This window comes from Glycine soja, chromosome 6, assembly GCF_004193775.1.
Source record: "Glycine soja cultivar W05 chromosome 6, ASM419377v2, whole genome shotgun sequence".
Lineage (NCBI taxonomy): Eukaryota > Viridiplantae > Streptophyta > Magnoliopsida > Fabales > Fabaceae > Glycine > Glycine soja.
In genome coordinates this window covers 40777217-40849305 of record NC_041007.1, presented here as the reverse complement: position 1 = coordinate 40849305, position 72089 = coordinate 40777217, and the positions used below count along the sequence as shown (strand labels likewise).

The following is a 72089-nucleotide window of genomic DNA, read 5'->3' as shown; positions in this document are numbered from 1 at the left end:
CCATTTAGGGTAAGCTTTTAGTTCAGAGTTGTTTTTGAAGATGGTGAGGAGAAAAACACCTTGTCCAAAGTGGGTCAAGGTCACTTGATGATTTCTAGTGAGCCCATAGAAATCTCTGAATTCTTTCCATCCAACTAGTAGAGCTAGGATCCCCAAATATTGGTTGTATGTAAAAGAGTGCATGTTGCCACTAGAGTGAAGCAGATGTCAAGTTTGCTCTAGTTCATCCTTCTATCTTATGGCAAATGAACTACTGACTTCACCATAATACTACATCTAACAAGCAAAGTAATATAAGTAAATGTGTTATATCATGTCATGTTTATTTGAGAATAGTCTTGAAATTTCTAACCCGATCCATAACATGAAAAATCTAGAACATTTCATCTACTTTTTTGTTAATCCTCATAATTGTGTTAGTCATTTCCTTCCAATTTTGTGGATCTTCATCCAGAATAGGAGGTGCAATGTCGTGAGGAGGAGCAGAATGGGAGGTGTAGTGCCACGATGAGGAATAGAATGGGAGGTGCAGCGTCCCGAGAACGCGGTAGTGGCATGGTGGGCACTTTGCACCGCAAGGAGTTGAGTCATAGTGAGAGAGCGAGAGTGAGAGTTGCGAGGAGGAGAATGGGAGGTGCAGTGCCACGAGGAGGAGGAGGTGCAACATCATGAGAATTGAAATGATACAAAAAAGGTTTGGGCGCCAGAACCCTTATTTAATAAAAAACCGAACAACATCAATTTTTCTAAAAACCGATGTGAAGAGGGGAATATCAACATCGATTTTTTAAAAAATCAATATAGTTTAAGCACACATCACATCAAGTTTTTAAAAATCGATGTTGTCAGTACTTATACAACATTGATTTTTAAAAAACCAATGTTAATTATGACATCTTATTTACAAAAATACCATCGAGTATTTTTTAACATCGATTTTCGTCATAACTGATGTTCATATGACAATGTTAAAAGTAAACTTTCTAGTAGTGTTACTGTTCTGTACTACTTGTGAAACTTGTACGCTTGCCAAGAAAGCAACAACAACCCAGCCTCCCCATATCCTAGTACACATATCATCAAATTAAGACTTGTACTTAAGAATTAAACATTTTAAAACATAAAATAAATACATAAATAAAAATAAGGCTTAAATATGTTTTTGATCCCTGATGTATATATTTGAATTTTATATTCAATCCCTGATAAATTTTTTCTTCGCATCTGCTCCTTGATATTATAAAAGTTTTGTTTTAGATCTCTGTCGTAAGTTAAGCGATAACGTGTCCGTTAAATATTTGATAACACGATTTATGGAGGCTCAAAAACCGCTAATATTTGTTTCAAAATCAAATTATGAAACAATTAAAAAAAACATGATCCCAAATTGACAATTAACTTGTTTTAGGTTGAGAAACGTCACATCTCCCAATGTTATGCAGTTCTTTCATTCAGGTCTCTCTGAGCTTCAACTTACCATCTCCACCTAAGCTACTTTTATCAATTTTCTTGCATCCCCAACAGTCATTGCCTCCTCCACTTCATAGTACATTTGCGACGGCAGTGCCAACCCCTCCAATCGGATCTAGTTCTATACAATACCCATTGTCCTCGACTTGTTGAAGAGGTTTACGAAGATTAATTGTGGCAACGGAAGAGGCATTTTTCTGAGGTTGTCCTCAATGGCACATGGCAAAACATGAACAAAATTGTGACATCAACGAACAATTGACATCAACGAAAAGAGATTTAAAATAAAACTTTTCAAATAATAAGGAAGAGATGCGGAAAAAAAATTAATTAGGGACAAACATAAAATTTGAGTATATATCAAATATGAAAAATATATTTAAGCCTAAAAATAATAAAGTAAAAAGTATAAATTTTTTAATTAACATAAAATATTGTGGTTACATTAGTTTGAAGTTCTGTAATTGTGGTTACAATTGGAACGTTGAGGAAGTTGAAGTTGAGGTTGAGCGTCTGCGAGAGTAAGTTCTGGTGATTATGCAGAGGGTTACCATAATATAGAATGAAAAGGAACTCAATAAACTGCGGAAACCGAGCAAAAGGAAAGATTGGTAAGTCACATGTCATGACAACGCCCATTGTTAATTGTCCGAAGACCAGTAGTCAGTCAATGACCGGAGTCCTTAGGCATAGGGAAAAGCATAATAGAAGTTTCATAGGATTGCCCGTTGAGACCAAAGATATCCTTCCAATACCAATTCCTCAATTACCTACACTCTAATTCAGCTGGACTTGTTAAAGAAGTGTGTATTGAAAATAATTATGTTACTTCTGTTTTTTATTTTTAGCTTCCAAACAAAAATTTAAAATAATAGATTTAAATTTTTGTTGGAAACTAAAAACTAAAAGTTTTAAAATTATAGTTTAGTGACTAAAAATCTTAATGGAAAAATATTGAGGAACCTTGATCAATCAAACAAAAATTTAGATATTAAAAATTGAATTTTAAAAAATTTAGATACTAAAAACTTAATTAATTTTAAATTATTTTTACAATTATATTCAGTTATAGCGAAACATTTTTTTATGGATATTATGGAGTGTGCCTTCTTGTCAGCGTATGTATTCAAATTTATTGTTTTTGGTATGTGGGTGAGTAAAACTAACTGTACGTACATGTCCGACCCACCATATGGACTTTTAGGTACTTGGTGATATCCCAAACTAGTCTTCAAATACAAATATATATTCAATGCTTTTGGACTTTGTACTTGATTAAAAAATATTTCCAATTTTTGTACCGATTTTTCTTTTGGATATTTTCATATCTATGAATAATCTTTATATTGTTGACAATTTCAAATAAATCCACAAGTAACTTTCACAAATTAATAACGCTGAACTGGTCAACAACCGGCATCTACTCAAAAAATTAATGCTTTCTCAGTGGCCTTTCATCAATGCCAGGAGAAAGCTATTAATAATACAATTTATGAATCTCATAAACCTCCAAGTTATCTCAACTCATGTAATCATATTTTTAATGGCTCATTTGGTTCACATCCAAATCTTATATTATTTAATCATGGAATACAATATAAGTGCATGAATATTTATAATTATTTATGTATATCGAGTCTTCTAAAACTCTCCTTTAATTGAGAAAATGTACACCAAACTCACTGCCTCTTAAGTGAGACTGACCACAATTACAACTGACCAAAATATCTTTACAGTAAAATCAACTAAAAAACACATATAGGAGTTTCGTCGTGATATTAAAGGTGTTTTTTACAATATTTTTAAAATATAAAAAATTTACTAATATATTTGCGATATTTTATCAATATAATATAAAATTTATGCTACTAAAGACTTTTAGCAACATTTTAACATAATTGAACCTTAAACTAAATATGTGACCTTTGTATAGGGTATTGTTTGGTGAAGTGAACCCCAACAATTTAATTCATCATTGTTTTACCTATTTTTATCACGGTTGGGAAAACTTCTCTACACACAACAAAATTACCCATACATCCAAGAGATCTTAGATGGAACACATCGTATAATTTTTATTTTTTTGGCTTTATATTTAAATATAGAACTAAATAGCAATACAAAATTTAAATATTAACATATCCTAGTCTTTTAAAAAAAGAAACAAATCCCTAAAATAAATAAAAACAAAAATCTAGATAAAATTTTAAAGATTTAAAACATATCAAATTCCTAAAAAAAAATCTCCTTGAATTTTCACCATCTCAATTATTTTGAAATATGAATTATTCTCCAACAATTTCTCCCTCAATTAAAATTTTTAAATAACTACCTCATTAGGAAATTTTATCTTCTCAAAGCTTGTTCTTCCTGTAACATCTCATTTTCGTAAACTAATTTTAAAAAAATTATTATTTATATATAAATATATTTTTAGAAAAATGATAAGGTTTTTGCAATTAAATGAATAGGGAGAAATAACTATTAAAATAATGGTTTGAGAGAAAATAAAAAGGATATTCATTTGATAGGAAATAAAATAGAGTTTCTTTTTACAAAACAATAAAAATAAATAAATAGAGTAAATGATAGGTTGTGAGAACCCTAACTATACATAGCGTTAAGTCAGTTTTCACACTGACGATGCTTTTTCTTTCTCTCAATTTCGTTTTTTTCTCTTCTTCTCCCAAAATCCTATCTTTTCTCGTATACCACCAAACATATCCCAAATAAATGACAATCTCACACTCATTCGCCATTGGATCATCGTGAAATTTGAGCATCAGGTTTAGAACTTATTTCCAAACATTTTCACCGTTGGGAATTACAAAAACATCTCGGAGCTATGAGACAAACCTTTTTTATCGGAACTTTTTATTTTTCCCGCAGAAACTCAAAACTATCTCAGTAAAACTGTGATCCCAGACTCATTAACCGTGGAATTGTCGGAAAATTTTGATATGTGGTTTGAGATTCATTTTCGCACGTCTTTAACGTTGGGATTTGCAAAATAATGTCTTTGGAGGGAGAAAGATGCATCACACGTAGGACCATAGAATGGAGGCTTCAATCCCTTCTCCTTTTCTCTAACGTTTGGGAACCCTAACAGAGCAACCAGAGGAGAAGCTCTAGAGAGCACCAGAAATGTCCCAATTGATAACGGATAATGCTTGAGTGACTACATCGAGGTAAGGGATGAGTTATTCACAATTGGGGATTAGTGAGAACATGTGTAGAGATCTTTAGAATATCAATTAGAATGAGTTTTGGGGTGTTTCCGCAATTTTTTATTCTATCCTTATAATTATAAGTGTGAATTATATATGTTTGAGGAACCAGTTGATGTCCCAATGAGAAATTACTATGAAATTGATGTATTCTTGTGTTGAGTGTGAATCCTTAAAAAAATTGAGTTCGTTTTTATTAACGTGAATTATACTCTGAATAATATCATTCAATGACTTTTTTTATACAAATTATTATCTTGTTCTAATTTTTACACGATGATGATCAATATGTTATTTGTATATATTTATTGTAATACTAAAATAATAAATTAAAGAAATTTGTAAGGTTAATGCCTAGTCGTAATTTCTTTTGGTGTAATATTAAAATAATTGTTATAAAAACTCTTTTGATTAAAAATAATGTAGCTCAATTTACTATATATATATATATATATATATATGTCTTTTGTCATGCAAATATGATTAATGTGTGATGTGTATATGAGTTATGATGTGTAATAAATTATTATAATGACATTTCATTATAATATTATTATGGAGATTGAGTAGTATAAAGTAGAATGTGTCAAACTTGTGAGATACCTATAAACATGAGATGATTGATGTGATATTATGAGATGTTAAATGGTGGGCATGATATTTGGTTGTAAATAAGTGTGTATGTGTTTGACACTTGATGTGACAATAATTCTATTGTGAACTGTGAATTATACAATAACCCGACCAATATTGATATTGAGAAAATGTTTATGCGCAGTGTTAAAGAGAAAGTGTAGGTTTCCTATTTAGGAACCAATGTTAAATTGTAGCGCAATATGTTGAACGTGTTTAAAACATGAATTTGAGGTCGTGGGTATTGTATAATTCATGAATTGTGTCTATGAATGGAATATGTGATGAATTGTGGAATAACATGTTGCTTTGAGATTATAATATTGTTATTGATATTGAGTATAAGTGCAAAGTTGAACATGTAGATATGTGTAAACATGTGATGATGGATTGTGATATTATGAGATGTGAAATTGTGAATGAGTTTTGGTTGTGAATAAGTGTGTGGTTAACACTTGATGTGACATTACTTGTGTTGTAAGCTGTGAATTGTACAATAACCTGACCAGTGTTCATCTTGAGAAAAGTGTTGATGCGTAGTGTTAAAGAAAAAGTGTAGGTTTTCTATTTAGGAATCAATGTTAAATTGTAGTGCAATGTGTTGTACGTGTTTAAAACACGAGTGTGAGGTTGTGGGTATTGTATAATTCATAAGCAGTGTCTGCATGCAAAAATTATTTTAGGGGTTGGACCTAAATCAGGAGGGAGAGGTCCTGACGGACTCTTTGAAGTGTAGGCCTTGGGGGTAAATACACCCGGTTTGAGTGCTCCTTTAAGCCTGTGTCGATCCCAAATGATTAGAGCATTCTCGCAAAACAGCATGACCCTAACTGGTCTCCTTATGATTTTACTTAGTGAGAGTAACGTGACATACTCATTTTGTGGTGTATCTTGTTATGTACTCCTAAGCGCCTCGGGGTGGTTTTTCACTGACATGGTACCACATTGCATATAGGCTTGAGTCTTAGCATAACTGTTGCATAACGCTTGCTAATTGTTTATTATAGAATTGATGTGTTATTATGTCTTGATTGGATTGTGTGATTCATGTGTAATGTGATCGATGATTGAAAAGTGAATTTTAAATGACAAAGTGGTGGAATTACATGAGTTATGTTTAAGTGAGTCGTATATTATTTATATGATGTGTATATCTAGTTGTCTTGTTTCTTTATTAGTTAGAAATGTGATAACTCACTCTCCGTGTGTTGTTTGTGTTTGGATCCTGTGATGATCTTGAACTTTGTGTTCAGGGGAGCAGATGACTAGGTGAATTGCTTTAAGAAACTTTGTGCTGAAGGACGTCAGGACACAATGCTCTAATAGGATGTGACATTGGGGCATAAGTTTCTATATTAATTGCATGATGCTAGTCTATTTTATTTTACCTCACTGATTTAACAAAACATTTTTTGTAAATTTTGAAGGCCTTGTTTTGAGTCAGATATATTTTTAATAAGTTTTGTTTGGTAATAGTAAAGTGAATGTGAATCTTTTATCCACGTGAATTTATTTACCAATATTTTTATATATTTTATTTAGTTATATATATGTCGGAGTAGAGAGTGTCACATTTCCAAGTAGCAAAGATTTCTTCAATTTTTCTGACCTTGCAACACCAAGTATACTCCCTTGTACACCTTGCATCCCTAATTTAAACAAACATACTTATATCCTTGTGATGTCATCTCTCCTAATAAAATGTCATTAGTAGTCCAGAAGGTACAAATCTCACATTTTGAAAAATTTGGATCACACTGTTGTGGAATTTCATTCTCACATAACGAATTCCTAATCTTTTTTTTTTAAAAAAAAAGAAACAAATCCCTAAAATAAATAAAAACAAAAATCTAGATAAAATCCTAAAGATTTGAAACATAACGAATTCCTAAAAAAATCTCCTTGAATTTTCATCATCTCAATTATTTTGAAATTTGAATTATTCTAAAAAATTTCTCCCTCAATTAAAATTTTTAAATAAGTACCTCATTAGGAAATTTTATCTTCTCAAAGCTTGCCCTTCCAAGTAGCAAAGATTTCTTCAATTTTTTTGTCCTCACAACACCAAGTATATCCCCTTGTACACCTTGCATCCCCAATTTAAACAAACATACTTATATCCTTGTGATGTCATCTCTCCTAATAAAATGACATTAGTAGTCCAGAAGGTACAAATCTCACATTTTGAAAAGTTTGGATCGCACTGTTGTGGAATTTCATTCTCACATAACGAATTCCTAATCTTTTTTTTTTTAAAAAAGAAACAAATCCATAAAATAAATAAAAACAAAAATCTAGATAAAATCCTAAAGATTTGAAACATAACGAATTCCTAAAAAAATCTCCTTGAATTTTCATCATCTCAATTATTTTGAAATTTGAATTATTCTAAAAAATTTCTCCCTCAATTAAAATTTTTAAATAAGTACCTCATTAGGAAATTTTATCTTCTCAAAGCTTGCCCTTCCAAGTAGCAAAGATTTCTTCAATTTTTCTGTCCTCACAACACCAAGTATATCCCCTTGTACACCTTCCATCCCCAATTTAAACAAACATACTTATATCCTTGTGATGTCATCTCTCCCAATAAAATGACATTAGTAGTAACAAAAGGTACAAATCTCACATTTTGAAAAGTTTAGATGACACTGCTGTGGAATTTCATTCTCACAGTTTCAATGTTTTCAACCTTCATTTTCTAATCGTTTCCTACATTGAAATAATGGAACTTCCTATTAGTTTTCAAAGTGTCGAACATCGCTCGATCTCTACAAATGTTCAACAGACGAACATTATTCCTCATGTTTTTCCTTGTTACAATCGGTGCTAACATTCACTGTTGGAGATGCTATTAGGGTTTAAGATTTGGTTGTAACTTATAATAATAATGTTCTTTAAAATATTTTGTATTTTTATTTCCTACTTTTTCTTTTTGAATGATAAAAAATGGGTTGTACGGTCTACTGTGAAAGTTTTCACAATTTGAACTTCAAATTCAAAGTTGCTGAATGGTGTCATGAGGAAAGGGAGTTTAAGTTTTTTATTCTGTACGATCTAAATTGTTTCATGTCAACTACTGGAGAAGCTTTGCAACCACATTCTATTGCAAGTTGCACTTAAAAATTCTTGTCTCTATTCTATAGAACTCTTTGCTTTATGTCATACATTTTTTTACTACCTGAAAAAAGGTAAAGCTTGAGCTCATAATATCACTTTCACTAGTTATGCATGCTCAAATAACTGATATATCTACGTCAGAAGCTTCCATCCATTTCTTATCTTGCATCTAGTATTGTGATGGAAAGTTCATTAACTGAGCACAATATTTGATTTGCCAATGAAGAGTTTGCTTCAGATGTAGTGTTGGACATTTTAGTGTAATTGATCTCTTTATTATGTTAAAATAAGAGTGCACGCTTGTTTTAATGTAATAACGAGATGCTCGGTTTAGGAAAATTTTGGAAGTTACATGGAAGTCAAATTTTGGAAGTTACATGGAAGTTATTTTTCAAGAAACGACAGTTTTTTAAAAAAGATAAACTTCCATCAACCGCCAACCGTTTTTTTTTTAAAAGGATAAAACTTCCATAACTTCCTTCAACCGCCAAAAACCACCTGTTCTTTGATTATAAATAATCATCCTGGTTCAGAAAGCATAACATGTGAAAAACATACAAGACCAAAACAAAACTCTTGAATTATAATCTTCTGATTTTATCCGATTGAACAATTTTGGTTGAACCCCGAAATTTGATTCAATCTGAAAGTGTTTATACACGACTTCAGATTTATCCAGTATTATCTCGATTTTCAAAAATTAACCAACAAAAGATTGAATCAAATCTTTCGAGATGACGAACGATAGTTCGAAGATGACAAGCAAGTTTGCGAAGTTGGACAAGTTTGAAGGGCAGGATTTTAGAAGATGGCAGAAGAAGATGCACTTTCTCTTGACAACATTGAATGTGGTGTATGTGCTGAGTACACCGATGCCGATGTATATGGAAGACGAAACTCTGGATCAAATAAGGAAGCGTTCGAAATGGGAGAACGACGATTACATTTGTCGTGGACACATTCTGAACGGTATGTCTGACTCTCTCTTTGATATTTATCAAAATGTTGAGTCTGCTAAGGAATTATGGGACTCTCTTGAATCCAAGTATATGGCAAAAGATGCCTCAAGTAACAAATTCTTAGTTAGTAATTTCTTTAATTACAAAATGATTGATTCGAGGCCTGTTATGGAGCAATATAATGAACTGCTGCGGATTTTGGGTCAGTTTACTCAACATGATTTGAAAATGGATGAATCCATTGCAATTTCATCTATAATTGATAAACTGCCTTCTTCTTGGAAAGACTTCAAGCATACCTTGAAAAATATGAAGGAAGAGTTGACTCTGGTTCAACTCGGTAGTCATTTCATGATTGAGGAGTCGCTAAGGGCTCAGGAAATTGACAAAGTCAATGATAAAACCGTAGCAGGTTCCTCTTCCGTTAATATGGTAAAGGAAAGTGGAACAGTTAAGCAAAATTACAATGCTAAAGGTAACAAACGAAAATTTCAAGGAAATAAGAACAAAGGTCCAAACAAACAGACAAAATTGTCATGTTGGAAGTGTGGGAAACCTGGTCATTTAAAGAGGGATTACCGGGTGTTCAAAGGAAAGAACAAGGCTGATCCAAGTGGGTCTAATGATCCTGAAAAGCAACAAGGATGATGACGTTGCTTGGTGGTTTGATTCAGGAGCAACAAGCCATGTGTGCAAAGATTTTCGTTGGTTCAAGGAATTTAGACCAATCGATGATGGCTCTATTGTGAAGATGGACAATGTTGCAACTGAACCAATCCTAGGATTAGGTTGTGTGAATTTAGTTTTTACTTCCGGAAAAAGTTTGTATTTGGATAATGTCTTATTTGTACCTGGTATTCGTAAGAACTTATTGTCTGGTATGGTTTTAAATAATTGTGGTTTCAAGCAAGTACTTGAAAGTGACAAGTACATCTTGTCAAGACATGGTTCGTTTGTTGGATTTGGTTATCGTTGTAATGGAATGTTTAAATTAAACATTGATGTTCCTTTTATTCATGAATCTGTTTGTATGGCCTCGTGTAGTTCCTATAACTAATATGACAAAATCATAAATTTGGCATGCTAGATTAGGACATGTTCATTACAAAAGATTAAAAGATATGTCAAAAACAAGTATGATTCCTCCTTTTGATATGAACATTGAAAAATGCAAAACTTGCATGTTGACCAAGACCACTAGGAAACCTTTTAAGGATGTTAAAAGTGAGACTAAAGTCTCAGACCTTATTCATAGTGATTTGTGTGATTTGCATGCTACTCCATCATTAGGTCATAAAAAATATCTTGTTACTTTTATTGATGATGCATCAAGGTATTGTTATGTATATTTATGAAATACAAAAGATGAAGCTCTTGATAAATTTAAAATTTATAAGAAAGAGGTAGAACTTCATCAAAATGGGCTAATCAAAACTCTTCGTACGGATAGGGGAGGTGAGTATTATGATCCGGTTTATTTTCAATCTACTGGAATAATACATCAAACTACAGCTCCCTATACACCACAACAGAATGGTGTAGCCGAAAGGAAGAATAGAACCTTGAAAGAAACGGTGAATTCCATGTTATCCTATTCGGGTTTAAGTGAAGGATTTTGGGGTGAGGCTATGTTGACAGCCTGTTACTTGTTGAACCGAATTCCTAACAAAAGGAATAAGGTTACCCCATATGAACTTTGGCACAAAAAGACACCAAATTTGAGTTATCTCGAAATTTGGGGATGTAGGGCTGTGAGAACTCGGCATTATTTGGCCGATCATTTAACCAAAGGGTTAAGTAGAGATCTCGTGAAAAGGTCGGCTGTGGGATTAGGATTAAAGTCCATCTGAAATCTCTTATGTTAAGATACCCAATTCCCATCTAATATGACATTAGGTGTTGAATTCAATGTGGAAAGCTTAACATGTAGAGATTGGAACACATCATCGAAAGTATCCCAAAAGGTATGTGTTCGGTTCTGCAAGTTAAGGAGGTTGAAGTATAACTTCTCAATGGTTCTTTTGAAAAATTGCATTTGCAGGTGCAAGAAAGAAAAAGGACTACCTATATAAGCATGAAGTTTAGCCGCTTCAAGAAGCTGGGACTTGGCTTTGATATGCTTATGAAGGATAGGGACACAGGCTAGTAAATTAGTGTCGAGCAAGAGTAATGTTATAAACTATTGTGCAAATTATCTTCATGTATTCATTATGAATAGAAATGGTTCAATCCTTAGTGACACCCTAATATTCGAATATTTGAAACGTGTAATTTGCTAAGATGAAATTCAATCGTCACGATATTTCATCTATGCAGTAGTTTGTTGTATGTTATGACTTTGGTGATTTGATCGGTAATTACATTAAAATGGGAGAGGTTTGTTGGACATTTTAGTGTAATTGATCTCTTTATTATGTTAAAATAAGAGTGCACGCTTGTTTTAATGTAATAACGAGATGCTCGGTTTAGAAAAATTTTGGAAGTTACATGGAAGTCAAATTTTGGAAGTTACATGGAAGTTATTTTTCAAGAAAAGACAGTTTTTTAAAAAAGATAAACTTCCATCAACCGCCAACCGTTTTTTTTTTTAAAAGGATAAAACTTCCATAACTTCCTTCAACCGCCAAAAACCACCTGTTCTTTGATTATAAATAATCATCCTGGTTCAAAAAGCATAACATGTGAAAAACATACAAGACCAAAACAAAACTCTTGAATTATAATCTTCTGATTTTATCCGATTGAACAATTTTGGTTGAATCCCGAAATTTGATTCAATCTGAAAGTGTTTATACACGACTTCAGATTTATCCAGTATTATCTCGATTTTCAAAAATTAACCAACATGTAGCATCTGCTTAAGTGTAAAAGCCAGGAACCTTTGGCTTTGGCAACCATTTATCACCATTGAACATTAAAACCACTAATGACATGTCTGACCTGTCTTTTGGTCTTTGTTGCACACATAATAGGCCTACTTGTATGCATTTTATGAATTCAGAGGGTGCACATTGTTCTCCTACCACATCATCCAATAGTTCCACCGCCCTCTCTTCAGTCCATAATCTCCATTCCTTTGATGGTAACATGTAAATTAGTAGGCTGAAATAATTCAATTGATACTAACTATCAATACATTCAGACCTGTTGCCTTACATGTCCAAGAAGATTATTGTAGTTTTCGGGGTCTGCAAATTCTCTGTTTCTCTTATCACTTACAATCTCTAGTACAATTACTCCGTAACTAAAGACATCCGATTTTACTGGGAAATTGCCACGCACAGCATACTCAGGAGGCATGTAACCAATGAAAATAAAATTTTCATATTCAAATAATTAAGAGTTTGTAGAGCACATATAAAAAAACATAATTAGAATGAAATTAACTATGTTCCTGTCACCCTATTTGTGTTTTCCTCAACTTGATCTCCCAAAAATGATCGAGCCAAGCGAAAGTCTGATATTTTTGGATCCAAATTTGCATCCAGCAAAATATTGCTAGTTTTTAGATCCCTGTGAATAATCCTCAGCCTGAAGTCTTGGTGAAGATAAAGAAGTCCCCTCGCAATGCAACTTCCTTTTGGTTTCAGCTAGTCAAATACACACATATTAGGAATAGCAGTTTCTGTCTCCCCAATTTTTTAAAGAAGATTTCAGTTGATGTTTAGAATAAATTGTAAGGGGTCCAACCAAAAACAAAGTAGTTCAAGCTTTGGTTGGGCATGTACTCATAAATCAACATTTTTTCTTCTCCTTCTACGGAGAAACCAAGAAGCTTTACAAGATTACAGTGCTGAAGTTTGGCAATTAGTGCCACTTCATTTTTGAACTCATCTAAACCTTGTCCAGACTTCTTTGAAAGCCTTTTCACAGCTAACGCTTTCCCATCTATAAGTGTGCCCTGAAAGTTATCTTCTGCCATAGTTAGAAAGATTTTAAGGAAAACAGAAGTTTGGGAAGTTTTCTTAGTCACCTTGTATACCGGCCCAAATCCACCTTCTCCGAGCTTATTTTTTGTTGAGAAGTTTTTAGTCACATTAGCTAAGACTGTTGGCAAGTCAATGTCTTCTGTTCGGTGTTTATTTTTGTAACGCTTCTTGTTCAATTTTGTTGCTGTCCCTGATTGGATAGAAATAAAAGTACGTATAAAACCATTGACACATAATAAGGACATCAATTATTTGTGTCTAATTTTCTCTATTAGATGCTAAACTATATTTATATTCTTACCTGGTTTTTTAATCATTATAATGCACACACATGTGATGATTAATCCAAAAGTAGTCACGCCAACTGTGATTCCTACTATATTTATATTTATCGATTTGCTTGATGTATTAGATGACCAAATGGTGTTGTTTGTAGCATTGAGAAGCTCAAGAATCCCCTTCTCATTGAGTTTCAGAACTCCTGAGTTATTCTCAAGAGATGTATTTCTGTTTGCCACTCACACCACTGTCAGAAGGGTCACATTTCTGTACCATATATCAAAGTATCGTCTTGTTGAATTTCAAGGACCGAGGAAACCCGCTTCAATAATTCTGAAACGCACGGTTTCATTTTTTTAAAAATATATATAAAAAAATAATAATAATCAGCCCCTTAGTTTTATAATCACCCGAAACCTCCCATTAGTTTTATAACCAACCCAACTTCTCCTATTTTCAAATTTCCTCTTCTTTTTCAATAACTCACCCCCATCTCTCAATTCCTATCTTTTCTTCCAAAATTTTCACCTCTCAACATTTCACTCATCTTTTTTCATTGTTCCAAAATTTATCAAGTTTATTGCATCCTTGTGTCATTCCCAAACACAAGAATGTGAATGGAGGAAAAAGAAACACCACTCATTTCCTTAAATTTTTTATTTGATCTCTTTAAGGTAAAAATTTATAACTTATTGTGTTAGATGAATATTTTATATCATTGTTTAGTTATGGGTTGTGTGAAGAGGGTTAGAAACTAAGTATTAGGGATTTTTGTGGTTTCCTCAAAACCCTAGGTTTGCTAAATTTGGAGATTTTGTCTAATCTCTTGTTCTCTTATTTTAAATGCTTAGATCCTGTGAAAAATACGGTGGTTGATCCTCCCAATAGCATTGAAAGGCGTTAATTGCGTTCTTTTGAGTGAGTAGCTAATCTACTTAATGACATTTTTTTAAAAAAGTTCTTTCAGGAGAAGCAAGTAAACTTCAAAATATATATATTCTTTTGTGATCTTTGAAATTTTAGGAGTACTTGAGAATAAAGGAAAATTATTTATTTTCACTTGATTGGAATTTATTTTGAGATTTTGATAAGATATGTAAGAATGAATGTTGGATTATTAGTTTATTTTATTTATTGTGAGTTCATGATTGATTCAATTTCTCATAATATATTTATATTTGTTGTTTCCTACAACGAAAAGATAATGTAGCCTATGAGTCAATTTCTCGTAGTGTATTTATATTTGTCGTTTGCTACAATGAAAAGATAATGTAACATATGAGTCAATTTCTCACAGTATATTTATATTTGTCGTTCCTACAATGAAGATATAATGTAGCCTATGAGTCAAATTACTCATAATATATTTATATTTTCTGTTTGCTGCAACAAAGAAATAATCTAGTCTACGAGCTAAATGTCGCAGTTCTATAATTATTGTTCACCACAACGAAGATATAATGTGGTCTATGTGCACATAGTAGAATGAAAGTTTGATTATAAAGTTATTATTCTTGAATACAAGTTTATATGAAATTTTAAATTTTTTTAAGGGAGTACACAATAATTTCTAAAAACAAGTTGTATTTATTTTTCTTTATTTAATGTTATTTAAATTCCTTTTGGATGTTAAGACTCGTGTGATGTTGTGTTCTCCTTCCTGTCTACTTTGTATTTTATACTTTCACTGAGTCTTTGTGACTTATCTCCTTATTTTATTTTATTTTCTCAGATACACAAATAGTGGAGTAGCTGACTTTCTAGGATTTGTTGATTTACCCAGAAATTTGATTATCTTTTGGTAAGCCTCCATTGCATCTCATGGATAATTTTTTTTTTGTGACTCTAGTATAATGCAGCTATAGGGATAAAGGTAGTAATAGGTTTAAAGAGAGTTCCTTTATTTTGAAATTTAAATGATTCTTTCTTATAGATATGCTGATGATGTACTTATGATATTTTGAGACACTTTGATGATTAGTATTTATGACTAATATTGTTATTAGTTGATATATTGAACGATATGTCAAGGATTTGTATTGTGACCTGAGGCCTTGATATTTAATTGTTGGATTAGGAAATATATATGTCTAGATATATTATATGTTCTTTTACATATTATTTAATATAGGGTAGACTAGTCAAACTAAGAAAATTGTAGTCTATGTGCCGGTCATAGCCCAAGGGTGGGTCATGACAAATTCCCCCTGCTGAAACCAAAGTCTTACGATCTCGGATTGATTGATTCACTGCTAACATGTCTAGTGAAGTTGAAGCTGTAAACATGTAGGAGAATAGGAAGAACCAAATGAATAACATTGTGATGTTATGAAAGAAATGATTTCCAAATTACATTAGCATGCATGTCGGTCAGTTAACTTTTTGGCCTCTCTTCCTGTAGAGAACGTTGAGGAAGATGAGTTTCTGTGAGGGTAAGCGTTTTTTTTTTTTTTTGGTGAATAGAGAGGAAAAACTTCTGATTAGACAGAGGTTTGCCATCACATAGAATGAGAAGACCGGCATGTGTGGTGGAAGAAAAGACCCGTAACTCATATATCACTGTTGTCAGTTAGAAGAAGACCGGCCGGTAGGTTTGATGGGATTGCAAATAAGTCTAAAGATATACTTCCAATACCAAGTCCTCCATTATATATAAAATCTATGCTGGACTTCATAATTAACATTTGCCTAATAAAAACTAACAATTATCAATTGTTGATAAAAAAAATACATAAAATCTACACTGGACTTGATAACTAAAAGTATGTATTGAAAGTGAATATTACTTTTTTTTTTCCTTTTTGAGAAAAAATACCATGATGTTATAAACACGATCAGGGCAAGGCAAATATTTTTATTAATTACAGCTACTTAGAACATTAAAAATATTAAAATAGTTCTAAAAAGAATAGTATAATATATACTAAAATTATCTTTATGGTCTCCCAAATTTCCTTCACTTATATATGCATGCATATCCACTTATTTTTTAGCAGTTCATGCCTTTGATTTTTTTTTTCTTTTACAAATGTTGAGTATAATTTCTTGCCTTTGGTATGACTCTAGGTAACTAGACATGGTACTTTTGGACTAACTATGAGACTAATTTTTTATCCTGAATTTAGTCGCATTTGAAGCTTCTCATCCCCTTTCGTAGTTTTCAAATTCTGAAACATCTTTCCTTGAAATTTTGGTATCTTGAACATCATGACGTAAACAGTTTGATAGTTCTAAGTGTTAGAATTAATGTCTCATGTGAGAGGCATGTGACTTAGTAGGGACTAATAAATAAATAATTAACGATTAAGGGCTAAATTGTAATTGAGCTTAATAGGAGAAGTTTCTAAGTTAACTGTTACTTGATGAGAGTAGTGGTTATAAAAGGGGCTTAATACCCACTAACGTGAAATAAGGTCCCCTTCCTGACCAGAAAGTGCTCTTTTCTCACCCATAGCCATCACGAACGGAGAGAGGCAGAAAAGAAAGGCCATAGGAAGTGAAATCCTATTTCTCTCATTTTCAAGGAAATCAAAGTACACCAGAGAGAAGTTCCTATGGAGAAAGGTACACATCATTATCTATTATTCTTTATTGATTGTTTGTGAGAATCATAGGTTTCAAGATCCTGTTGGTTTTCTATAATTGATAGACTAGGAAACCCTTAAGAATTTTTTACATGTGATATCAGAGCATGTGTTATGAAATTTATGATTCTCCAAGAATGATTTAATTTCTCCCAATTATGCATAAACCCTAATTATGAAATTTAGGTTTTTTAATTTATGTTACATGTATTTTCAATTACATGTTTTGATAACGTGTCTTTCGTGTTAATTATATTTTCCGCTGCAAAGTATGAAATTCTAGATATATAAAATTTCATGAGAAGGAAAGCCATGAAAACTGTAGAATTTTTGGAACTTACATTTTGGAGAAAGGGAATGAAAAAAAAATCCGCCATCGTGAATTGTTTTATTTTGAAAAGCTGCGTGGCTATAACAATAGGTTATCTTTAATTCCTATATTTTTAGAAGCTGCGCAGCTTACTTAGGATTGCTTTTAATAATAATGCTTTCAAAAAGGAAAACGTACACGTACCAAATATCTTGCAGGATGAATGAATATTATGAAAATTGCTATTTGCAATCTTTGTTTGTTATTTGCAATCCCACCTATCTTCTTTTTTTTTTTCGAATGTTATTGTTGAACATTATTGAAGGATTGAAAGTTTATGTCTTATAATTAATGTGAATGTTTTGAAATTATTGGTAACAGTAAGTATGTATATGTTACATATTCCTTTGAATGTGTTTGAATGCAAAATACAAATAAATGTGAAAATTATTTTATGGCCTAGAATGGAATTAATGGAATAGCTATGAATTGTTAATAGCAATAAGTATGTGCAGGCCATATATATTTGGTTGGAATTAAATGTATGTTAAATTTGTTAGTCACCAAAGTGGCCAAATTTGTAAGGTTATTTAATTCCAAATTAATGATTATTTCAATTACTCATAGAATAATGGATGTTAAATTATATGACTGTTGGCTTATGGGTAATTGAAATTCATTGTTATAAGGCATTTATGGATCGCCCAAAGGTTGATTAGTTGTTCTTATAATTAATGAATATTATTGTAGGCGATTTGTGTGTATCATTAGTTTTATTTATATACCCAAAGGAAATAGATACTACTAATTGGTGCATATTTAATTGTCAAATAATGTTAAAATTTTATTAGCATCATCATGTTTGTATGTTGTGTGTTGGTGTGTCACCCAAAGGAGAACATCAATATACATTAATTGTTATCTGAGTAAATTATATGTATGACTTGTGTTTCATGTACCAAAATGCTTATGTGAAGTTTTATTATGCAGTACCTGTTCCCAACTCATTGAATTCTCAAGTATCATCTGTACCAATTTTTAATGGGCTTAACTTCTCTGACTGGAATGAGCAAGTCCAATTTCATCTCGGTGTTTTGGATCTTGACCTTGCTATATTGGAAGAGAAGCCTGCTACTATTACTGATGCTAGTAGCAATGAACAGAAAGCTCATTATAAAGCTTGGGAAAGATCTAACAGACTCAGCCTAATGTTCATGAGAATGACTGTTGCAGATAGTATTAAGACAGCTCTCCCTAAAACCGATAGTGCTAAAAAGTTTATGGGGTTAGTGGGAGAGCGCTCTCAAACAGCTGATAAGTCTCTTGCTGGGACATTAATGAGTACACTAACCACCATGAAGTTTGATGGTTCGCGTACTATGCATGAACATGTCATTGAGATGACAAACATTGCAGCAAGACTTAAGACCTTGGGAATGGCTGTGAATGAGAACTTCTTTGTTCAGTTTATTCTAAACTCATTACCGTCTGAGTATGGTCCGTTTCAAATGAGCTATAATACCATGAAAGATAAATGGAATGTGCATGAATTGCACAGTATGTTAGTTCAGGAAGAAACGAGGCTTAAGAATCAAGGAAGTCACTCAATCCATTATGTAAGCCACCGAGGAAATCAAGGAGCTGGAAAAAAATTTGTAAAGAAACATGATAAAGGCAAAGGACCATTAAAGATCAAGGACGGTCCTGTGCAAATCCAGAAGAAAGCATCAAAGAACAATAATTGTCATTTTTGTGGAAAATATGGACACTTCCAGAAAGATTGCCCAAAGCGTAAGTCTTGGTTCGAAAAGAAAGGTGAGCTCAATGCTCTTGTATGTTTTGAATCAAACTTAACTGAAGTTCCCCATAATACATGGTGGATTGATTCTGGATGTACAACTCATGTTTTTAATACTATGTTGGGATTCCTTACAATCCAGACTATAAGCCCAAATGAGAAGTTTGTTTTCATGGGGAATAGAGTGAAAACTCCAGTGGAAGCGGTCGGGACTTATCATTTAAAACTCGACACTGGACATCATTTAGATTTACTGGAAACTCTTTATGTACCTAGTTTATCTAGGAATTTGGTTTCATTATCTAAACTTGATATTACTGGATACTCTTTTAATTTTGGTAATGGATGTTTCAATTTATTTAAGTATAATCATCTCATTGGTACTGGTGTTCTTTGTGATGGTTTATATAAATTGAAATTGGATGGTTTGTATGTTGAAACTGTTTTAACTCTGCATCATAATGTTGGCACTAAACATAGTTTAGTGAATGAACGATCTGCTTTCTTGTGGCATAAACGTTTAGGTCACATTTCTAGAGAAAGGATAGAAAGATTAATAAAGAATGAAATTCTTCCTGATCTAGATTTTACGGATCTAAATATTTGTGTGGATTGTATCAAGGGAAAACAAACAAAACACACAAAGAAAGGAGCTACAAGAAGCACTCAGCTTCTTGAAATTATGCATACAGATATTTGTGGACCTTTTGATGTTAGTTCTTTCGGAAGGAAAAGATACTTTATCACCTTTATTGATGATTATTCACGTTATGGTTATGTCTACTTACTGCATGAGAAATCTCAGGCAGTGAATGCTTTGGAAATTTACTTGAATGAAGTAGAAAGACAATTAGAGAGAAAGGTGAAAATTATTAGATCTGATAGAGGTGGTGAGTATTACGGAAGATATGATGAAACTGGGCAACACCCAGGTCCATTTGCTAAGCTCCTTCAGAAACGAGGCATTTGTGCGCAATACACAATGTCTGGTACGCCACAACAAAATGGTGTATCAGAAAGGCGTAACAGAACTTTAATGGATATGGTTAGGAGTATGTTAATCAATTCAACCTTGCCCGTATCTTTGTGGATGTATGCTTTGAAAACTGCCATGTATTTGTTAAATAGGGTTCCTAGTAAGGCAGTTCCAAAGACACCTTTTGAACTGTGGACAAATAGGACACCTAGTATGAGGCACCTGCATGTTTGGGGTTGTCAGGCAGAAATAAGAATTTACAATCCACAAGAAAGAAAATTGGATGCAAGAACAATCAGTGAAAATTTCATTGGTTATCCAGAAAAGTCAAAGGGGTATATGTTTTATTGTCCTAATCATAGTATGAGAATTGTCGAAACTGGAAATGCAAGGTTCATTGAAAACGGTGAAACCAGTGGGAGTACAGTTCCACGAGAAGTGGAAATTAAAGAAGTTAGAGTGCAAGTCCCTTTAGCTTTTGCCTCTAGCAGTAAGGTGATTACTACTTCAGTTATTGCTACAAACAATACTGAAAAAGTACAACACAATGATGAGCCCATGATACATAATGAACTCATTGTGGAAGAACCACAGGAAGTAGCATTAAGGAAGTCTCAAAGAGAAAGAAGACCAGCTATTTCGAATGATTATGTGGTATACTTACATAAAACAGAAACAAACTTAAGCATTAATGATAATGATCCAGTTTCATTTTCACAAGCTGTAAGTTGTGATAATTCTGAGAAGTGGTTAAATGCCATGAAATAAGAGATAGATTCCATGGAATATAATGGTGTTTGGGACCTTGTAGAATTACCAAAGTGTTGTAAGAGAGTTGGTTGTAAGTGGGTCTTCAAGACTAAACGTGACTCTCATGGCAACCTTGAACGTTACAAGGCTAGACTTGTTGCTAAGGGATTTACTCAGAAAGATGACATTGATTATAAAGAGACGTTTTCACCAGTCTCACGAAAGGATTCTTTCAGAATTATCATGACATTAGTAGCCCATTATGACTTGGAGCTACATCATATGGATGTGAAAACTGCCTTTTTGAATGGAGATTTAAAGGAGGATGTTTATATGGACCAACCAATGGGATTCTCAGTTGAAGGGAAGGAACACATGGTATGCAAATTAAAGAAATCAATATACGGTCTTAAGCAAGCTTCCCGCCAATGGTATTTGAAATTTAATGATACCATTGTTTCCTTTGGATTTAAGGAAAACACTGTTGATCGGTGTGTATATCTAAAGGTCAGTGGGAGTAAGGTTATGTTTCTAATCCTGTATGTTGATGATATATTGCTTGCAACTAATGATCTTGGTCTTCTTCATGAGACTAAGAAGTTTCTTTCTAGTAACTTTGAAATGAAGGATATGGGTGAGGCAAGTTATGTGATAAGGATAGAAATATTCCGAAATAGATCACAAGGATTGTTAGGCTTGTCTCAGAAAGCATATATCAATAAAGTACTAGAGAGATTTAGGATGGAAAAGTGCTCAGCATCTCCCGTTCCAATTCAGAAAGGAGACAAATTTAGTCTCGCACAATGTCCTAAAAATGATCTGGAACGGAAACAAATGGAAGCAATTTTGTATGCATCAGTTGTTGGGAGTATTATGTATGCTCAGACCTGCACTCAACCAGAAATAAGCTTTGCAACTGGAATGTTGGGAAGATATCAAAGTAATCCAGGAATGGAACATTGGAAAGCTGCAAAGAAAGTTCTGAGATACTTACAGGGAACAAAAGACCACATGCTTACATATAAGAGGTCTGATCACCTAGAGGTGATTGGATATTCAGACTCAGACTTTGCTGGATGTGTGGATACAAGAAAATCCACTCTTGGCTTTGTATTTCTCTTAGCCGGATGAGCAATATCGTGGAAGAGTGCAAAACAATCAGTTGTTGCTGCATCCACCATGGAAGCTGAATTTGTAGCATGTTTTGAGGCTACAATTCAGGCTAATTGGCTGCGGAACTTTATTTCAAGGCTTGGAATTGTCGACAGTATTGCTAGGCCGCTGAAAATGTATTGTGATAACTCCGCAGCAGTATTCTTTTCTAAGAACGACAAGTACTCTACGGGTGCCAAGCATATGGAATTGAAGTACTTTGCCGTGAAAGAAGAAGTTCAGAAACAAAGAGTGTCAATAGAACATATTAGCACAAAGCTTATGATAGCTGACCCTTTGACAAAGGGATTACCGCCCAAGATATTTATAGAACATGTTGAAAGTATGGGCATTATTGTTATTGATGATCATTAAGTGTAATTCACCTTATATAATTTTGCTGACACTTGTAAGTCTCTTGGCCTTCCATGTATTTGAATTCTGGCCATCTACAAACTGACCTTTTCAGTATTTGGAAAAATTTTATGTAGCCTCCAGAACATTGTTATTCTCATTTTTTTTTTCTTTTTTTCTAAGCAAAACAAAATCGTGACAATCATTGTTAGGGAAAGAAACTGGATTCGAGGCCAGTACCTCCAAAAGGAAAGAAAAGAAAGGAAGCTTTTGATATTTCATATATTTGCTTGTATTACAATTGCTTTATTAATACTAGTTTCCTACTAACAGTTTTTGTCATTTTGTGCCAAGGAATATCCTGAGGCAATCATTGGTAATCAAATACGGTTATGCTGTCCCCCACTACCAACAATTCCTCATCTAGCAATACCAGCATCCAAACCAGGTCAGCTTCTCTATACGTAGTCACTAAGGTAAGAGGGCTTGTGATGGTCCTCTTTGCCTTTGCTGCTATCTGCACCCCTTTGTCCTGTGTCTGCACCTTTGTTTGATGAACTCTGTTGCCTCTGCTAGCTATTTCCTCTTTTGTATCAATCATTTTCCAAGTTCGAAATGCTGTGATAATATGAACTTAGATGTTATTGAAGAATACCAGATAATGACTGAAATTAATCCATTCTTATTTGATTCAAGATAAGTGAATTGGACCCAATTGGCTAATGTAGTCTACTATTCAACCTATATTTTTTAGGTTAATATACTACATCTTCCATGTCTTGAACTTGCGCCACAAACTTTTACAGCTTCTGCATATTTCATCAAATCAGATTTCTCCCTTCCTGAGGAACCTTCGTATTTGAGTTTCATACACCAAGTTTCAACACAATTACGTTCACTTATAGAGTCCTCAGTTTTCAATGTTTTATTTTTTTCAGTTGAGCATGAGATCTCAGTTTTCAATGTAAATTCTTATATTTATCATGATAATTGACAGTTTGAAGCAAACAAGGATTACACCAACCACTAAGCGCATGCATCATCTGGTGCAAGGTTGTTCCAGCTCAACTAGTGATATCGAGTTCGAATAGTTAGTATGCAGCTGTGTAAAATACTCAAAAGGAGAGTTTTACCATCTTCAGTGATTACTGTCCGGTGAAGATACTTGTGGTCTATAAAATGAGAACAGAGATTACAACAACCTGACTTAAGCTATGAACTCATGTCAAGTCTAGTATTTAATGGTCTCGACTAAAGTTGGGTATCAAAAGCAAATTACATTTTTGTAAATGAGTGTTAGTTTTTTATTCTTTTAACAGCATTATCAATCATACCTTGAAAATTAATGTTACTTCCAAAAGATTTGCTACTCATGTACAGAAATCACAGTTATCACCACTGTCAACATGTAGCATAAAGCTTCTCACATTTTTTATTCCTTGTGATGTGTGGTGCAAGTTGTGAGGCATAATTTTTTTCATGTCAAGAACTGAAGAAGCATCACATTACAACCATATTCTTTAGCAAATTTCAATTTGCAATTCTTGTCTTCAAAGGACCCTTTGCTTATTTAATGCTAGTGTTTGGATACATGAAACAAAGATAAAAGATACAACAAAAGCTCGAAATAACCTGTTCACTAACTAACTATGTATGATTAAATAAGGAATATATCCCATATACGAAGACGAATCTTTAACATCTTCTAACCTTCCCTTCCTATCTTCCATCTAAGGTTGTGATGGAAAGTTCATTAACTGAGCACAAGTTGTGATTTGATTCAAATTTAACATCTTTTTCAGTGTAAAACCCTGGAACCTTGGGTTTTGGCAATAATTTATCACCATTCAACATTAAAACCACAGATGACATCTCTGGCCTATCTCCGGGCCTTTGTTGCACGCATAATAGACCTATCTGTATGCATCGTATGACTTCACGGAATGTGCATTGTTCTCCCAACACATCATCCAGTAGTTCAGTGCCCTATCTTTAGTCCATAATCTCCATTCCTAAGATGGTAAAAAGTAAATTCGTAGGTAGGAAATAATTAAAGTTAAACTAATTACCAACTCATTCAGATCATCAAGCTTACATGTCCAAGAAGATTATTATAGCTTTCAGGGTCTGAAAATTCCCTGTTTTTCTTCGCACTTACAATCTCAAGTAAAATCACTCCATAGCTAAAGACATCTGATTTCACAGAGAATTGCCCACTCACAGCATACTCAGGAGGCATATAACCACTGAAGAAATTTTTATAGTAAGATAATCAAAAGTTGAAAGAGTAATATAAAAAAATCAAAATTGGATAGAAACTAACTAAGTTCCGGCCACTGTATTTGTGTTTGCCTCAACTTGATCTCCCAAGAAAGATCGAGCAAGGCCAAAGTCTGATATTTTGGGATCCAAATTAGTGTCTAGTAAAATGTTACTAGTTTTTAGATCTCTGTGAATAATCCTTAGCCTTGAGTCTTGATGAAGATAAAGAAGTCCCCTGGCAATGCCACAAATAATATTGAAAAGCTTGCGCCAATCTAACAACTTCCTTTTGGCTTCATCTAGTTAAATACAAACACATATTAGGATAGCAGTTTTTGTCTCAATAATTCTATAAACTACAACTAAGCAATAAGAAGAGTGTGCTTGATATATATAATTAATTTTAACGTGTCCAACCAAATATAAAGTAGTCCAAGCTTCGGTTGGACATGTATTCATAGATCAACATTTTTTCTTCTTCTATGCAGCAACCTACAAGCTTTACAAGATTAGGGTGCTGAAGTTTGACAATTAGTGCCACTTCATTTTTGAACTCATCCAACCCTTGTCCTTGTAACATCCCAATTTTTGTAATCTATATTAAAAAGGATTGTTATTTATAAATAAATAGAGTTTTAGAAAAATGATAAGATTTTATAAATAAATAAATAAGGGGATATAATTATTAATTAAAATAATGATTTGAGAGAAAATAAAAAGGATATTTCATTTATCTGTTTGATATAAAATAAAATAGAGTTTGTTTTTATAAAATAAACAAATAAATATATATAGAGCAAATAATAGGCCGAGTACTCTAGGTATAAATAGTTATGTTAAGTCAGGTACTTCCTTTTGGCTTCATTTTCGTTTTTCCCCTTCTCCTCTGAAAACTCTTTCTTTTTCCTGCAGCCTACCAAACCTGTCTCAGAAAAACGACGATTTTGGTCTTGTTCACCGTTGGATCGTCGTGAAATTTGAGTATCACGTTCACAACCCAATTTCAAACATTCTCACCGTTGGGAATTTGAAAATCATATCTGAGCTTAGAGAAAAACCCTTCGCATTGTAGCATTTTAATTTCCCGCAGAAACCCAAAACTGTTTCGGTAAAACTACGATCCCGGTTTCGTTAACCGTTGGATTTTCCTGAAATTTGGATATGTTGTTTGAAATTCAGTTGCGCACACTTCTACTGTTGGGATTTTTGAGATAATATTCGTGGAGGGAGGAAAAGGAATTGCATGAAGACAATACAAGTGGAGGTTTCAATCTCTTCTCCGTCTCTCTAACGTTTGGGAATTCTATCGGAGCAGTCGGAGGAATAACTGAAGGAATCTCAGGGAACCGCTAGAGATGTTACTATCGCTGGCTGAAGACACGTGAGTCCGCTCAGAGGTAAGGGATGAGTTATTCACAATTGGGGTTAGTGAGAACATGTGTAGGAATCCTTAGAGAACTAAATTTGGGTTTATTTTGGGATGTTTATTGAATTATAATTTTTCTTTATGATTATGAATACAATATTATTGTGTTCTATGTACCAATTGATGTCCTGATGAGAATTGATTGATAAACTTGAGTGCTCTTGATGTCTTTGTGTTAACCCATGATTTTGATTAATTGATTTTGTACAATTGTGAGAAACTATTTCAGAGGTTTTACATTCCATGTTGTGATAAAATATTTTGTATAAATTGTTATGTTGAGGTTATGAAATGATGATTCAAACTGTGAGTATGTGATAAATTGAACATGTGACGGATGATGAAATACATGTGTATTAAGATGAGATGTGTGTATTGAGTTGTGAACTATAAACTGTGCAATCACACAATTGTAAGACCCTTTAAGGGTGACGAGTATTGTGATGGGATCCATTGTGGGAACCCGACGAGTTAAAATGATTTTGAAAACAATTGAGTAAATGTTTGTATTGCATAGTTCATAGGTAAAGTATATATGATTCATGAGGTGTGATAACATGTTAAATTGAGATTATACCATTGTGATTGGGATTAAGTGTATGTGATAAATTGTGTATGTATGTGATTGAGATGTTGTGTGCATTGAGTATTAACTATGAATTGTACAATCACACGATTATAAGTCCCTTTAAGGGGGATGAGTTAATGTTAAGTCCCTTTTTGGGTGACGAGTTAATGTTAAGTCCCTTTTAGGGCGACGAGTTAAGACTATTTTGAGAACAATTGAGGAGTCGTGTGTTTTGTACAATTCATAGATAGAGTCTGTGTGCTAAAATATTTTCTGGGTTGGACCTGAATCAGGAGGGAGAGGCCCTGACGGACTCTTCGGAGTGTAGGCCTTGGGGGTCACACGGTTTGAGTGCTCCTTTAAGCCTATATTGATCCCATATGGTTGGAGCATTCTCGCAAAACACTGTGACCCTGACTGGTCTCCCTATGATATTACCTAGTGAGAGCGACTTGACTTGCTAGTGTATGGTTTGTCTTGTCATGTACTCCTAGGCGCCTGACGAGATTTTTTACTGACATGGTACCACATTGCATATAGGCTTGAGTCTTAGCATAACTGTTGCATACGCTTGCTAATTGTTTATTATGAAATTGATGTGTTATTATGTCTTGATCGGAGTGTGTGATTCCTGTGTATAGTGATTGATGATTGAAAGGTGTGATTGATGGATGAAAAGTGTGATTGATGAATGACAAAGTGATGAAATAATGTGAGATATGCTAAGTAAATTGTATTTGGCTACTATATGTTGTGTTGTTTCTCTCTAGTAGTTAGAAATGTGATAACTCACTCCCGGTTTGTTGTTTGTGTTTGGATCCTGTGATGATCTTGAACTTTGTGTTTGAGGGAGCATATGAATAGATGGATGACTATGAAGAACCTCATGCTAGAGGACACAGGAACACCACGCTCTGATAGGATGTGACATTAGGATATAGGTTCTATATTAATTGTATGAGACTTAGATAACCTTCTTTGAGTCGAGATGACTTTATTATTTATTTGTACAAGTTTGAATATGATGTAGAAGAAAGTGAATGTGAGCCTTTTACCCATTTGAAAAGTTTGTATTTAAAAATGTTTTAAAAATACTTTTAATTAATGTTTGAATTTTTATTCCTTTATTAATATATATGTGAGGGGTAGAGGGTGTCACAGTCCTGACTTCTTTGAAAGCCTTTTCACTGCTAACTCTTTTCCATCTATCAGTGTGGCCTGAAAAGTAATATTCCTCTATAGTTAGAAACATTTTAAGGATAATAGAAGTTTGAGATGTCAGGTTTCTTTATCACCTTGTATACTGGTCCGAATCCACCTTCTCCTAGCTTATTTTTGGTTGAGAAGTTTTCAGTGGCATTAGCTATGACTGAGAAATCAAAAATCGGCAAGTCACCGTCTTCTGTTCTCTGTTTATTTTTGTAATGCTTGATGTAAAATTTTCTTGCAGCCCCTGATTTATTGGAAAATAAAATTACAAAATCATTGACATATAATATGCAGATTTTTTGTTCATAATTGCCTGTGTTAGATGCTAAATTAAATCTATATGTTTACCTGGATTCTTCATTATCAATGTGCATACACATGTGATGATTAATCCAAAAATAGTCACACCAACCATGATTTCTACTATTTTTCTCTTTGTATTTCTGTGGCTGTCGTGATCTATAAGAAATAGAGCACGATCAGTCACCAATTTTAAAATAAATAGATATATCAATTGATGTGGAGTGGGCTGAGTCCAGTTTCTCAGTCACTTCCTCCATGACGCATATCTAAATTTGCATATGCTGTACAAGAACAGTTGTTAAGACATGACTTTTGACACTTATCAAGGTTCATGGTCTTACTAAACCATGATGAAGAGGTGTCTGGCAATTTCATGTCCATGTACTTCAAGAAGCCATCTACGTAACTGTTTCCGCAACTAGCTTTATTCCTTGGAACACAACTATAGAACCAAATTCCTACATTCCATTGACCAGGAGACTTGGGATCATACCCTCTAAGGCATTCACAATTAGGATGGTTACCATTGTAATTGCATACAGAATTTGCTCCACAAAATGCATAATTCTTGCATTTATCCACCTCCCCAATTGAGACCACTTGTTGATTTCTTGCTTGACTTGTCCAATAAAAAATCTTCGCGATCTCAGAAGGGAGCAGTGTATACATGATACGATCAGCAAAATAAGAAGTCTGGTTTTGAGGACCAGAGAACCTCCACAAAAGAAAAGTAAGGAAAAGGGAAATTCATTGCCTTGCTTTTTTATTACATGTATATTTATAGTAATTCCTAAGTAACAGAATTTGTAATTTTGTGCCTAAGGAATATTATTCTGTTATGCCTGCCTCTACAAGACCCGACGAGCACCAAGCGAGGCGATTTTGAAGATTCGTTTGTATATTGCCCATCTCACCCTTCAGACAAAGTCCTTGAGATAAGTGGGCTTCTTCACTACTCTCTTGGATTTCTCTACTTTTTGCACCTCTGCTGTGGATGTTGTTGCTCCCTCTGTGACTTCAATGGCTTCTGCTAGTGTCTCTGTTTCAGTGTCGCCAGTCGGCGGCAGAGTGCTTGGGGGCTGGAACAATGTAGCAAACTTGCTTAATAACTCACGGATTGCTATTGGGAGGTCTAGTGAGGAAGAAGCATCCTTAGCAAGAAATGTGATGTGGTAGTAAAGGACATCTCGATGTGTTTGGCCAAGCCTGCAAATTGCGGAAAGAGAACTAATGGAGGTATCGCGATCACCTTGTAACGTGACCAAGTTCCCTTCGTAAAAGAATTTCATGACCAACATGTTGTAATCAATCAACACCGAGCCCAACGATTTACGCCATTGGACCCCAAGGACAATATTCGCACCGGAAATGGGTAAGACATATAAGTCAACGCGAAAATGGGTGGACTGAATGTAAATGGAAATGGCTTCACAAACCAGGTGACAATCCAGTTGTTGGCCATTGCCAACCATGACACGGAGGGGTGAAGTGGGACGAGTAGGAAGGCCCAATTGCGTAACCAGCTGATGTTGAATGAAATTGTGCATGCTTCCACCGTCTACGAGAAGCATGACGTCCCGACCGGAGATGGTGGCGACAAAATGGAGCGTTTCAGGAGCTAGGTGTCCTGCCAACGAATTCAAACTTAGTTAGGCCAGGTATGGGTCATGGGTATGTGGCGGGTCAGTATGCGGGTTCGGGTCAGGGTCCAATGTTTCTATAAGAACTGGGTCAGGGGGTTCCTCTTCCTCGGCCAGCAGAAGAAATACCCTAGAGGCACAATGGTGGCCTCTATGGTATTTCTTATCACAACTGAAATAGAGGCCACGTTCACGGCGGGAGGCAATTTCCTCCGACGTGAGACGTTTAAAGGGTGGTGGAGGTGGGACAGGTCGTGGAGATGGTGTGGGTGAGGGTGGGGTTCGTGGGTTAGGGGAAAGGAGAGGTTAGGGTAGGTTGGGTCGAGACGGGGCCAAAGACAGGGAGGGTGGTAGTGGTGGCCGAGGGCAAGAGAAGGAAGGGGGTGGGCGAGAGTCGTGAAGTTTCTCCTCTTGGAGGCGGGCAAGACCCGTGGCTTGGGAAAGGGTTAGGGGTTGATGAGCCTGGACCTCACAGCGAATCTCCAGGGTGAGACCGAAGATGAAGCAGCTGAGGAGGAATGGTGCTGGAAGCCCTACAATGCGATTGGCTAAGTCCTCGAATTCTGAGAGGTAAGTGGTCACTGATCCCTTCTGTGTAAGCTTGAAGAGGGCCCCTGTGGGGTCTTCATATTGTGAAGGTGCAAACCTGGTCTGTAGCGCCTGAAGAAATACTAGCCACAAAGTGAATTGACCGTTTACGGTCATCCACTGGAACCAGGATAAGGCGCACCCCTCCATGTAGGAGGCAATTGTTAATCGATCATGTTCAGGAGTACCATGGTACTCTAAGAACTGATTGATTTTGAATATCCAGCCCAGAGGATATGTTCCATCAAACCTGGGTACATCTAACTTCAGTCTATGTGCCTGTGCAGGATTAGGAAGGGGGCGTGGAATGGAGGAAGTCATGGTGGGGTTAACCATAGAAGGGGAAACATGGCTGATGAGGTTGTCAATTTTCTGGGTAAGGGAGAGCAGCTGGTTGGTGAGGCAAATGAGAAGTTGCTCGAGCTTATCCGAGGATGAGGATGGCGCTGAATCAGGCATGGTGACAACGAGAGCACCAAGATGATACGATCAGCAAAATAAGAAGTCTGGTTTCGAGGACCAGAGAACCTTCACAAAAGAAAAGTAAGGAAAAGGGAAATTCATTCATTGCCTTGCTTGTTTATTACATGCATATTTATAGTAATTCCTAAGTAACAGAATTTGTAATTTTGTGCCTAAGGAATATTATTCTGTTATGCCTGCCTCTACAAGACCCGACAAGCACCAAGCAAGGGGATTTTGAAGATTCATTGGTATATTGCCCATCTCACCCTCCAGACAAAGTCCTTGAGATAAGTGGGCTTATTCACTACTCTCTTGGATTTCTCTACTTTTTGCACCTCTGCTGTGTATGTTGTTGCTCCCTCTGTGACTTCAATGCCTTTTGCTAGTGTCTCTGTTTCAATTCGAGTCTTACCTTCTTCTTCTCTATCAATACACACTGAACATCGATTTATCAAGACTGTTGTATCTATAGGACATCTCCTTTTTGTTGAACACAAATATTGGTGATATTCCAAGTGTTGGTCCCGGATACCCAATTGCAGACAAGCCATTCCATGACCCTGCTCTTGTTATTATAACAATTCCCTTGAATTTAACTATTTGAAGATATCCTCTAAGATCAATTTTCAAAGCATATTCTCCCTCAGCATGATCGTCAACACTTTTCCAAGACGACAAAAACCATTCAAGGTCAGTGTCTAAGTTCCACCCAACTTTCATTCCTGGCATGTATGTGTCACAGGGATGATCAAAACTCTGCCATAAAAAGCTGTCATCTTTTGTTCCCTGTCCATTTTTCACGAGGTTTTCGGAATTCAAGAGACGCACGATTGGATTAGTCCTGGCTTTGCTTGATATGTTGTTGGAAGATGACCAAATAGTGTTGTTTGTAGGATTGAGAAGCTCAAGTATCCCCTTTTCATTGAGTTTGAGAACTCCAAAGTTATTCTCAAGAGGTGTATTTTGGTTAGCCACCCATACCACTGTGAAAGGGGATACATTTTTGTACCATATACCCAAGTATCGTCTTGTCGAATTTCCAGGACTGAAGAAACCCATTTCAGTAATTTCACTGGCTGAAACCAAAGTCTCACCGTCATCTGGGATATATTGACTCATTTCCAATCTGTCTAGTAAAGTACATTTTCCCAACATATAGGAGAATAAGAAAAACCAAATGCATAACATTGTTACGTTATGGAAGCAATGCTTTCTAAATTGCATAATAAGCAAGCATGAAGGTCTCATAACTTTTTTGTTAAAGGAAGTGCTTTTGATTATGCAGTGGAAGAGCATGACCATAACAATGTGACATGACAACGCCAATTGTTTTAAGAAGACTGTGGAGTCCATTATTGTAGGCTTATAGGCAGGACTTGATAATTGTGTTGAAAAAAATGTCACTTACATTTTTTCATTTTGAAAAAATATATCATAAACACGATTACACGATCAAAGAAAAAATATTCTTGCATTAATTAGATTTCATTAATTTTTTTTTAAAAAAGTAATAATGTATATAGTAAAATTATTTTCAAATTAACGCTAACTTTTTTAATTAATCTTTTGCATCTCTAATTAAATATATCATCAGTAAAAAAAAAAAAAAAGCGGAACCTAGGTTTCTTCCATCCTTGGGTGATGCCTAGTGGCTTGGCCACCGACGGAGTGAGTCTTTGCTCTCTACAAACACTGGGGTTCCTTCTTTGATCCTTGGGAGTTATGACTGCCTCGATCTCCAAAGTTTTTCCTTGTTTTTTCCAATCGCGTGCCCTATCGCTTTTTTCTCATCTTGGGCTATGAAGTAGTTTCCAACTTGAACTGCTCTTGATGGGGAAGAACAAGGGTCGTCAATCGCACTCAACTGCAAAGCAAATTATGGTGAAGGGTACTACCTCAGGTTCAGGCAAGGTGCTCGTAAAAAAGGCAGGGACAAATTCTACAAAAATTGATGATGTCACACACCAAGTGTTTGATAATTTGCCAGAATGCAGTGCTAAATCTGAATCTTCCTCAGAGGTTTCTTGCACCTTAGGGGACAATGATTCAACCACTGATGATGATTCATCTCACTCCTGTGGCTCTAAGTCATCACCGCAGCTAGACGACAATAAGGCTCCCACTCCTTGGGTCAATCTGTTCAAAGATAACAGAAACCCTTCCAAAGGTTTTGGAATGAAATTCTCCCCTCTACCCTCTGATGATGAAGTGCTGTTGGAAGAAACTGATTTGCAACCCCTGGAAGAGGCTTGGGACATAGCCTTATTGGCTATGTGGCTAGCCGATTCCTAGGAAAGAAAGCTCTGCTGGATTGTTGCCAAAAATGGGGAGTCAAGTTTTCATACTCAGCTCATGAAAGTGGTTGGCTGGTGTTTAAATTTGAGTCTGAGGACGATCTGAACCAAGTCCTCTCTGCAGGCCCTTACTTCATATTTCAAAGACCCCTGCTATTGAAGGTTATGCCAGCATTCTTTGACTTTGGCAATGAGGAGCTCAGCAAGATCCCTGTCTGGGTTAAACTCAGAATTCTACCTCTGGAGCTTTGGAATCCTCAAGCCTTAGGGAAAATCCTGTCCAAGATTGGTTTGCCCATTCGATCTAACCATCTTACTGCTTCTAAGGGGTCTATTTCTTTTGCTAGAGCTTTAGTTGAGGTTGATGCTTCTTTGGAGCTCATCGATGAAGTTCGATTTAGACTTCCTATAGGGAAGAATTTTGTGCAAAAGATTGAGTATGAAAATAGACCTTCTTTTTGTACTCACTGCAAGATGATTGGGTACTACCTCACTAATTGTAAAATTGTCACTGCGAATAAGCCTGTTCTCATCACAGCCTGCCCCACCTTGGATCAGCCACAAGTGGGTGATTCAACAATGCCCCCACATACCAATACAGCAGGCCCCTCTAATAATCTAAAGAATGTCCAGACTAATCTGTCTGTCCCTCCTCACAGAAAACATGTTCTGGTTGCAAATCATGTTCCTGTCCTTCAGAATTCTTCTGACCTCAAAGAAACAGGGAACACTGAGTTTGGTGATCCTATAGATGAGGGGTTTGTTCAGGTGAAAACAAAACACCAGAAAAAAGGTAAAAAAGTGCAACTCATAAAGACAACTCGTATTGAGGATATGCAAGCTGATGTCCAAAGAGGAAGAAATCATAAAGCTGTAACTAGGGTCGGGGAGGCTTCCTTCCGTCCGAATCCATGATCATTGCCTCTTGGAACATCAGAGGCTTTAATTTGCCTCTGAAGCATCATGCGATGCAGAGCTTCCTTCGCTGCAAGGAAATTAACGTCATGGTTGTGTTGGAAACTAAGTTGAATAAGACTTCAGTTGAGGAAATCATGAGAAGAAAGTTTGGTGACTGGCAATTCACCCATAACTTCGCTTCTCATAATGCTGGAAGAATTCTTATCCTCTGGAAGCAGGATAAGATCCATCTTTCTGTTTTGGAGTCAAATGCCCAATTGATTGACTGTGCTATTGATTGTAAAATCATTGCCAAGCGCTTTCAAGTTTCATTCATCTACGGTCTTCACTCCATTGTGGCAAGAAGATCTTTTTGGATAAATCTGAATAGTATCAATGCTAATATGAACTGCCCCTGGCTCCTCATTGGTGACTTCAACTCCATTCTGTCTCCCACCGACTGTTTCAATGGAGCTGAGCCCAATGCTTATGAGTTGCAAGATTTTGTTGATTGTTATTCTGACCTGGGGCTAGGGAGCATCAACACTCATGGCCCCTTGTACACGTGGACTAATGGCAGGGTATGGAGCAAACTGGACAGAGCTTTATGTAACCAAGACTGGTTCAATTCCTTTGGAAACTCTGCTTGTGAAGTTATGGAGTTTATTTCTATTTCAGACCATACTCCTCTAGTTGTCACCACTGAGTTGGTAGTGCCTAGAGGTAATTCTCCATTTAAATTCAACAATGCTATTGTGGATCATCCAAATTTCTCAAGAATTGTTGCAGATGGATGGAAGCAAAATATCCATGGCTGTAGCATGTTCAAGGTCTGTAAGAAATTAAAAGCTCTTAAAGCTCCCTTGAAGAATCTTTTTAAGCAGGAGTTTAGTAACATCTCCAACCGAGTGGAGCTAGCTAAGGCTGAATATAACAGTGTGCTTAATTGTCTAAAGAAAAATCCTCAGGATCCTTTCCTTCTTGCTCTGGCAAACCGCACTAGAGGGCAGACCATTATGCTTAGAAAAGCGGAGTCTATGAAATTTGCTCAGGTCATCAAAAACATATATCTCCTGCAGGCTGATAAATGCTCCAAATTCTTTCATGCTTTAATCAAGCGTAATAGACACGACCGGTTTATTGCTTCCATAAGGCTAGAGGATGGGCATAACACTTCCTCCCAAGATGAAATTGCCCTTGCTTTTGTGAATCACTTTAGGAATTTGTTTAGTGCTCATGAGCTGACCCAAACTCCTTCCATTTCGATTTGCAACAGGGGTCCTAAGGTTTCCACCGATTGCTTTGTGGCCTTACTTTGTCCTACTTCTAAGCAAGAGGTTTGGGACGTTATTTTTGTGATGGATAACAATAAAGCTCCTAGGCCAGATGGTTTCAATGCTTTATTCTTCAAGAAGGCTTGGAATATCATTGGTGATGATATCTTTGCGACGGTTAATGAATTCTTTACAACTGGAAAAATTTTAAAGCAGATCAACCATGCTATTATTGCGCTTATTCCTAAGCATGATCAGGCCTCCCAGGTTAACCATTTTAGACCCATATCTTGTTGTAATTTGTTATACAAGATTGTGTCTAAAATTCTGGCCAACCGCATAGCCCCAAAGCTTGAGACTATTATTGGGGAAACTCAAACTATCTTCATTAAGAACAGAAAGATGATGGACAACATCTTCCTAGTTCAAGAGATTTTGTGCAAATATGCCCGAAAAAGATCCTCTCCAAGATGTCTCCTGAAAATTGACTTGCATAAAGCTTATGATTCCATTTCCTGGGAATTCTTGGATTGGATGCTTAAGTCCTTTGGCTTCCCAGCCCAGTTCTATACTTGGATCATGGAATGTGTTTCTTCCACTTCCTTTAGTGTGGCAGTCAATGGATCCATTTATGGCCACTTCAAAGGGCAGCGGGGTATTAGACAAGGGGATCCTCTCTCCCCTTATCTGTTTGTGCTTTGTTTGGAGTACTTTTCCAGAGATATGAGCAACCTTAAGGATGATGCCAATTTTAAATTTCATCCCAACTGTGCAGGTATTCAACTATCTCATTTGGCTTTTGCAGATGATATTATGCTTCTATCTAGAGGAGATATCCCTTCCGTGTCAACTATGTTTGCCATGCTTCAGCACTTCTGTAGGGTTTCAGGGCTTTCCATCAGCTCTGATAAATCTGTCATATACTCAGCCGGTATTAGGCCTCATGAGCTTTCTCATATTCAACAACTTACTGGATTTAGCTTGGGTGGCTTCCCTTTTAGATACTTGGGTGTTCCCCTTTTATCATCTAGATTAAATGTATGTCACTATGCTCCCTTGCTGTCCAAGATTACTAGCCTGATTCAGGGATGGAGCAGGAAGTCTTTATCTTATGCAGGTAAGCTAGAGTTGATCAGAGCAGTTATTCAAGGAATTGTGAATTTCTGGATGGGAATTTTTCCTTTGCCTCAATCTGTTCTGGACCAGATCAACTGTTCGTGCCGTAATTTTCTGTGGGGCAAAGCGGATATTGGCAAAAACAAGTCATTGGTTGCTTGGTCAGTAGTTTGTTCTTCGATAAAAGAAGGGGTTTAGGACTTTTTAATCTCAAGGACTGGAACCTTGCGCTTCTTTCCTGTATCCTGTGGGACTTTCATTGTAAGAAAGATTCTCTATGGGTTCGGTGGGTTCACCATTACTATTTCAGAGGGAGCGATGTGTGGAATTACAATACTTCTTCATCATATTCATTTTTGATAAAGAAAATCATTCAAATAAGGAACTTTATTATCTCCAAAGAGCTAAGTACGGAAGAGGCCAAAAAGAGGATTCAATCTTGGAACACCAATGAACAATTGCTTGTTGGCAAAGTCTATGATTACGTTAGAGGTGTCAAGCCTACTGTTAGTTGGTGTTCTGTTATATGGAACCCAGCAATCCCCCCTAAGATGTCTTTTATTCTATGGCTTGCTAAAAGGAACCGGCTGCTTACTCTTAACAAAGCTGTTTTTTTGAACAAGGGTTCCCTCTGCCCTTTATGTTCAAATGAGGCTAAGTCAAATGCTCATTTGTTCTTTTCTTGAAGAAAATCTCTCCAAGTTTGGGCTCACATTCGTGATTTGGCTCCTTTTCGCAGGCGTTTCACTTCTTTGCAGCGCATTACTGACTCTTTAATTAGGGGCAGATCCACATCAGGTGTTCAAGGAAAATTTCGTTGTCTGACTATAGCAATTACAGTTTACTGCATCTGGCTGTCTAGGAACAAGCTGATTTTTGAAGATTATCAATTTTCTGTAATAGAGGTTATTAGCAAGATTAAGTTTCTTTTGTATAGACAAGCGCACCTACTGCATTTGTTTTAGCATCTTGATATAAGACTTCTTGTATTAGGGAGACTTTTGATTTTCTCTAGTTGCGGGGTATGCCCTATTTATTGTTGTATTATTTTGGGTTTAATATAATTTACATTTTTTCCAAAAAAAATATATCATCTTTATATGTTCCCCAAATTTCCATCTTCTTTTTCCTCAGTGATGTTAAGTCTAATTTCTTGCATTCGGTCACCTTGATGTAAATTAGGCATGGCAACCGGACTAGGTTGGTCCCATCTTTGTAAGTTTAAGGTTGGGCTTTAAAAAACTTTGGACGAAAACTAAACAGTACCAATTATAATATTATTTCTTTTGTTTTAGAAACTAATATAATATAACTCTTGGCAATTGAGATTTTCCAAGCTATTATAATATAATATTTTAATGTCTCTGAGACGTTTGTGATTGTTTGTAAAATTTGTTAAAGGTTGTTTATGCTCAGGAAAAACAAAACTTTTGTGATCGATCGTTTGTAAAATGAGTTAAAGATTGTTTATGTTTAGAAATTATATATATATATATATATATATATATATATATATATATATATATATATATATATATATATATAAAGATTAATTTTTTTTAAGAATCTTCAAACTTTTACAATTTTTTGAATTAGGTTCATGTCCATTGTGGTTATGAAAAATTAACTACAAATATCTAACTAGAATTGCATGCACTGGGCTGATGCTTCTGAAGTATATTTTAAGGTTAACTGAGTCAATTGTGAGAATTTTTTTTTAGAATTCCCACATTTTACAAAGTCAAATAATTATGAAAGATTTGTGAAAGAATATGTGGGGTTTGAATTGACCTACATTGGCATGAAAAAGTTGAGTTTTGACAATAACCACACTAAAAAGGTCTTACCTCGGAAAAAATGGTATGTTATCTTTTAAGTGAGAGTACCATATATATTATTTCTGAAGATCAATTGTCATGTTAACTAGAGAAATTTGTGGTGCAAGAGTGTCCCATTTTTGGGTAAGGGATCATGATTGACTAGAATTTTAAAGAAAAATTATACTTGCACGACAACGTATACAACTAGGAGAGAAAAAAGAGAGAAACTTGATTGTGAAATTATAGAGTGGGGCAAAAATAAACGCAAAAAGTAATATCATATATATTGTTTTACAAATTGTTTTATGTGCATCATATCTCAATTTTAAAAAGATATTGCACAATGTGTTGCTCTCCATCTCATCAGAGTCCACTTTTATTAAATTGTTTACAACTATATTAAAAAAAGAAAAAAAAAAGTTATATAGTGTGCCTCCCGGCCTCCTTATCAACGTGCGTGTTCCAATTAATTAAATTTAGAGTGTGGATGACTAAAACTAAGCGTATATATGTTTGTGGTAGCTTCAACAAAATGTTCTAGTCCCCATTTGCATTTGAACTTTGACCTTGCTTTGAAAATATATCCAATTTTTGTACCAAATTTTTTGATATTTTGATATCTAGGAATATGATTCCAATTATTCTATGAATAATCCTTGGTACGCATTGTAGACGAAGGCAAAGAACTCCTCAATTAAAACTCGCAATAATGTTGAAGTACTGTTCAACACAATGCCGTCTATTTCGTCTCATGTAAAAGATGTTGAAATATTCTGCAAAGACAAAAATAAATATTCCAAGTCAACCATTTGTCATTATATGTCTCTATTAAAAATAAACATATCCTTTTTATGTTTTTAAAAAAAAATCCTTTTTATGGATGGAATCGGCAAAACTATGTTGAACCACACATAAATAAAATGAAATAAGATCTACTCCATTTTAGCGTGCTTGACCTAACACTTTGATTTTGACGATCATGAAATCAATCACCTGCTAGAAATTCATACTCTTTTCCTACCGTTACCGAGTTTGAAAACTAACATTTTAAAGGGCTACTGTTTGAGAATAGGCTCAGACTTTGACAGATTGTCTTAGACTTGGACTTGGGGAACAAATTTACCTTCGTTCCTTTTATATTGTTAGTTTTTGAAAAACAACTGATTTATGTATTTATCTGTCATATGTAAAATTAAAGATCACATTAATTACTCTTTTATCAATTATATACTTATTTGTCTCCTAATTTTTAATAAATTTACAGATGCATTCAAGTATGAGTGAAACAAACTATAGGTATTGTTGTCTAACAATAATTTTGGTGGAAATTTTATAAATGTACAAATTGATGAAAATTAGGAATTCTTCCAAGGGTTATAAGAGCAAAGGAGAATATTCTTTGGGCATATATTCTAATAAGATTATTAACTCTTAAAGAACTACCACAAAGAACATAAGCATGAATGATCATAAAAATTCCAACCACACTTTCATTCCTTTTTAATGAAAATAAAATCTTATTAGCAAAACTAGTGCTACATTCTCCCTCTAAAGAGCAAAATCACAGAGGATATAATCTTATTAGCAAATAGGTTGGAAAGATAAAATATTGTTAAATTGGGGTTCAATCAGGGTTTTGGTAACAAGTAAGATGGAAAAGGTTTCTTTAAAAAAAAATGGGCGAGGGGGAAAACTTGCAGAGGGATATAAATTCAAATCACAGGCATTTACGAAGAACTAATGGCATTTACTTTATGACCAGTGAAAGATTGTCCGTATATGTAATTTTGAAGAAGGATGTACGCAAATATAGAAAAGCAACTTTTTACCTCATTTTGTTACCAACAGGACGGTGAAATACACAAAAATTAAAAATTTAAATAAAAAAATTTGGCAAATATTAAAAATTAGATAATAAAATTCGTGAAAAAACTTAAATAGTAAAATTCACAAAATTATAAAAATTAAGTGTTAAAATTTATAAAAATAAAACTTGATTCATAAAATTAATAAAAAGTCTAATGGTAAAATTTGTTAAGCTAAACTTTTATAATTAATAAGAAATGAGAACTATCAATAATAGTCATTAATTATAGTAGAATTAAAAATAATTAACCGTTTAGATTAAAAGATGAGTTTTAGTAAGTCACTTGTTGCTTACATGTATTTGCCAGATTATCTTCTTCTTTCCCCAAACCACTTATGAAGCACCAATACCGACACGGACATCGGACACTCGGCCTGCAACCACCTGTACTGGCTCACGCTGCTATAGATATCAGATTTCATGCTTCCGCAATGTTTCTCTATCCACCAAAGCCAAATTCAGACAACAATGCCTTCACTTCTTTTTTAAGATCGTGAAAACATGATAGGAAAAATAAAAAATACAATACATTATGTTAAAAGAATTAAGTCAGATAAAGGTCAACAATTATTGCTTCACTTCTTGATATTTTTAGTAGCAATAATTAATTTGGAAAATTTTATTAGAAGCTCAAGCCAGAATCAATGGGCAGGCATGCGTACCCTTGTCGGAGCCAAATCGAAAAAGCAAGGGTGATGCCGATGGACTCTTTTCCTTCCCCAACTCACTTGACGGTGTTAAAGAAATGAGAGAATAATAAAAAGTCTATGTGGCATCATTAGTTGAGATGGCACCTTCTGATTGGTGGGACAGGAAACTGAGATATATAATGGGGCAGGTGATTTCCATCCTAGGTGATGTGCTTTCGTAATTTGTTGAGGCCATTATTTAATATGTGGTCACTACAAAAAAAATCATGATTGTTTGGTTGCTAAATCATACAATTCGGTTGCTAGAAACTTTAATGACCGACATAGCGACAGAAAGCTTATCGTTGCTAAGCCCTTAGCGACCGAATTTGTGCTCTTTGTTCTTATAGATTGCTAGTTAGTTTCTTAATTAGTTACTACTACTAGCTAGGGTTTGGAATGCAGGTAGTGTTGCTTGGAAAGCTGTGTAAAAATATTGCCTTATTTTGTTGAGTTGTTGCTTGGAAGCATCTACTTTCTTCCTTCACTGTTGTTGTGTAGTCGTTTCTTTCATGCTCTAGTTTTTGTTTCCATGCTTCATATCTTATAGCTTTTTGGGATAGTGGTTGTTCAAGTTGTTTGGCCTTATTGTTCATAGCCTTCTGGCTGATGTTTAACTTCTGCCTGATGTTTTTAATATCCCCATTGATTCGTAGTATTTGGTGGGATAGGAGCTTGAAGGAACAGAATTTGGTGTGATTGATTGAGGGTCAACTATCCAATGCATGTTTTTTTTATATTTAATTATGTATTTTACGAAAAAAATATAGTTTTATTTTGTATTCTGTTGATTTCCTTCTAGATTTTTTTTTCTTGAACTAGTCTTCTAAAGCATAACTACTAGTTTTTTTGCAGTCACATTAACCCTTGAGCTGTATTTGTCTTCTTCTTAGATTAAGCTTGGTTGGCAGTCTGTCTTTAACCAATCTCCATGCAAAGATAGCTGCTTTTGGTGGGATTTGTAAATTCCATAACTCCGTAAACACTCCATCACTATTTTCCTCAGTTGCTTCTCCTTGCATCAAAAGGTATGCGCTCCTTGTTGTGTACTGTCCATTAGGTTCTGCTCTCCGTTTCCAGCAATCTACTGAATGTGGATGAATATGAATCTTTGTTGTATGTTCTAAAAATCTGGTAGCTGCCTCAATTTCTTGAATAGCATTTTTTCTTCTTCTATGGTTTTTTTTTTTTTGCACAGCAAAAATCAGTAGTATTATATATAATACAGTACTAGGTGTACTGAAGAGAGGATTAAAAAAATACAAGGCAAAATTGCCTAACCCATCTGAAAGTTACATAACCACATTAGCTGAAACCAAAAAGGAAACAACCCCCTAAGACAGCTCCTCCCTCAAGCTAGTAGACCATTGGTTGAAATGAATATGGAAATCTTTGTCCATACATTTTAACCATGACCAAGTGTTGAATAAAGCTTCATCCATGACTTTTTCGGGGTTGAAAATCTGGTTATTAAAAACCACTGAATTTATATGCTTCCAAATAGTCATGGATAAAGCTATCCAAAGCACTGCCCATCTCTTGTCTATATAGCTTTTGCTGTTCCAATGAGAGAATTGTATGAAATGATTTTTAGGGTCAATGGGGAAAGGGCCCACTCTACTAACCCATCTCAAAACCTCCCACCAAAGACTCCTATTTCTTGTGCAAGAGAACATGACGTGACCAACACTTTCCTCCTCAACATCACATAAAGGGCATCTATAAGAAGGTAGATCCACCTGCCTCCTTCTCATATTAGCCTTAGTAGGCAATCTATTTTTGAAAATTCTCCAAGAGAAGGCACTTGCTCTTGGAGGAATTTTCAGATTCCACATAATCCTGGAAGCACTGTCTTCATTATCAGAACTGCCATCATCCATCAAGAGGTTGTATGCTGACTTTGTGGAATAAGACCCAGTAGGATCAGCCCTCCAAGTGAGGTAATCCAAGCTAGAAAGGTGAATCTGAACCCTATCAATCTCATCCATGAAAGCTGCCACCATATCGATTTCATGCTCAAAGAAATTTCTCCTCCATTGTATCTTCCAATCCCACCTATTGTCAACATATTGACCCATTAGACTGATAGTACAGTCCTGCTGTTGACTCACTTGGTACAGAGCAGGATATTTATCTTTGAGGTTTAAGTCATCCTCCCTCCACTTATCCTTCCAAAAGTTGATTTTGGCCCCATTACCCACCTTCCACCTCAAGTTACTGGCAAACTATTGTGGTGTTGCTGTTGGAAGACAGATTTTAAATCCTTCCACCAAGGAGAAATGTCTGCACTGCTTCTGCCATATAGTAAGGCATGCCAACCTCCATATTTGGACAATAAGGTTCTTGCACAAAGCTGGTGCTGATTATTTGCCAACTGCCAACCCCATTTGCCAAGCAAGGCCTGATTAAACTTGTTCAAGTCTTTAATTCCTAACCCCCCCCCTCTGATTTTAGGAAGACAAACTGTATCCCATTTGACCCAAGGGATCTTAGTTGTCTCATTGTCACCTCCCCAAAGAAAGTTTCTCTGAATAGATACTATCTTATGAACTACTTTTTTGGGGATTCTATAAAAAGACAACAAGTAGATGGGCAAAGCTGTCAAAATAGAATTGATGATGGTGATTCTACCCCCCATCGAGAGACATGTATGCTTCCAAGATGCCAACTTGGTCTCAAACTTGTTGATGATAGGCTGCCAAACGCTCCAGCTTTTAGGGTTTGACCCCACTGGAATTCCAAGATAAGAGAAAGGAATACCCAGTTGGTTGCAGTTAAGGAAATGACCTGCATCTCTACACCAGCCCTCTGATTTGCCCAAACAATCAAACTGACTTTTAGCATAATTGTTCTTGAGGCCTAAAACCAGCTCATAGCATCTCAGAATAGACTTTAAAGCTCTAACATTGGCCGAATTTGCAGTTCCAAAAAACAAAGTGTCATCTGCATATTGCAGAATATTGACATCCTCCTTCAAACTTCCCACTTGATAGCTGCTGAACAAATTCTTAGATATGGATGTCCTCATCAATCCTGTGAGACCTTCTATGGTTGATGAATCTATGGAAATAGGTAGAGTTGATAATAACAAAGACTGTTAATATATAGTATTAACAAATTAACAATTCTTGTAAAATTTAATAATCTTCAATTACATGACAATTCATGGTTAAATAAAATTAACATACCCCAGTCTCATAGGCTCCTCATTATACGAAATATGAACAGTCTTAGTCTTCCAAATACAAAAGGATTATTTTCAAATCAAACTCATGACCGATTAGTCACCAAGACACAACTTTATCATTGTATCAAGATTCAGCATTCGCCCCTCATTCATGGCTAAACATTACAAAAACCTTTACAATAGTATTTCAATTAAATTTAAACATTACAAAAACCTTTACAATAGTATTTCAATTAAATTTGAAACTTTTCCATGATATGTACGTACTTTCACAATTCTGTCTAAATAAGACAAATTTCATGTGTCTCTCTTCTTGCTCCTCTCTTCATCAGTTTTGTGCCCTGTATTTCTATTTTTCTTTATTTAATTTTCTTCTTGAATAAATGATGAGGAAAGGAACAAGAGAAACAAAAAGAATCATTCGTTTGCTGAAAAAAGCAGTGAAGCTGACCCAACAGACAAATTCACAGGGAAAAAAAACTTAGAAAAACTTAAATTTATTTAGCAATTTAGAGGTGGTCCGTATTTCAGCCAATGATTAATCTTGTAAATATACAAACTGTAGAGGGAAACTGATGTATCGACTGTATTTCACTCATGCTTCATTCAAGAACCATGAAAGGAACTTGAATGGTCAATGATGAAGTTCACAGTACTTAATCAGAAGCTTCTCATTAATATGCCAATCAACTTCCTCAAGTGTTACATTTTGAAGGGTATTTAGATTCTCTTGGAAGTACTCTAAAATTGTTTTTGTTTCCATCTTGAATATGTGATGGAATCTTACCTAATTCATAACCTGGAGCATTTATAGTTTTCTCTAATATTTCTAATTGCCTGCATAATCAAAGCTCCAATCTTTCAAGAGCTCACTTCCTCTTGAGATAGAGCTCTATCATTTAAGCCAGCCTCCAAAGCATTCAGCTCCTTTTTAATATTCTGGACTTTTCTAGCATTAGCTTCACCATTTGAAAAACTCCAATGCTTTATACACTGTTTAAGGAATTTTATTTTGTGATTCAGAACAAAGCCTCCCCATCCAGGAAGGTGATAATTGTCCCATTGCTGCTCCACTAGTTGCTGGAACCCCTTGTCCTTCAACCACCAGTCAATAACCTTGAAAGGTTTTGGCCCCCAATCAATGGTCTTTGACTTCAAGAGGATAGGGCAGTGATCAAAGTAGTCCTTGTCCAGCACAAACTGAGTGGAACCTGGCCATTGCACGAACCACTCATCAGATAAAAGGAACCTGTCCAATCTGCTCATAGCACTGCCATTAGGTCTACACCAAGTGAATCTTCTCCCAACAGACCTAACCTCCTCTAAAGCCATATCTGAAATCCAAGAATTGAATTCAGAGATGTTGGGGTCAGGACCCACTGACTAAGCTGAACTCACTCTCTCATCTTGGTGCCTTATAGAGTTGAAGTCACCTAAAACACACCAAAGGCCTTCTTGAGAAGATGTCTTCAACTGCAGAATCTCATCCCATTGTTGTCTCTTCCCTTGGAGATCACAAGGAGCATAAACATTAATTATGGAGACCCTCTTATTCTCTTTAATCCACATCCCTTCCAACAAAATAAATCCTCTCCCCACTACCTTCCTGTCAACTGAAAAAGAATCATAATTCCATATGCAAAGGAGGCCACCAGCACCATTAATTGAAGAGGCACATTCCGAAGAAGCATTACAGTCAGCCCATAAATACTGACATAACCTTCTATCAATAGATTCCATTTTTGTCTCTTGGATCAGCCCTCCAGAGGAGAAGATCCCTACTTGAAGGTTGGATCTGATTTAATTTCCACTTCAACGAATCTAGCAAGAAGGCTTTCCTTCTCTCCTTGGCCAAGGGAAGGAAACTGAACCCAATGATTTTTGTCCCAATGATTGCATACTCTACAGGCATGAATTCCAAGAAATGTCCAAATGCCCTATGTGTGGGACTTCACGGTACAAAGTGAAGGATGAAGAGGAAAGCAGTTATGATGAAAAGTCAAAGAAGGGCCCGCCAGCAAAGGTTTTGTGGTATCTGCCTATCATTCCAAGGTTTAAGCGTCTTTTTGCTAACGAGGACGACGCAAAAGACCTTACATGGCATGCAAATGGAAGGAATTTTGATGGACTGGTCCGTCATCCGGCTGATTGCTCACAGTGGAAGAAGATTGATGGTTTGTATCCGGATTTCAGGAAAGAGCCAAGAAATCTTAGACTTGGACTAGCCAGTGATGGAATGAATCCATATGGCACCTTAAGCACTCAACACAGTTCATGGCCAGTTCTGCTAGTAATTTACAATTTGCCTCCTTGATTGTGCATGAAGCGAAAATACATAATGTTGTCTATGATGATATCGGGCCCAAGACAGCCAGGAAATGACATTGATGTTTATCTAAGTCCGTTGGTTGAAGATCTGAGAAAGTTGTGGGACGAGGGGGTTGTAGTGTTTGATGTGTTTCGCAAGGAGACCTTTGAAATGCGTGCAATGCTTTTTTGTACCATTAATGACTTTCCAGCATATGGGAATCTCAGCGGTTACAGTGTTAAGGGTCATCATGCATGCCCCATCTGTGAAGAAAATACAAGTTACATACAACTTAAACATGGGAGAAAAACTATCTACAGTAGGCATCGCTGCTTTCTAACACCCAATCATCCTTACAAACGACTGAAAAAAGCTTTTAATGGAAGTCAAGAGCATGATATTGCGTCGATACCATTGACTGGTGAGCAGGTATATCGGGTTCAACACCTGAATACTGTATTTGGGAAAACCCAAAAGAAGGATAAAAGTCAAAGTTGCATATGGAAGAAGAGGTCCATTTTCTTTGATCTTTTGTACTGGTGTGATCTTGACGTTAGACATTGTATTGATGTTATGCATGTGGAGAAAAATGTTTGTGACAGTGTGATTGGGACGCTCCTTAACATTCAAGGCAAGACGAAGGATGACTTGAATACTCATCAAGATCTAGCTGATATGGGTATACGATCACAGTTGCATCCAAGGTCTGATGGGAAGAAAATTTACTTGCCCCCAGCCTGCCATACTTTGTCCAAGAAGGAGAAGATAAGTTTTTGTCAATATCTTCGTCAGGTGAAGGTTCCACAAGGATACTCTTCAAATATTAAGAGCCTTGTGCAGTTGAAGGAGCTTAAGCTTGTAGGGTTAAAGTCTCACGATTGTCACGTGCTCATGCAACAATTGTTAGTCGTGGCTATACGAGACATCTTGCGAAACAAAGTCAGGTTAGCGATAACTCGCTTGTGCTTTTTCTTCCATGCTATATGTAGCAAAGTCATTGATCTAGTCAAGTTTGATGAGTTGGAAAATGAGGCCGCAATTATACTGTGCCAGTTGGAGATGTATTTTCCCCCCCGCTTTCTTTGACATCATGATTCACTTGATTATGCATCTGGTCAGAGAAATCAAATGTTGTGGTCCTGTTTATCTACGGTGGATGTACCCAGTTGAGCGATACATGAAGATCTTAAAAGGGTATACAAAGAATCTATATCGTCGAGAAGCATCTATTGTTGAGAGGTACATTGCAGAAGAAGCCATTGAATTTTGTTCATAATACTTACAGAAGGCTAAACCTGTTGGGCTTCCTGAGTGTCGGCATGATGACAGAGTGGGTGGTAAGGGTTCAAGAGGACTGCATGTGATCACTCCAAGTGTAGAAGATTTGTTACAAGCTCACTTGTATGTCTTGAACAACAGTAATGAAGTTTTGCCATACATAGTTAAGCATGAAGCTTTAGTCAAACAGAATAATCCAAAAATGTCAAAGAATTGGGTGTTGAAAAAGCATAACAAGACTTTTTGTGATTGTTTAAAGATACACTCTTTGCAGATGAGAATGCTTCAGAAAAATTAAGAAAGCTAGCATATGGGCCTAAAAGAAATGTTATAACCTGGCAAGGATACGGCATAAACAGGTATTCATTTTACACAAAAGCACAAGATGACAAAAGTACAATGCAGAACAGCGGGGTCACCCTAAGGGATGAATCTCAACACTTTGCAAGTGTCAATGACGCCAATCCCTGTGTAGCTTCCATCCCTTACTTTGGGTTCATTGATGAAATTTGGGAGCTTAACTATGTGAAATTTACGGTATGTGTTTTCAAATGTAAATGGGTTGACAGCAACACCAGTGTGCGCACCGATGATATAGGATTTATGTTGGTAGACCTAAAGAAACTTGGTTACCACAATGACCCTTTCATCATGGCAGAACAAGCTAGACAAGTATTTTACGTGCAAGACCCTTGTGATGAAAGGTGGTGCGTGGTTCTGCAAGGCAAAACAATTGGTGTTAATGTAGAAGATGATGATTCATACATGGACACCTATGTTAGTCCTTTGACCGCTCAAATCACTCCTAACGTTGTCAGAGAAGAAGAAGCTGACGACGTTCATGCTAATCGAAATGATCATGATGATGGAGAATTGATTAACATCGTCTAATGTAATTTTCTGCAGAGACAGAGGTCACCAAAGCAAGTGACAGCTACATTTTTCTCTAATTGAGGCATCGGTATTTTGTTTTAGATGGTATCCTTAGGACTTCATACAGCTCATGTTTGTCGTCAGTTTCATCATCCACCACCCTTTTCTTCTCTGTCTTCTCACGTTTATTGTTGTTAAACCCATATTTATGCTTTCTTCCCTTCATGTCTTGTTTTATCATAACTTTAGCCGAATCTCCTATCTTCAGCACAGTTGAATCTCCTGTCTTATTCTCCTATGACACACTTTGATGTCTTGTATCTCTTTTCTTCATATGTTCTAGTGCTTCAGCTTCAGAATGCATAAAGCAATCTGAATTTTCCAGTGATCACCAAAGGCTTCTGCATAAGCATTGGCACTCTCCACCCTCTTTGGTTTATGCTTCTGTGTTGCATTTCGTGCTTCCTCCTTATAAATCTCAGATTTATTAGAGGTTGCACTAGAACGATCAACACCAATCTGTGCTTCTTCCTCGTCTACCAGCTCAATATTTTTCCTTTCAACTTTTGTTTTGTAAATTACAGTGTAGTTTACAAAAGCAAAGGTGAAACGAAAGATATTGAGCTGGTAGAGGAGGAACGGGCACGGATTAGTGCTGATTCTTCTAGTGAGACCTCCAATAAATCTGAGAATTATAAGGAGGAAGCACGGAATGCAACACAGAAGCATAAACCAAAGAGGGTAGAGAGTGTCAATGCTGATGCAGAAGCCTTTGGTGATGACTGGAAAGTTCAGATTGTTGTATGCATTCTGAAGCTGAAGCACTAGAACATATGAAGAAAAGAGATACAGGCCATCAAAGTGTGTCATTGGAGAATAAGACAGGAGATTCAACTGTGCTGAAGATAGAAAATTCGGCTAAAGTTGTGATAAAACAAGACATGAAGGGAAGAAGGCATAAATATGGGTTTAACAACAATAAACATGAGAAGGCAGAGAAGGTAAGGGTGGTGGATGATGAAATTGGCGACAAACATCAGCTGGATGAAGTCCTAAGGATGCCATGTACATGTGTATTTCTGAAGATATAGTATTTACATTCCATCAAGCATACATTGACTGTTGATTACATGTAATACACTTTTTATAACATGGTTGCCCCAAATCACAATTAAAAAGCACAACTAAATCACTTTCAGGGCACCCCTTTTGTTGGGTTTTTTGTTTTTGGAAGGTGGCACCTTGGGTGTCTTGTATCTGATGTCCTCAGTACCTCTGGTACTGTTATGTTTTATTAATAATATTATACTTTTGCCTTCAAAAAAAAACTTATGACCGATCCTCTTTTGATTAATCCTATTTTGTATGTTGTTGTATGTTATTGTATAAAAGATCATGGGTTCTCCACCTGCCTCCACTCCTCCTCCTCCTCCTCCTCCTCCTCCTCCTCCTCCTTCTCCTCCTCTTCCTCCTTCTCCTCCTCCTCATCCTCCTTCGGACGCATTGGCTTCGCCGTCTACCGTGAAGCGGACACGCAAAGCCTCACATCTACGATCGTTGTCCACTAGACCACCTGGTGCTAAGAGACCAGTGGTGCATGTTGATCCTACTACCGGGAAGGCCGATAGTCCCCACAGGAAGAAATTAAGAACATATTTGGGGATTGTGGCGCGTGATAAGGTGGACGTCACCTACGAGAACTGGAAGGAGGTCCCTACTGCTCAGAAGGACCTGATTTGGGAGGATATTCAGGTATTTTTCTTTTCTTATTTGATTTTGTTTAATTAATAGCCAAAAAATACATTATAGTAACAAATAAACTTTATTTCATGTTGTCAGGCGGAATTTCATATCCCAGAGGCTTCTGACAGTAGGACGAAAAGGAAGTTACTGCAAACCGTGGGGGAGAGATGGAGGCAGTTTAAATCAGACCTCATGAGGAAATGGGCCCTTACAGCCGATCAGGACGGTGTCGAGGACACTGTCTGTGAGAAATATGGCATCCGCAAGGAAAAGTGGGCCCAGTTTTGCCAGACTCGTAGAGACCCTTCTTGGGAGGTATGTTCCTTGCCATTTAAGTTGCTTTTCAAATAACATGATGTTGTTATACTTCATTCTATCAATTTCAAATATTATTGTTTTATTTTTTCAGGATGTGCGCAAGAAGGCACAGGCCATCCAGAAGCAGAATACTACCCCCCACGTTTTGTCTCATGGGGGTTATGATTATTTGGAGCAGAAGCTCCTGGCTGAGAAGACGAAGAAGAAGCTGGAGGAAGCTGCACAGTCAGGAAGCGTTGATGGCGTCATCGACCCTCCATCCCCGGTCTGACGCCATGTGAAGTGGAAGATGGCCCGCACGAAGAAAACATGAGAGATGACGACTAAGGCCGCAAAGGAAATCGCTGAGAAGATTGTAAGTCATTTTCAACTAACCATTACAATTATATTTCAATATTTTGTGAATGCCATGTACCACTATGTGTTTTCTGTGCAGGATTCCTTTGAGGAGCAGATCACACAGGGATCCTTCGTCTCCCGTGGACGTCAGGATGTTCTCGCCGTTGCTATTGGACGTCTAGAGCACCCTGGACGTGTCCGTGCTGCTGGAGCCGGTGTCACCATCAAGCAATACTTTGGATCGGCTCCACGGACGTCCCGCAACGCTTCCTCCCTGCCTCCTGACGAATTGCAGTAGCTGACCCAGCAAATTGGGGACCAGCTAGAGGAGTCCATCACAGAGAAAGTGACGCGGCAGGTCATGGCATCCTTCAGCCACATGCAGTCCCAGCTTCGATCGCAGATGCAATCTCAGGGAATTGCAGTGCCTCCTGACCCTTTGGTTGGTCCCTCCGGTCCTCGAGTGAGCACAAAGGGGAGTTGTGTTGATCCCTCAGGAAACGATCCTGAGACGGGTAACTCTGACAGGTGCGGCTTGTACATAGAAGCAGATACTGCCCGCCTGATTGCCATGGGGAGAGTTTATGAGGGATCCACTGTTGTTCATAACACTCCTTTGTTGCCTGGCCAAGTAAAGGTGAGTGTGGAGGAGGTTACAGATTCAGATGCTCCAGTTCCTGTACCCACTGATGAGGTTTCCTTAGTGGGGCAGGTACTTCACACCTTCCTTGCTTGGCCGACACATCTGGTCAAGTCTTTATCACAGCAGGTACTTATTGTCCTTACTATATGTTTCTTCTTTTTAAATTAATTCATTAAGTGTGCCTCAAATTAGGCTATTTAACTTTGTTTCATAAACAAGTAGTTGTGTCTCCGGCAAAACCACCTCCAAAGCCCGATCCGAAGGTCGATGATCCGCTTTATCTGATGACATTGACCATCCCAGAGCTTTTCTTGAGGCCTTATCAGGTTAGATGGGATGCCACCGTGTTCGGGGTCTTTAATCCAGATTTCCCCCTCTACATAAAGCACGAAGATCTCTCCGAAATTGCACACGGGGGTCAATGTCTCAGCATATCAGTTTTACAGTTGTGGATTCTGTGAGTCATTTTATATTACTTTTAATTACCTAAGTTATTGCTTTCAATTCATAAATATTTAACTTTGACTTAACATAAACAGGCATCTCACTGAAACATGTATGCGAGTGGGGAATTCTGATATCTATGGATTCCTCGAGCCACAGTCCATTCAAAGGTCTGGGCAATCACAGTTTGAGTCTGAAAGTTACATATAGAGTTGGATGCAGAGTTCACAACGTGATGTCTATCTTGGAGCCTACCTAAATGGGTAAGTCACATAATAACTAAATTTAATTAATGTTTACAAATGTACTAACCCATTTTAGGTTCCACTGCAGCGGACACTGGCAGATGGTGGTCATCCTGCCCAAGGAACACCTAGTTGTCTGGTTTTGTTCATTGCATAACAGGCCAGACAACTACCTTAAGGGGATTATTAATAGGTTAGTGTTCTTTTCAATACATTTGCATTGTAAGACATCATCGTACAACACCAGTTGTTAATTGTTACTCATCTGGAACAGTGCGTTAAAAGGTCTTGATGATGCTCCACAACCTGAATCAAAGGCTTTTGCTAGGTGGATTGTCGTCAAGGTACGTCATTTACATAAAACTTCCACTTATATATATTTCTTTATGTGTCTATACACTAGTTGTTTAATTAATATCCAAATTTCATTATGTATTTAGTGTAATAGACAAAAAGGAAGTACTGAGTGCGGCTACTATGCGATGCACTAGATGTCCACCATCATTTTAGGAACTTTTAGGAATAATTGGGAAGTGGTAAGTTTATTTGAAACAAAATCGATTTATTTATAATTTGTATTACATTATTAACTTATTATGATTTATTTCATCATGCAATATTTTAACGATCCTAGACCATTAGAGCCAGAGAGATTAAAGGCATTGCGGATCCAGTGGGCACAGTTTTATCTCCGAGTCAGAGATCAGGCCTAGGATTTAGGGACATTGGTTTTTTCCTTAGTTTACTTTGGTTTAACATTTTTGACATTTTCTATGTAATATGAACATTGAATTCATTTGATGATTGTTCTTTATGATAAATCAATTATTTGATGTTTATTATCATTAAAACTGTTTGAAAGCAGAATAAAATGTTTATTTGCTGTGAATTGGCCTTGAAATTGGCTTTGACAGGTACAATTTTGGGTTTACTGTAAAAATAGAAAGTATATATATATATATAAAATACTTGAAAACAACATCGGTTATTAACAAAAACCGATGTTAATATAATAAACAACATCAGTTATTTACAAAAACTGATGTCGACATGAACCTTAACATCGGTTGTAGTAGACAACTGATGTTAACGTTTGTATATTAACATTGGTTATTTGTATATAACCGATGTCAGCGATTTTATTTTAACATCGGTCATATGTAGATAACCGATGTCAACTCTTGTATATTAACATCGGTTATTTATAAATAATCGATGTGAACATTTGAATATTAACATCGGTTATCTACACATAACCGATGTTTTACACAAAGAACTACACCAAATAAGTGTATGCATCATCAACGTTGACATCGATTTTCTAGAAAAACCGATGTTAATGGAATATAAAAGCTTTATTTTTATTTTATATATTATATTTTTAGAATTTTATGTATTTTTATAACATTACTCAAAACTTATTTTATATAGTAAAGATATAATATAAATTTTATCTTTAATGTATTTTTTATATAAATTATAATTTCATAAAATGGCAATATTTTATTATGTTTTAAAAGCTTTATATATGTGATTTAATAACAGTATTTTCTATTTTTCTATCATATATATGTATGTGATTCATAGGCAATACTTTTTATCTATATTACAATAAATAACATGAATATCTTAAAACAAATAAAAAAATATTGTTGCTAAATCATAGACATTATTTTTAAAAAATACAATATATAAAATAAAAATAAAACTTATATAAATATACATATTCTAATTTATGTAAAAATAGAATTTAATCTTATATATTATATTTAAAAGGTAACACATAAGGTTATAAAAATATAAAAAATTAAAAAATAAAAAATAAATTTTGAACTATTTTCACAAAAAATTTATATTAATACTATATTTTGCATTAAATATTCAAATGAGCTCTTGCGTATAATGATGAAGAAGTGTGCTTCTCACTCCAAAGACCATGATTCTAATCCTTCATTAAGCATTTTTGAATTTTGAAATATAGGGGGACTAAGTAGTGAATTAAAAAATAAGAGAACCGTTTTGGTGAAATACAGGAACAGATTTTGCAGTTAAGCCTTATATTAAAGTCAATTTGGGCTTTTAGTGAATGCATAAGTCACACATTACATCTTATTGAGTCTTGCTTAATGCACATGTTGTACCAAAGTCAAATTGGGTCTTTATCAATGTATAAATTTCACTTACACCATATTGAACCTTAATAAATCATTTGTGCCACAATTATGCCTTATACTTTAAAATACTGAATTTTAAAAATTTTGATCATGACATATTTTCATAATACAAAGGGTATTTATTTATTATCATTTTTAAATAATTATATAAGATAATAAATTATTTTGAACATAACACTAATGATAACCATGATTTATTTGTCTTAATCAAATAATTTAAAAATCGGTTTTTTAATTTTATTAAAATTATCATTATATAATTAAAAATATTGTAAATATTGGTTTGTTAATTTAAAAATATTAATAATATATTAATTTCAATATTTTATATTAGTTTCTAAATTATATTTATAAATATTAAATTTGGTCGTTATTCTCACAATAGTATTGTCATAGTCACCGAAACATTTTCAGTTGCTATCTTCATAATAGCCACCAAACCGTCTTCGATCGCTATCTTCAAGTTCGTTTTGGTCGTGACTTCAATCAGTATAATACTTTTGTATTCATATATATGAATGTTTCAGTGACCGAAATAGGAACTAAATGTTTCAGCGACCCTATCTTTCGGTCGCTAATTCTGCTGCTGATGAAAGTTAGCCACCAAGCTTAAATTTGGTCAATTATTCGGTCGAACATTCGGTCATAGTTAGAGACAGAAATTTTCAGTCTCTATTTCAGTCCTTAATAGCGACTGATTGATTTTGGTCGTTAAATTTCATTTTTCTAGTAATGGGTGTTTGCGGAGTTATTTCTTAACATTAATTTGTCAGGTGACTTACTTAAATTTATCTTTTAATCTGAACTGTTAATTATTTTTAATTCTAATCTAATGATTAGTATCCATAGTTCTCATTTTTCATCATAAAAGTTTTCTTATTTGAAAAATCATATATATATATATATATATATATATATATATATATATATATATATATAAATTAGACAAAGAAAAATTAAAAGTGATCAGAACAACTTTATCATGTCAAATTCTGAGGTTATGACATGGTAAAATAACAATTTAATTTACAATTGAATGATCATCACATCGTTAATTAACAAAAAATTTAGCTTCATAAGCTCACAAACTTTTTATCCATTAATCATAGCCTAATAATTAGTTTTTTTTTTTTTTGAGTTTCTGATAAAACAAAACAAATTGAGTTTGATCCTTGATATTTTTTGTAAATCTCTCATAAATTAGTAAATTTTATTTTAAATTCTTAATTGTCATACCCTAATTTCGTCCGGGGGACCTGTGCTTGGTGGCATGCAACTTGTATTTGGTCATTTTGAGGTACTTGGCACCCATCATTAGGTGAAATTCCGTGACGTGCCGGAAATCAAAAGAAAATATTGATGCACAATTCGTAAGGTTCCGTGACACACCGGAAATCAAAAGGAAGCATCGTTGCACAATTAGTGAGGTTCCGTAACATTCCGTAAGTCAAAAAAGGGATGATTATGTAATCTGCAAGGTTCCGTAACATTACGGAAAGAAAACAAGTATCGTTACGAAATTCGTAAGTTTCCGTAACTTTACGAAAAAAGAATCACCAAAAAAAGACATGGGGTGTATTTAGTAAAAATGGGGGTGCAAATAGCAACCAGGCCCACTTGGAGGATTCCTCCAGAAGGTTGTATCTTCTGGGGGAAGCAACCTTGCTCGCCTGGGCGAGTAGAGCTCGCCTGGGCGAGCTAGGTGGCAAGCTTCTCCCCCAATTTTCTATAAATAGGGGGAGAAGTGAAGTAGAAAAGCGTTCAGCCCTCCTGGTAATTCAGAATCACTTAAAATTAGTGAAAAAAATTGGTTCTGTGAAGAAAATCCAAGCCGAGGCGCTTCCGTAACGTTTCCGTGGGTGATTTCGCGAAGGTTTTCGACCGTTCTTCGGTCTTCAACTGGTAAGTTCCCTAGATTGAACTTTTCAATTCATTCTATGCACCCTTAGTGGTCCTCATTGTTTTTACGTGCTTTCATTTACATTTCATTTCATTTACTTTCCGTACCCCCTTTTGACATGCTTAAGCCATTTATTTAAGTCATTTCTCGCTTAAATCTAAAAATAAAATAAATTTTCACCGATCGTTTGAATTGTATCATCCGTTAATTTCGGTTAAAATGAATTCCGACTGTTCGGTCGTGCCGTAACTACGTTGGAAATCAAAAAAAGAGGTAAAATAATAATATAATAATAAAAAAATGCCTTTTAGTAAAATAAAGCAAAAAATCAATCGGACGTTTTCTCTTTGGGATTTCTCATTCTTAATTGAATTGACTAATAACTAAAGTGAAACTAAGGCTAAAATCAACTCGCCTAGTCAAGCTCGTCCACAAAAATAGGATTTTGAAAGTTTATCATTTCAGTTTCTTACCAAAGTAAAATGGATCATTTTTAAGGTCCAACGCCTTAAAATGATCACCTTTCAAAGTAAAAAGAATCACTTGATTCATGCATAAGAAAGAACTACGTAGGTCTGATTTCCTCATCACAATTGAGGAATACGTAGGAGCAAAGGGAAACACCCTTGTCGACCACAAAAAGATAAAAAATATAAAAAGGATATAAGGACACAAAAGGGAACGTAAAAATCAAAGTCATGGTTGCACATTCGATTAAAGGCTGCCGTCCCTTGTGACGGACGTGTGGGGTGCTAATACCTTCCCCGTGCGTAAATACAACTCCCGAGCCTTTCACTTAAAAGTTCATAGATCGCGTCTTCTCCGATTTTTCCGACGTTTTCCTCAAATAAACGTTGGTGGCGACTCCGCGCGTATTCCTTTCGTGGAACACGCATCCTGCGAGTCACGCGTCGCCCTCCCGCCGAAGGATAGGTTGCGACAGTTGGCGACTCCACTGGGGACTGTTTTTAGAGAGTTAGGCCATTTAATCTTGTGCAATGTTTTACCATGACTTACCCCTTTGTTGGTTTCCCTTCATTATGTTCTTGTATATATAACTCTTTGATGCTTTTAGTGCATTTTTTATGCTTGAGGTAAATATTTATTCATTTGATGCACACAAACACTAACACTATTTGCACACACGATGAGTTGAAAAAAAAGGGGGCCCTATACCTGGGTTCGTGGGAACATAAGGAGTGGAGGTGAATCTGTGATCATGCTAGGTCTCCGACTTGCTTGATTACAGTGAACCCTCATCTAGAGTTTTTTTCTTTGAAAACATATTGTTGCTAGTAGTCCCTACTGCTGCAATATGTTCTTCAAAGGGGATGATACCTCTAGAAACCATCAAGAGAGATAGGACTACCTTGGGGGTTATCACTAAAAGCCTAGTTAGCTCTCTCCCTTATAGGTCCCTTAAATAGGGGCACAGAGCAAACACGCTGCGTGCCATTTTTCACACTGCCATGCATAAGTATCATATACCCTTTTGCTTATATTCAGTGAGTATTGTCATACTATGTACATTCCCGTATTGCGCCTTTTTGCATATGCATCACACACGGGTTCTGTCTTGATCCCCTCTATAGACAAATCAACGGAGGGTCCGTGTCACCGTCTTAAATACATACGTTGGGGCACTTTGCTACCCCTAGACGTTGTGTCTAAGAAGGAGACAGTTTCCCGGACTCCCGCATTCCTAAATTACATTTGTGTCATATGCATTCCTTCAAGCATTCATCCATTCCACCCATGAGATATCGGAGTTTTGATTTGCACCAGCTTTTTGTCTCACTTTAGTAAGCATGAGGACAAATCAAACCGGCAAAAGGTTTTACCAAGTCAAGGTTAAAGGCCTAGATACCACCAGCATCAAGGAATTAGGGCGGTTGATGGAACCACTCCAAATGCAAGCCTTCCGCAAGACTTACGGAAAGATCTTAGATTTGACCATAGCAGAGGTATCCATAGAGGCCATTACGTCACTCACCCAATACTATGACCAGCCTTTGAGATGCTTCACGTTCGGAGACTTCCAATTGGTACCGACCATTGAAGAATTTGAGGAGATTCTAGGATGTCCTCTCGGGGGAAGAAAACCATATCTTTTCTCCGGGTGTCTCCCCTCTTTGAGCAGAATTGCAACTGTGGTCAAGGATTCAGCAAGAGGTTTGGACCGCGTAAAACAAACTCGAAACGGCATAGCGGGCCTACCACGGAAGTACCTAGAAGACAAGGCGAGGGATATGGCAAATCAAGAAGAGTGGGTCCCGTTTATGGATATGTTAGCATTATTAATCTTTGGGGTCGTCCTCTTTCCAAACGTGGATGGTTTGGTGGACCTAGCTGCAATCGACGCTTTCCTTGCATACCACCATAGCAAGGAGAGCCCGGTGGTAGGTGTCTTGGCAGATTTATTTGACACATTTGACCGAAGGTGCGAGAAGAGTAGCGCACAGATCATCTGTTGCTTGCCCGCTCTCTGTGTTTGGTTGGTTTCACACCTGTTCCAGCAAGACACGAGGCATCCATGTCCGCTCCAAAGCCATCGCTCGTGTGCTGAAAAGAGAAGAATAGATTGGGACCAGCTTTTGGCTGGGATAGGAGGTAGAACAATCAATTGGTTCCCCCGATGGAAGGAAGGAAAGGAGGAAGTCCTTTTCTCATGTGGAGGGTACCCAAACATTCCGCTGATAGGAACGAGGGGTTGTATTAACTACAATCCCGCGCTCGCTATAAGACAACTAGGGTACCCCATGAGGGGAGCACCGATGGAAGAAAGCATGTGTCCTTTCCTTGTGAGAGATTTCGGCGCGCGAAATTTCAAGGCTATACAAAGAATCCGTAAGGCATGGGAAACCCCGTTAAGGAAAGATCAAGAACTTAGGGGCATTCGTAATGGCATTATTGGTGGTTATCATGAATGGCTGAAAGTTCATATACGAGGTTTAGATTGGCTCGCCAAGTTAAAAGTCGTCAGCGAAGAGAGTTTCGAAGCACCGGAAGAGGAAGAAGAAGTCCAAGCTCTCAAAAACGAGTTAGGAAAGGCGAAACTTGCCAAGGAGAAGTTCAAGTTAGCCACTACACACATCCGGAAAGAGTGTGCCGGATTACGGGAAGAGAATGCAACTACCGCAAGAGCCCTTGAACAAGAGACCAAGAGGGCTCGCAAGGAAGAGTATGGCCGTAACAAATTTCGCGGAGCTCTGTGGGGTAGCAACAGTGAACTCAAGCTGCGAAGGGAAGAGAGGGACCAGTCGCAAGCACATAGCATGGTCTTGAAAGAGGAGTTAGTTGCCTATTCGAGGTCCAAAAGGAGCTTGTCTCAGCGTTTATGCGAGACGGAGACCAACGTGCTAGCTATCATCGCCAAGTACCAAGAAGAGTTAAGTCTAGCCACGGCCCACGAGCATAGGGTCGCGGACGAGTATGCCCAAGTATACGCGGAAAAAGAGGCTAGAGGAAGGGTGATCGACTCTTTACACCAAGAGGCAACCATGTGGATGGACCGGTTTGCTCTTACCTTGAACGGGAGTCAAGAACTTCCCCGATTGTTAGCCAAGGCCAAGGCAATGGTGGACACCTACTCCGCCCCCGAAGAAATTCATGGGCTTCTCGGCTATTGTCAGCATATGATAGACTTAATGGCCCATATAATTAGAAACCGCTAGGAAACTTGTATGGTCTCTCAGATCTTGACTAGATACGACTTTCTGAAATAAAATGAGTTGGTCCCATGTTTCTACTCCAAAAAGCTTGTGCGAATCAAATCACTCCTGCATTTTATCTCTAGCATGCATTCTTTCTTTCTTTACCCACTCCTCGCGTTTGGTTTTTTAGGAAAAAACACCATAACTAAACGCGCCACAAGGCATCCCTATCGCACCAGATCCAAATCTAGAACGATGGGTGATCAAGAGGAGACACAGGAACAGATGAAAGCCGACATGTCGGCTCTGAAAGAACAGATGGCTTCCATGATGGAGGCCATGTTAGGGATGAGGCAGCTCATGGAGAAAAACGTGGCCACCGCTGCCGCTGTCAGTTCGGCTGCCGAAGCAGATCCAACTCTCATGGCTACCGTGCGCCATCCTCCCTCAAACATAGTAGGACGGGGAAGGAACACACTGGGGCATGACGGCAACCCTCATCTGGGATACAACCGAGCGGCTTACCCTTATGGATTGCCGCCCAACTACTCACCACCCGTCCTGCAAGACGATGCGGGCCATATTGCTTCTCCCGTCCTTGAAAGAGAGCCTCCTCAACAGCCCGACGAGGTCCACGAAGGCCCTCAAGACTATGCTCGAAGGGATGTCGAGTTCTATCCCCCGATCCCCGAAGGGCCGGCACCCAACACGTTGCCTCAGCCCAACATCACGACACAACCAATAGTTTTGTCCATGGAAGGACCGCCCCCGGCAACTGAAGAAAGGAGGAAACTCGATCTCCTCGAGGAGAGACTGAGGGTCGTGGAAGGATTTGGTGACTATCCGTTCGCAGACATGATGGATCTCTGCTTAGTACCCGATGTTGTTATCCCTCCGAAGTTCAAAGTATCGGACTTCGACAAGTATAAAGGGACGACTTGTCCCATGAATCATCTCAAGATGTACTGTCGCAAGATGGGCGCACACTCTAAGGATGAGAAGCTATTAATACACTTTTTTCAAGATAGCTTGGCCGGAGCCGCGGTAGTTTGGTACACTAATTTGGAAGCTTCCCGTATCCGTACTTGGAAGGATCTGATTACTGCCTTCCTAAGGCAATATCAGTATAATTCCGATATGGCTCCCGATCGCACTCAGCTGTAGAATATGTTCAAGAAAGAGGGCGAAACCTTTAAAGAATACGCACAGCGGTGGAGAGACCTGGCAGCACAAGTGGCTCCTCCCATGGTCGAGAGAGAGATGATCACTATGATGGTAGACACTTTGCCAGTGTTCTACTATGAGAAGCTAGTAGGTTACATGTCGTCCAGCTTCGCGGACCTAGTGTTCGTCGGGGAAAGAATCGAGGTAGGATTGAAAAGAGGAAAGTTTGATTACGTTTCCTCCACGAGTGCGAATGCCAAAAGAATCGGGACAACGGGGGCAAAAAGGAAGGAAGGAAATGCCCATGCCGTCTCTTCAACGCCCGCATGGGTCAAACCCCCGCAGCCACCTCATGGTACCCATCAGTACGCGCAACATCATCCGAGCTTCTCAGCTCACACCGGGAATGCCTCTAGTTCAGCACCCGTGCAGCCTAAGGCACCCACCCAAAGGGAAGCTCCCCAAGTTCCAACTCCGAACACAACTCGCCCGGCCGGCAATTCCAACGCAATAAGGAACTTCCCTCCGAGGCCATTTCAAGAATTCACCCCACTCCCAATGACGTATGAAGACCTCTTGTCGTCCCTCATCGCCAACCAATTGGCCGTGGTAACTCCCGGAAAGGTCTTCCAACCCCCTTTCCCAAAGTGGTATGACCCTAACGCAACTTGCAAGTACCATGGGGGTGCCCCGGGGCATTCCATTGAAAAATACTTGGCCTTTAAAATCAAGCTCCAACATTTGATAGATGCTGGATGGCTGACTTTCCAAGAGGATCGGCCCAATGTGAAAACCAACCCACTCGCCAATCATGGAAGGGGAGCGGTTAATGCCGTTGAGTCCGATAGGCCGCGCAGGTCTAAACCTTTAAGGGATGTGGCAACCCCTAGGAGGTTTATCTTTGAGGCCCTACAAAAGGGAAGTGTGATTCCCCATAGTGGGCGTAAGGAGGATTCCTGTTTGCTGCATTCCGGCGAGCTGCATGACATGGAAACGTGTTTGGGAGTATAGGAATTGTTACAGTGGATGATAGATCAAGGTCGACTGGAAGTTGGCAGTGAAGAAAGAGAAGAGCAGCATATATGCATGTAGTCCACGGATGGGAGCAGTGTTGCGAAGCCCAAACCCTTGGTGATATACTTCACCAAGGGCGCGGCTTCGCAAAAAACCGGACACCCCTTGGCAACTAAACCTGTCCCATTCCCATACCAAAATAGCCACGCAGTCCCATGGAGATATACACCTCCGAGGGAGAAGGAAGAAGAAGCCACCAACGTCAGCTCGTTGTCGGCTAAGGTAACAAATATCACGGGACTGAGTGGTGTGACCCGTAGCGGTCGTGTGTTTGCACCCCCGGACCTACCAGTCCAACCCGCGAACGTCAAGGGGAAAGCAAAAGTGGTGGAGGAACAAGAAGACGAAGCACCCCTCGCTTCGAATAAAGATATTCCGGTGAAAAGTCTTCCGGAGAAAAAGGATGGTAAAAAGGAGGTGTCGCTAGAGGAAGCCAGCGAGTTCCTCCGTATAATTCAGCAGAGCGAATTCAAGGTTATCGAACAGCTCAACAAAACCCCGGCCAGGGTCTCGCTGTTGGAGTTACTCATGAGCTCCGAGCCTCATCGGGCTCTGCTAGTAAAAGTTCTGAACGAGGCCCACTTAGCCCAAGACATCTCGGTAGAAGGTTTTGGAGGGCTGGTCAATAATATCACTGCCAACAACTATCTCGCCTTCGCCGAAGAAGAAATCCCCGCCGAGGGGAGAGGGCATAATAAAGCTTTGCACGTATCAGTCAAGTGTATGGAACATATCGTAGCCAAGGTGCTCATCGATAATGGTTCCAGTTTAAATGTGATGCCTAAGAGCACTTTGGAGAAATTACCATTCAATGCTTCCCACCTAAAGCCAAGTTCAATGGTGGTTCGTGCCTTCGACGGCACCCGCCGAGAGGTTAGGGGAGAGATTGACCTCCCAGTACAGATAGGCCCTCACACCTGTCAAGTTACCTTCCAAATAATGGATATTAACCCCCCCTACAGCTGTCTGTTGGGGCGTCCGTGGATCCACACAGTGGGAGTTGTTCCCTCTACACTCCACCAAAAGTTGAAATTCGTAGTGGAAGGGCATCTGGTCATCGTATCAGGCGAGGAAGACATCTTGGTGAGCTGCCCATCCTCTATGCCTTATGTGGAGGCCGCGGAGGAGTCATTAGAAACCGTTTTTCAGTCTTTCGAGGTGGTAAGCATTTCCTCCGTGGATTCCTTCTCTGGGCAAGCTTGCCTATCCGATGCAGCAGTAATGATGGCCCGAGTTATGTTGGGGAGCGGTTACGAACCCGGAATGGGTTTAGGCAAAGACAACGGCGGCATAACTAGCCTGATAAATGCCAAAGGAAATCGTGGGAAGTATGGGTTAGGCTATAAGCCCACTCAGGCAGATATAAAGAGGAGCGTTGCCGGAAGGAAGAGCGGAAGTCAAGGCTCGCGGTTGAGACAAGAAGGTGAAGGAAACCCACCCTGCCACATAAGTAAGAGCTTTATAAGCGCGGGTCTGGGGGACGAAGGTCAAGTCGTCGCTATATACGAAGATGACGTTCCGAGTACGCTAGATTTGGTATGACCATGCCCTCCTGATTTCCAACTGGGAAATTGGCGAGTGGAGGAACGCCCCGACATTTACGCGACGAGCATAATGTAAACATTTACGGTTTTAAAAGCTCTATAGTTGGGCCTATGCTTTAGAGTTTTTCTTTTGTTAAGGCTTTGTGTCTTTTGTTCTTGAATTTATAATACAAGGATCTTTCTTCATCTGTTCCTACGTCTCTACCCATTCTCATCCATTTGCATGTTTACTTCTTTATGTTTAAAACGGCAGATCCGATGACGTGTCCCTCGAAGGTACTAATACCTGGGACCCGCTTATCAACTTTGAGCAGGAAACTAATCAAACGGAAGATGAAGAGAATGAGGATGTGGGACTTCCCCCGGAGGTAGAAAGGATAGTCGCCCATGAGGACCAAGAAATGGGGCCTCATCAGGAAGAAACAGAACTAGTAAACTTGGGAACTGGCAATGGAAAAAGGGAAGTAAAGATAGGCACGGATATTACCGCACCTGTCCGTGAAGAATTAATAACCCTGCTAAGAGACTACCAAGACATCTTTGCTTGGTCGTACCAAGATATGCCTGGTTTGAGTTCTGACATTGTACAACACCGATTACCTCTGAATCCCGAGTGTTCCCCGGTAAAGCAGAAATTGAGGAGGATGAAGCCCGAAACATCCTTGAAAATAAAAGAAGAAGTGAAGAAGCAATTTGACGCTGGTTTTCTGGCGGTCGCTCGGTACCCAGAATGGGTTGCCAACATTGTACCAGTCCCTAAGAAGGATGGGAAGGTACGAATGTGTGTGGATTATCGGGACCTGAATCGGGCCAGTCCCAAGGACAATTTTCCTTTGCCACACATCGATATCCTTGTAGATAATACGGCCAATTTCGCTTTGTTTTCCTTCATGGATGGTTTCTCCGATTACAATCAGATAAAGATGGCGCCAGAGGATATGGAAAAGACTACCTTTGTCACCCTGTGGGGAACATTCTGTTACAAAGTGATGTCCTTTGGACTCAAGAATGTCGGGGCAACTTATCAACGGGCCATGGTAGCTTTGTTCCATGATATGATGCACCAAGAGATCGAGGTCTACGTGGACGACATAATCGCTAAACCTAAATCCGAGGAAGAACACCTTGTCAACCTGCGAAAGTTGTTCGAAAGGCTTAAGAAATATCAATTAAGGTTGAACCCTGCTAAGTGTACCTTTGGGGTCAAATCAGGGAAATTGCTTGGTTTTATCATAAGCCAAAAAGGGATAGAGGTAGACCCCGAAAAGGTGAAGGCCATCCTTGAGATGCCGAAACCCCGTACCGAGAGGCAAGTCCGAGGTTTCCTGGGACGCTTGAATTATATTGCCAGATTCATATCGCTGCTCACCGCCATTTGTGAGCCGTTGTTCAAGCTCTTACGCAAAAACCAAACTGATCGCTGGAATGAGGGTTGCCAAGAGGCTTTTGGAAGGATCAAGAAGTGTCTTATGAATCCTCCCGTGCTTATGCCACCAGTACCTGGAAGGCCTCTCATCTTGTACATGACAATCTTGGACGAGTCAATGGGGTGTATGCTGGGGCAACATGACGAATCCGGAAAGAAAGAGCGCGTTGTTTACTACCTAAGTAAGAAGTTCACGACCTGTGAAATGAATTACTCTTTGCTCGAAAGAACATGTTGTGCTTTAGTATGGGCATCCCATCGCCTAAGGCAGTACATGCTGAGTCATACTACCTGGTTGATATCCAAGATGGACCCGGTTAAGTACATCTTTGAAAAGCCAGCTCTCACGGGACGAATCGCCCGGTGGCAAGTCCTGCTATCCGAGTTTGATATAGTTTACGTCACCCAAAAGGCGATAAAAGGAAGCGCCTTAGCAGATTATTTGGCTCAGCAGCCTCTTAACGACTATTAGCCCATGCATCCTGAATTCCCGGATGAGGACATCATGGCCTTGTTTGAGGAAAATTGGACGAAGATCGGGACAAATGGACCGTATGGTTTGACAGAGCGTCGAACGTTCTAGGCCATGGCGTTGGAGCAGTATTGGTCTCTCTGGACAATCAATGTGTACCTTTCACAGCCAGGCTAGGATTGACTGCACCAACAACATGGCCGAATATGAAGCATATGCCCTGGCCGTCCAGGCAGCGATTGACTCCAATGTCAAACTACTCAAGGTGTACGGAGACTCAACGTTGGTAATCCATCAACTGAGGGGGGAATGGGAAACTAGAGATCCCAAGCTGATACCCTACAAAGCCTATATCAAGGAATTGGCTAAGACCTTTGATGAGATCTCCTTCCATCATGTTCCCCGCGAGGAAAATCAAATGGCTGATGCGCTTGCCACTTTGGCGTCCATGTTCCAGCTAACGCCGCTCGGGGATCTACCATACATTGAATTTTGGTGTCGTGGCAAACCCGTGCATTGTTGCCAAGTAGAAGAGGAACGGGACGGTAAGCCTTGGTATTTCGACATCAAGCGATATGTCGTAAGCAAAGAATACCCACCAGAGATTGCCGACAATGATAAAAGGACATTGAGAAGATTGGCGGCCGGCTTCTTCATGAGCGGAAGCATACTATATAAGAGAAACCACGACATGACACTCCTGCGGTGCATGGATGCCGAAGAGGCGAACCACATGATCGAGGAAGTCCATGAGGGCTCGTTTGGAACGCACGCCAACGGGCATGCTATGGCCAGAAAGATCCTAAGGGCAGGTTATTACTGGCTTACCATGGAAAGTGATTGTTGTGTCCATGTCAGGAAATGCCACAAATGTCAAGCGTTCGCAGACAATGTCAATGCTCCACCGCATCCTCTGAATGTCATGTCCGCCCCTTGGCCTTTCTCCATGTGGGGAATAGATGTCATCGGGGCCATTGAGCCCAAGGCCTCGAATGGTCATCGCTTCATCCTCGTGGCGATAGATTATTTCACCAAGTGGGTCGAGGCGGCCTCCTACACCAATGTCACGAGGGGTGTAGTGGTCAGGTTCATTAAGAAAGAGATAATCTGCCGATATGGTTTGCCAAGGAAGATTATCACGGACAACGACACCAACCTGAATAACAAGATGATGGGGGAAATGTGCGAGGAGTTTAAAATATAGCATCACAATTCCACGCCCTACCGACCAAAGATGAATGGAGCCGTGGAAGTGGCCAATAAAAATATCAAAAAGATTATCCAAAAGATGATCGTGTCGTGCAAAGATTGGCACGAGATGCTCCCATTCGCGTTACACGGTTACCGAACTTCAGTACGAACGTCGACTAGGGCAACGCCGTTCTCATTGGTATATGGAATGGAGGCTGTGCTACCGTTTGAAGTAGAAGTCCCGTCATTAAGAATCTTGGCGGAATCCGGATTAAAGGAATCAGAGTGGGCTCAAACGCGCTATGACCAACTCAACCTCATCGAGGGTAAGCGCTTAATGGCCATGAGTCATGGGCGTTTGTACCAGCAGAGAATGAAGAATGCATTCGACAAGAAGGTACGCTTGCGCAAGTTCGACGAGGGAGACCTTGTGCTAAAGAAAATGTCCCATGCTGTCAAGGACAATCGAGGAAAATGGGCCCCAAACTACGAGGGGCCTTTTGTTGTGAAGAGGGCTTTTTCCGGAGGAGCCCTGGTGCTTACCAACATGGATGGCGAAGAGCTACCTTCACCCGTGAACTCTGACGTCATCAAGCGATATTATGCTTAGAATCTAGGGCAATTAAGGATGTCGCTGCATGTTCTTTATCTTTATGTGTTTTCTGGGTTCCCCTAGGGATTCCCCGTCTGCCGTATCCCTCGTTACAATCTTTTAATGAAGTGAACGTGGGTTCGAGGCTTTAGCCCTCACGTTGGTTTTAAACCTTGCGTTAGTTTGTGGTCACCTGAGCCCTTCCGCTCAGTTCATGGGATGCCCCAAGCGCTTAATTAAAATTGAACCTAAACCAACTTTCACTAAAATTTGCTGCGTTTGAAAACGTTCATGCATACGCATACGCATACGCATACGCATGCATATTATTGTGATAAAACAGGGGCAGGATCATCTCGAGCTACCTTCTGGGGTGGAGACAAAGTTAAAGCAGCAGAAACCAACCAAGGTAAGACAACGACGCGGCCGAGATTTGCCACACCTCGTTGTTTCCCACTTTCAGATACTTGGGGACGGACACAAAAAGAGGCTAGGGTCACTACCAATAGGTCGTCGTCCTTAACCTAGCCCGGGACAAGCAGAAAGCGCTGCTGTAAAGCAACCCAGTATCCTTTGAATTCATAGTAATTATTACCTTTGTTCGATGCCTAATCTATCCTGGGGGGTTTCAATCAGTACCTTACGGAGTGACTAGCGGAGCATCAAAAGCTTTGGTCCCCTCACGCGAGTCATTCCCGTGTACAGTTGTCTCCTAAAATCAATCGACTTTTAAAAATCCCTGGGATGTTGTCCAATCAAGGTTTTGGGCGATGTTGATAAACTACGGCAAAAAAAAAATGTAGGTTAGCTCGCCTGGGCGAGCAACCCCCTGCACCAAAATAAAAAAGGAGAAGGAGGGGGACGTTTTTGCATTCAAAAAACTTTCCCCCCATTCAAAAGCAATACCCACGGGATTTACGAGTTTGCAACCCTAGGATCACTATTTTTGCATTTTTCGATTCCGTTTTGCGCTTTTATTCATCACCAACAAGTAAGTATTCCATCCTTAAGCTTTCTAGCTTTCCATTGGTGTATTTTGATCTTCTTTTGGTGCTCTAAATTGTGGGAATGTGCTCATATATGTGGGGCAATTTTGGTTTGTTTTCTTGCTTGATTGGTTTGAATTGAGGGTTTGTATGAGATGGCCCTAGGCCTATAATGCATTTTGAAGCAATGGGGCATGCCACATTGTCCCCGTTCTCTCGCTATTTATGCCTAAACGCGCGCCCACCAAGTGTTCGGTGAAATGCCTCAATGGCATTTGCGCATGATTTTATAGGAAAACAACCTATGGGACAATTTGGTTTGCGCATGTTTCTATTTTTTGAACATGTGTTCAGTTTCGTGAGGGCTAGAATAATTACCCCACATATACCCTAGGCCTAGTAACCAAAGCTTGTTTGGATGCAAGAAAACACAAGAGTGGGTGCATATTGGGTGAAGCTACCCTTTTTGGCCAGCAATTAGCTATAAGCCACGCTATAATAGTTTCCATACACCTAGACGTTTAGGAATTTTGTTCATCACGGACGTGTAGGTGTAGAATAGGTAGCAAAATACCTTTGGTAATTTACACTTTGGGTATGATAGCAAAATACTTGGATGTATGTACATGTAATTTTTGGTAGTCAAAATGTCTCACAAAAATATATATGTTGCGTGTTATGTAAAGAAATACCTTACAAAGATACCTTTTAATTTGAATGCAATTTTAGTCAGCAAAAGAAAATATACTTGGAATTTGCATGCGGCTTTAGGTAAAATAAAAAAAAAAAACACTTGAATTAAAGCATGAAATATAGCACCTTATTGTGTAGGTAGCCAAGATCCATCACGAAGTTTGTGTATGTATAGGTATTAGAAATACCTAAATGTGCACGTATGCAATTTTTGGTAGCCAAAAGTGTCTTGAGTATGCATGTATGTAAATTTAGCAAAGAAATGCATGTGATGTAGGTAGCAAATACGCCTTGGAAGTGCATATAAGTGTTTGAGGAAAATTGGACGAAGATCGGGACAATGGACCGTATGGTTTGACAGAGCGTCGAACGTTCTGGGCCATGGGCGTTGGAGCAGTATTGGTCTCTTCTGGACAATCAATGTGTACCTTTCACAGCCAGGCTGAGGATTGACTGCACCAACAACATGGCCGAATATGAAGCATATGCCCTGGCCGTCCAGGCAGCGATTGACTCCAATGTCAAACTCTCAAGGTGTACGGAGACTCAACGTTGGTAATACCATCAACTGAGGGGGGAATGGGAAACTAGAGATCCCAAGCTGATACCCTACAAAGCCTATATCAAGGAATTGGCTAAGACCTTTGATGAGATCTCCTTCCATCATGTTCCCCGCGAGGAAAATCAAATGGCTGATGCGCTTGCCACTTTTGGCGTCCTGTTCCAGCTACGCCGCTCGGGGATCTACCATACATTGAATTTTGGTGTCGTGGCAAACCCGTGCATTGTTGCCAAGTAGAAGAGGAACGGGACGGTAGCCTTGGTATTTCGACATCAAGCGATATGTCGTAAGCAAAGAATACCCACCAGAGATTGCCGACAATGATAAAAGGACATTGAGAAGATTGGCGGCCGGCTTCTTCATGAGCGGAAGCATACTATATAAGAGAAACCACGACATGACACTCCTGCGGTGCATGGATGCCGAAGAGGCGAACCACATGATCGAGGAAGTCCATGAGGGCTCGTTTGGAACGCACGCCAACGGGCATGCTATGGCCAGAAAGATCCTAAAGGGCAGGTTATTACTGGCTTACCATGGAAAGTGATTGTTGTGTCCATGTCAGGAAATGCCCAAATGTCAAGCGTTCGCAGACAATGTCAATGCTCCACCGCATCCTCTGAATGTCATGTCCGCCCTTGGCCTTTTCTCCTGTGGGGAATAGATGTCATCGGGGCCATTGAGCCAAGGCCTCGAATGGTCAATCGCTTCATCCTCGTGGCGATAGATTATTTCACCAAGTGGGTCGAGGCGGCCTCCTACACCAATTGTCACGAGGGGTGTAGTGGTCAGGTTCAATTAAGAAAGAGATAATCTGCGCGATATGGTTGCCAAGGAAGATTATCACGGACAACGACACCACCTGAATAAACAAGATGATGGGGGAAATGTGCAGAGGAGTTTAAAATATAGCATCACAATTCCAGCCCTACCGACCAAAGATGAATGGAGCCGTGGAAGTGGCCAATAAAAATAGGATCCACACAGTGGGAGTTGTTCCCTCTACACTCCACCAAAAGTTGAAATTCGTAGTGGAAGGGCATCTGGTCATCGTATCAGGCGAGGAAGACATCTTGGTGAGCTGCCCATCCTCTATGCCTTATGTGGAGGCCGCGGAGGAGTCATTAGAAACCGTTTTTCAGTCTTTCGAGGTGGTAAGCATTTCCTCCGTGGATTCCTTCTCTGGGCAAGCTGCCTATCCGATGCAGCAGTAATGATGGCCCGAGTTATGTTGGGGAGCGGTTACGAACCCGGAATGGGTTTAGGCAAAGACAACGGCGGCATAACTAGCCTGATAATGCCAAAGGAAATCGTGGGAAGTATGGGTTAGGCTATAAGCCCACTCAGGCAGATATAAAGAGGAGCGTTGCCGGAAGGAAGAGCGGAAGTCAAGGCTCGCGGTTGAGACAAGAAGGTGAAGGAAAACCCACCCTGCCACATAAGTAAGAGCTTTATAAGCGCGGGTCTGGGGGACGAAGGTCAAGTCGTCGCTATATACGAAGATGACGTTCCGAGTACGCTAGATTTGGTATGACCATGCCCTCCTGATTTCCAACTGGGAAATTGGCGAGTGGAGGAACGCCCCGACATTTACGCGACGAGCATAATGTAAACATTTACGGTTTTAAAAGCTCTATAGTTGGGCCTATGCTTTAGAGTTTTTCTTTTGTTAAGGCTTTGTGTCTTTTGTTCTTGAATTTATAATACAAGGATCTTTCTTCATCTGTTCCTACGTCTCTACCCATTCTCATCCATTTGCATGTTTACTTCTTATGTTTAAAACGGCAGATCCGATGACGTGTCCCTCGAAGGTACTAATACCTGGGACCCGCTTATCAACTTTGAGCAGGAAACTAATCAAACGGAAGATGAAGAGAATGAGGATGTGGGACTTCCCCCGGAGGTAGAAAGGATAGTCGCCCATGAGGACCAAGAAATGGGGCCTCATCAGGAAGAAACAGAACTAGTAAACTTGGGAACTGGCAATGGAAAAAGGGAAGTAAAGATAGGCACGGATATTACCGCACCTGTCCGTGAAGAATTAATAACCCTGCTAAGAGACTACCAAGACATCTTTGCTTGGTCGTACCAAGATATGCCTGGTTTGAGTTCTGACATTGTACAACACCGATTACCTCTGAATCCCGAGTGTTCCCCGGTAAAGCAGAAATTGAGGAGGATGAAGCCCGAAACATCCTTGAAAATAAAAGAAGAAGTGAAGAAGCAATTTGACGCTGGTTTTCTGGCGGTCGCTCGGTACCCAGAATGGGTTGCCAACATTGTACCAGTCCCTAAGAAGGATGGGAAGGTACGAATGTGTGTGG

At 38.0% G+C, this 72089-nt stretch overlaps 3 protein-coding genes and 1 pseudogene across 3 annotated transcripts; all 4 read right to left on the bottom strand.

Moving 5' to 3' along the window:
- Nucleotides 1-12544: 12544 nt before the first annotated feature.
- On the bottom strand, nucleotides 12545-13652 carry LOC114416260 (G-type lectin S-receptor-like serine/threonine-protein kinase SD1-1). Its single transcript, XM_028381134.1, has 5 exons — nucleotides 13637-13652; nucleotides 13380-13525; nucleotides 13082-13307; nucleotides 12794-12989; nucleotides 12545-12713 (listed from the first exon to the last, which is right to left on the bottom strand). Exons 1-5 carry the CDS (start codon nucleotides 13650-13652, stop codon nucleotides 12545-12547), a joined length of 753 nt encoding a protein of 250 aa, XP_028236935.1.
- Nucleotides 13653-24257: 10605 nt separating this feature from the next.
- Nucleotides 24258-32187, bottom strand: LOC114416259 (annotated as a pseudogene).
- A 10103-nt stretch (nucleotides 32188-42290) lies between these two features.
- LOC114416256 lies at nucleotides 42291-43034 on the bottom strand. The gene has a single exon (XM_028381126.1). The coding sequence runs from the start codon at nucleotides 43032-43034 to the stop codon at nucleotides 42291-42293; it is 744 nt and encodes a 247-aa protein (XP_028236927.1).
- Nucleotides 43035-43165: 131 nt separating this feature from the next.
- Nucleotides 43166-43984, bottom strand: LOC114416255. Its single transcript, XM_028381125.1, has one exon. It carries the CDS (start codon nucleotides 43982-43984, stop codon nucleotides 43166-43168), a length of 819 nt encoding a protein of 272 aa, XP_028236926.1.
- Between the last annotated feature and the right edge of the window lie 28105 nt (nucleotides 43985-72089).

Bases quoted from the DNA above. Each gene is read 5' to 3' on its own strand.
- LOC114416260 (XM_028381134.1), bottom strand. The intron at 13,308-13,379 runs GTGACTAAGAAA...GATAACTTTCAG, and splicing joins GATTTGGGCCGGTATACAAG to GGCACACTTATAGATGGGAA. The intron at 12,990-13,081 runs ATTTATTCTAAA...ACTAGCTGAAAC, and splicing joins TTTTGGTTGGACCCCTTACA to CAAAAGGAAGTTGCATTGCG.
- LOC114416256 (XM_028381126.1), bottom strand. From the start codon at position 43,034: ATGGGTCAATATGTTGACAATAGGTGGGATTGGAAGATACAATGGAGG.
- LOC114416255 (XM_028381125.1), bottom strand. From the start codon at position 43,984: ATGAGGACATCCATATCTAAGAATTTGTTCAGCAGCTATCAAGTGGGA.